Raw genomic sequence first — 72,089 nt, 5'->3', positions numbered from 1 at the left:
CTTCTCTGGGCCTAGTTTGAAGTGGCAAAGTACTCCTTTCTCGTAGTCCAGTTTTGCTACTGGAACATGTTTAAACTGTGCCTCTTGTGTAGGTGCCATTAAAGTGGATGCTCCATGAGTGATGTCCAAAATCTCCTGCAAAGTAGCTTAGCATTGAAGACATCCCACTTTAAGTTGCTTTGCCTAAGGTGCATAACACAAGCCTCATGGCAGCTAATATGGAGAGTGTTCAACATGTATAAATATTAACTACAAGAAACCTTTCTCAGACTCCCTTTTGAGGATGGCTGTTGCTATGATTCTCAAAATAGGAGACCGTTTCGACAGGGTGTCCATCATTATAATGATCCATCAGTACCTGATTAGGTGGCCCTCATACACCAACACTATAAAAAGACTTCAGTAACTCTTTTTTTGTACCTTACAATACTTACTTTGTTGTGCAAACTAGAAATCTTTCACGTAGATTGATCTATCCATCTGCCTGATTTATGCTGATCTCTCTACCATATCCAGCTTCATTTACATGCACAGCTGTTGTACTCTTACAAGTGGAATTTGAGGGTCCTTACGAGAGGCCGATATTGAGTTTCTTGCACTGGAATCGGTTTCTAAATCGTCTCTACTCTCTCTCTTACTGCCTCTGGTCCCTCTGAAATCCTATGTGCCTCCCAAGAAGCTCCTTTGACCCGAGATTCCAACCTTTCAGTGCAGAATACACATGTTCTCATGAATCTTTCTTATGTTCAGTTCTCTTGGGGAGGTCTTGTTCTATGAAGTAGACCTTGCATCTAATTCACTCTCCGTATGTCAGCCTGACTGGTGTCCTGTATAGCAATAGTCATGTGAACTGCCAATTCCACTACTAACCAGACTGGATAGCTAACTGGATTGACTTTTTCGCATCTCTGTTCCTACATTCAACCAAACCACTGCCATTTGTAAGCTAGAGTAACATCCCAGTGCTTAATTTCACTTCTGGCCAAAACCTTCACCGATCCTTTAGACACAATTTGAATACCATTGCCTGATATCAATTCTTGATGTAAACATTTCTCTGCAAACACATCTTCCATAAACCCAAATACAATTGTGGTGGTACTACTGTCTACAAAACTAATACCTGGCCATTGAAAAATAATCTATGAAAACCATAGCACAGATCAAAAGGAAGTACTCCAAATGGACCTATAACATTACTAGGAAACTTCAATCTTGGACTAGAAGGAAGCTTGCCTGGCACCTCTCTCAATCAATTCATCACTCGTACACACGCTTCCTCACAAACCTCTTAATGTCATCATCCATTACCAGCCACAAAATGCATTCTCTAGTCCAACGCAAGGAATTTAACATACCTAAATGTCCCATCAATCTTCTTGCACTATGGAGGTCTATTATAATCCCATCATTATTTAATTCAAATGGGACAGTTTCTGAAAAGGACACGAAACCCACAGTGCCTAAACATGTTAACTCCTCTTAATTTTGTGTCAGAAATGTATAATCTCAAATACATCTGGATAGACTAGGACACTTGGCACAGTGTGGCTGTACGGAGGGCAAACACTGATTAAACCAAAACTTCCTCCCATCAAAATCTTCATTTACCATTAAGGAATTTATACCAGAATTCAAACATGTTAGCAAATCTAAACTGTGGAATGTTTTGGTAAAAATTGTGGTAGGTGACAAAATTATATATATTGTTGAAAAGATGCAGCACAATTTGGTGACCATAGTTGGAATTGTCCCAGAGGATGAGTGTACAAATCATTTTGCCGTATTCAAAGAAATGTGGCAGGGGTGTGCATTGGGTCTGTGCCTTTCTGAAATGACCATAACTCACTAAAGGACAATTTCATTAATTTGTATTTGGCACAAACCCCAGTTAGCTCACACAGCAAGCTGTCTACAGCAACTAATTTTGCTTTCTGTTCATTAGAAGGACGGGTCAGTCCTCGGTGGCAGAATGCTAAATCAAAAACAAGGTTAATTGTGCCTTGTAAGATGAAATATAAGCCAATGTACATAGAGAGAGTTACAGAAGGCAACAATCTCTTCATTTTTGGGAGCGGAGCATAAATTAAACTGGCAGCATTTACTAAGTAAATGCATATGCTTGGTTCAAGTGAATGGTGCACTATTCAAACCTGTCTTGCAGCATAGCTACATGGGTGTCCGATGCAATGCTTAAACTCTACAAGACAAAATACAGCAACACATGGTAGCAGTATTTAGGGTTTTGTTAATCCACTTCTTGCCAGCAAAAAAAGAAATAAAGTTAATTGGAAAACTACCAGGCCTGTCAATATGATCCAGCAATCAAACATAATGGACTTCTTGAATATGCCACCACAGAGGGTATCATTGTCTAAACAAATTATTATGCATTTCTCAATAAAACCATAATTAATATTTGCTAACTAGATTCTGCTCAGAACATACAATGGCTTGGATCACTTTACTAAGCTGGACAGATCAGATGTATAGAACACTATCTCAGTTGTTAGTTTGCTTTTCTAAGCTGGACAGGTCAAATATATACAACACTAGCTCAACTTTTAGTTTACATGTGCCTGACTACAGCTCCTTTAAAGCACTACAATGTACTGCTTAGGAGACACTGGAGTTATGGAACACATTAGTAAAAGTTACTTTACCTATAAAATACTATTATCTTATAAAAAACATGAACACACTTTACACTGTTATAGAAAATAGCCATGTCTTCTTCCGCAGTGAAGAGGATCATTGGCTGGTACCCAAGGCCAAGAAGTCATCTGAAGGTTACTAAGTTGTGGGCCTCAACAATGGCGAGTTGCTCGTTTGGGCTGACCTTTATGGTGATGCTTTGCAACAGTCAAAGTAGCAGACTCACCCTCAATGTGTGGGGTAATATCTGTAATCACAGTGTACTTACTAAACACCAAGCTCATTCCTTCATACAAGGCTGAGAAAGAAGTATTAGGCCAATATTTTAAAATAAAGTGGTTAGGAGTTTTTTTTTTATATACTTTGGTAAGCCCTTTGGTTTGTTTGCACATGATCAGTTTTTATCACGCACTGAAAAGTTTGGCATTAAAATTTAGGAAACTTAATGTATACCTTTTATTCCAAAGCTCTTGGTCTTTTTTGTTGCATAACTGTATGAAGATTGGGTGTAACTAAGTTTACTGATTTTGTAAGCTAATCTTAATATATAGCTTATATGTGTTCAAAGTAATGCAAAGGAGGAACTAGTTTTCCACCAACTCACTGCCTCTATTCTGTTACAAACTAGGCTTCTGCGCTCTTCACCCAACAAAAACTCATACTTCCATCTTAATCTCCTCAGTCACCAGTCTCCATCTTTACTCTTCACAATGCAGTATTTGACACACTAGGTCATACAACCCAACCCTACTTACCTTCGACCGCACTCCTTTTTTTAAATTTTTTTTTTAGCAAGGACTCTGCTCCTCAGTGGTTCTCCTATCATCTATTAGACCATTCTTTTTGTGGCACTAGACTCCCCAAAATCTCATCTAAATGTTCTAGCAGTGTTGGTGTCCAAGGGCCTGTCTTATGCCAGCTCCTATTCTTCCCATTAACCACATTCTAACACAGATTACACCAAAAATGCATTTTCCTCATTCCCTCCAATCAAGGGTCTTTGACTGTCTCACTGCTGTCAAACATCTTATATCTAGGCTATCCTGTTTTAGGTTTTCAACCTAAAACTGATAAAATACCACTGACATTAAAACAGTCCTCAGGGGAGGAGTCTCGAGGGAACATGGCGGCCAGCTAGTTAGCCGGTCGTTTGCCCTCAAGCCTCAGCTATGCGGTTTTGATGCTGTAATCCCTGAATTTTCCCTTAACAGTTTGTGCCTACCAGTTTTATTGTTTTTCTGTATGCCTCTGTCCTCTCCGTGAAGCTGCGTTTGCCGTGCGTGTGGTGCTTGGAGCCGTGTTGGGACCACGTTGAGACTCTCGGGCTGCCGCTGGAGCTCCTGTGCTGGCGTGGGCGTATTGAGCTTCCCCTGCTACTCCGAGTGATTCCAGAGCGAGGGGAGCCGACGTGGCAGAGCAGTCAGCTGGTGGAGCCTCTTGTTCACCACGACCTATGGGGTGCGCGGCGGAGGAGACGCGAGGTCAGAGACGCTGCCTCTGTGCGATGCGGTAAGGGGTGGGTCACCATTGAATCCTTTGGTTTGTGAGCTTCTGGATGTGTGGCGATTCGATCTACCCATTATTTAGGGCAGCGGAGGCACTTGCTCAGAGCCGGCGTGCCCGGTGCCTGCCTTATGTTCAGCTGTTTAACTCCTGCTTGAATTATTGTAGGAGCAGCCCATGTGGTGTAATTCACCAGGAAACAAAGCCCCCCATGACCATCGCCAGGCGCCATTCGCAGCTAGATTTAGGCATTAAGTCGGAGTCTAGAGTTGCCCCAGAAGAAAGTAATTTTGCATTGAGCCTGGTGACACAATGTGATAAATCACTTAAATCAACTAAGGGATCTATGGAGTCAGCCACACATCAATCTGGACAGCTTGAAAAAAAAAAGAGGTGATCAGCCTATTGAGGGGGGCCTGTCAAAACCAAATAAATCAGAGGTTCCTCTAAGCAAAAGGTATAAATTAAGATCACTAATCCTTGTAGGAGGAGAGGCTTTTCAACAACAACCTGAACAATTCTGCCAAGTCGTAGATACTTCAGTAACAAATCATAAACATAGCAAATCGCTTAATAAATCTGGGAAATCCACTCCAGTGAATAGTTGGAAGAAAAATCAAGTCCCTACTAAAGTGACTCCCTCTCTTAGATCATACTTCATGGCTAATTCTCAGGGTGTTGGGAAAACCGTAAAACAGGCCGCGTCAAGTGAGTCTCAGGAGTTAAATATTGCCATTCCTCTTTCTAACCGATTCTCTCCATAAGTGAGATCACAATGGCCTCTATGGCAGGGAGTGGCAGCCAAGCTGAATCAAATTAGCCATGTGATACGTCCCCAATCCCAGTAGCACAAAATCTGGATACACTGCACGGGATGTTAAGGCAGTTATCGGTAGTGATTGGGGTTCGTTTCTCCACTTCTGAAACCAATCAAAGGAGAATTAAAGATACCTGTACCAGCCTAGAGGAAAATCTGTCGGTACTGGCGCACCGGATGGAAGCCCTTGAGAATAAAGTGGGGGAACTGGGCGTAGAGGTTAATGGTAACACCCAAGAAGTACTCAGATTGAAAGAAAAAGAGCGAGATTTAACAGAGAGGCTTGAAAGTATTTCAAGAAGAAACAACATTAGGATCTTAGATCTGAAAGGATTGAAAGGTGATCATTTAAAAGCCTATGTAATAGGCATTTTGGTTAAAGCCTTCCCCCAGATCGCTGCAGCCCATGTTTGGGAAACTGAGATCTTGAGAATTCACAGGGACCCCTTTAAGTTGAATCCTGCTCTGAAAAAACCCAGGAAAATCCTTGTTTACATTCAATCCTATCTTCTAAAGGAACAACTACTGGGGGCAGCTCTTAAACTTAAGTCTAACCAGTTCCAGGATGCCTCCTTCAGAATACGGTCTGATATTTCCCGGGTTACAGAGGATAGAAGATGGGAATTGGGCAAGAGAATGGATGCATTAAGGGACCAGGGAGCACAAGTGCAGCTGCAATTCCCTGCCTTTCTAAAAGTTGTATGGGCTAACGAGATGTTCAATTTCCGGTTTCCGGAGGAAGTAGAATGTTTTTTGGCACAAACTAAATCTAGCATATAGTCTTTAGTATAAGGGGATTCAACCTATGGAGCTACCCGTTTAGCTATTGGTGTGATGGGCTGTGGAGTCCCTCCTCAGATGCCACCTACCCAGTCGGTCTTTGGGCAGACTTCCTTTCATCTCTCCTGCTGTCTTTTCCTTCATCCTCCCCCTTCACACTTCCCCCTCCCTCCCCCCTCTCTACTTGTCACACCTTTCTTTCCTCTCCCAATCTGTTGCTTAATTTTTGACGTAATGTGCATTTGTTTTCATTCTCAGTAACGTTGTGTAGCCTAATGTAAAGTGTTCTGATACCTTTGGGTCTAGCCAGCACTATATATAACTCAAATAAAGTTCCTCTGAACTTTTGATGGACTTTGAACGACGCCCCATGGGCGTCAAAACTGTTTGTACTCCCCTGGATACACAAGCAACCTTGGCAGATGCCCGGTGGAGCTGTCATATGCAGCTAAAGAGGAGTCTGGCCCTGGTTTCACCCCCTCGGTCATCACCTACCCAGCCGAACATCTGTCATTGTTTTCCTCGTTTTTCCCGTTGTGTATTCCCTCCCTCCCCCTGTGACTCTTTGATTTAAGTGATGTAACTATGTAACCTGTAACTCGCTGTATCTCATGTAAAGCGCTCCGATACCTCCGGGTCTAGTGCTATATAAAACTTTTCAAATAAATAAACACTTACTATAGGTTTTCTTTATTTTTTTTCTTTGGAGGTTGAGGGCTCCGACTCAAAAGCAATAGTTTATTGCCAATGGGTAGTCAGGGAGGGTTACCATGTCTGGTGGGGTGGGGGGGTGTGGGGGATGGTGAGGGGTTTCACTGTTGTTGGTGGGGAGCATTGGGGGAAAAACAACAAAAAAAAGGCGCAACAACAATCTCATGAGACATAATAACCTCCTGTAGTTGCAGCAGAGGGTGGAGTCAGGATAATGATGAGGGATAGACCTGCACAGGGAGGGAAGCGGCATCTCAAATTCCTAAGCTGGAATGTAAATGGCTTAAGGGTTAATGGGAAGCAGCGTAGGATCCATATGATCAAGGAGACCCATCTTTTACAATCGGAGTCTAAGGCATTATTTGGAAAACTTAGGTGGGTCGACAATATCATAGCCACAGACCAGCAATCCTGCTCAAAAGGGGTTGCAGTCATATTTAAAGTAAATTCGGGAGTCGAGCTCATTAAGTCCCAGGTTGATGAGAGGACGCTAGGTTATTGTGGAAATTAAGTGTCAGGAGTCTAATTATACACTTGCTAGTTATTATGGGCCCAATGAGGATGATATAACTCCTCTGAACAATCTCGGTCTTGCCCTGGCTGACTATGAGTCTCCTTTGATTTTGGGAAGAGATTTCAATGTGCTTTTAAATAACAAACTTGATAGGTCCTCCCCTAGAACACAGGTAGCAGTTCCGCGTGTTAAAGCCCATCTCTCGACCATATTAAAAATATTTTAATATCTGACGTATGGCGGAAAAAAAATGGGAGAGTTTAGGGAATACTCTTTTTATAGCAAGAAGAATTCCCATTACTCTAGAATCGATTATATATTTATGGAACACCCTGATCTTGAAAAAGCCAGCTCAATTGAGTACCTTCCCAGACACTTATCTGATCATGGTGCCATAGCTTTTTAATCTAGAACACCCCCCAGCACTCACTCAGAGGAGGTAGACTTTAAATAGGAGATTTCTTCTGCAATCCTCAACTACTGATTTTTTAAAATCAGGAACATCCAGCTTCTTTTGGGATAATCTGGGGTCAGTCCCCTTGCACGTGGTTGGGATACTTTCAAGGCCTGGCTGAGTGGGATACTAAAAGGGGCGGCTGTGGGGTGGACTAGGACAGAGAGGAAAGAACTGGCCGATCTAGAACTACAGATAGCAAGGGCAGAAGCAGATTTAAAGATGAGCGGTTCCCTCGGTATGGAAAACGACAACCTAATAAACAGAGTTGAAGAGTTGCAGTTGAAGTTTAGACTGAAGTCTGAAGAGATCTTACTCCAAAAACGGGAGGCAAGAAAAATGAGGGATTTCGAGCAGGGGGTGAATTGTGGCAAACTTCTTGCCATCAAGAGTAGGGTTGATAGATCTAACAACTATATCACTAAGATTAAAGTAGGCGCACAAACCATGGAGGATAAAGGGAATATAGAACAAGCCTTTGCACAATTTTTTCAGGAGTTATAATCAAGAAGACCTTCAGGTGGAGGAGGAACATATAGATGGGTGGCTCAAATGGAAACAGCTTCCAAAACGGAGGACAGTCAGGGAAGCCTAACCCTAGAAATAACAGGGAGCGAGATATTAACAGTATTAGATTCAGCCAAGAAAGGGAAAGCGGCAGGCCCGGACGCGATCCTGATTGAGGCTTACTCTATTTTGAGGTGGGGGGGGGGGGGGGGCAGAGGGGGTGATCCCTGTCTGGTTGAAAATGTATAATGAAATCTTGGATGGTACATCTCCCCTGCCTGACTACTGGAATGATGCAATTATTGCGTTAGTCCTAAAGCCCGGCAAGGATCCAACTCCGTGCCAGTCATATCGGACGATTTCATTACTAAATGCCGATTATAAGGTCTTTGCTGGAATCTTGAATAATCGAATGTGTAAGATTATAGGGCCAATAATTCATGAGGATCAAAAAGGTTTTTTACCGGGATGGCAGATGTTGGATCTGGTATATACTTTGATTGGGGTAGTCGATCTGGCTTCTTCACAGGGTCTTCCTCTTTCAATCATTAACGCTGGCGCAGCCAAAGCCTTTGATCGTGTGAACTGGCACTTCCTGGATAGTACCTTGAAGATCTTTGGCTTCGTCGACAGTTTTAGGGAAGTTCTTAAAAAGATATACAAGTCCCCCCGGGCGCGGCTCTTGGTTAACGGTAGCCGTTCTCCTGTTGTTAAAATAGGGCGCCGTACTAGGCAGGGCTGTCCGTTGTCCCCCATTTTGTTTGATCTGTATATAGAACCATTAGCCCAGAGTTTAAGACTAAATCAGAAGATCGCTTCTTTTCAAGTAAATGGGTTTGTGAGGAAATTAGCGCTATATGCGGATGATTTGATCTTATTATCCTCCAACGTTAACTTTACCCTCCCGGAGCTTCTTGCGGAAGCCCAGATTTTTGGAACATTGTTGGGCTATGAAATAAATAATGACAAAACTGAGATTATGACATGGAATATCAGATCAGGAGGGGATTTTTGCTGGGGAGCTCAGATACTTGGGAATTATAATAACGCAGGACCTTACTCAAATCCCTAAAATGTACCTTGCTAGAGTTTCAAAAGAGGTTGATCTTTTATTAAAAAGATGGCAGAACATCCCACTCTCCCATTATGGTCGGGTTAACTTGATCAAGATGGGTGTCCTCCCGAAATACACCTATCTGTTCAATAATATTCCCCTAGAGTTCGCAAGAGCGGAGATTCTTAAAATCCTAAAATCCAGGGTAAGATATCCTCTTTTATCTGGACAGGCAAAGGGATCAGGCTGTCCTAGAAAAAACGTAGGCGCAAATTACTGCGAGGTGGCATGTGCCTACCAGACCTTCAGTTGTATTGTTGGGCCTACCAATTAAAAAACTGCAGGATGCTACTGCTCACTCCAGATGATTCATTGATAGGCGGCATGTTTAAAGCTATGCTAGTGGGTACAGTGGAGCAAGTTGTCATGTATAAATTCAGCTCTCCTGAGGGTTTTTTTTTTTTTAAGTCAGCCTGAAGACGCTGTGGCGGCCAAGTTATGGTCGGACTGTCAAGACTGCCTGGGACTTTCTTACTAGAGTGATTGGGCCCCAGTGTGGGATTCTCCTGGTACACCGGAGTGTCTTTTGGATGCTCTAGCTTATCCACTAAGAGGCTGGAGTCTCACACTGGAAGGATCTTGTAGCAGGTAATAAAGGTCATTCTTGGGATTTTTGGTCTCAAATCCCGAGCAGAGCTTTGTCTAGATTTAAGCTCGGTCAGCTTTCGTCTTGGTGCAAGAGCCAACATTGGCCTCTAATGGAAGATAATTACATGGAAAATGAGCTACAAGATTTGGCCCCAAGGAAGAAAGAAGTGGCTCAATGGTATAATCACCTTCTGGAAGCAGTAGACAGAAAGATGGAACAGCCATACCGGGTCTGGGAGAACTACTTGCCCAGGGACAAGCTGAAAGATTTATGGCAAGTATCTCTAGACATTCTTTACCCACTGGTTAAATCTGCTGCACTCAGAAGATACCATTTTTTCACACTCTACAGGATTTATTGGTCACCACTAAAAGGGCGGTGGCAAAGCTAGCGGTTTGAGATGTGGCTATCAGAATGCAGAAGATGTTCACGTTTTTGCTTCTTGCTCTAAGAAACAGGAATTCTGGAGAAGTGTGGTAAAACCATCTCAAGGGCCCTGGGTTCTGTCGTGGAGGTAAGTCCATCACTAGAGCAAGATCAGATATGGGGTTGTTTTGGAATTTGCTGGATGAGCCTTCAACTGGATGAGTCATGTTAGATTAAGGGTCAGGATAAGTTCCAATGATTAAAAACTTCTGGTCAGCTCAGGTTGTGCGTTACAGGTTTTCCCTGTAAAGAACATCGGCTGAGAGTGGAACCACCAAGTTATATGCACAAGAGGTGGAACAGGTCGAATTGTTGCTATAGCTACGGAGGTCATGAGGACATTTATATATATATTTTTTTAAAACAGTCCTCGTTAATATAAACATATGAACACTTGCACAATCTCAAACTAAAATACCATTCAAGGGAAAGACAACCGAGAAGGAGTCTGTTAGTTTCTCCTGAACACAATGCATCTTTGTTATACAAGGCAGCAGCAAGAAAGATCTCTAAGATTAGTCTGTTTTTATTTTATTTTTTAGCTTTAGAGGTCACTAACTTATTTCTTCCTCCTTTTGCTTCCTCTAATTTTGTGAGCTTGGATTGAAGGTACAGGGCTTAGAAGGATGTTTTAGGTCTGATCTCCTTTTACAATACGTTGAGAATCGAGGAATATTAAAATCATATTTAATATTTTGGAAGGGTTTCAATCTTTCACTGTGTGAAATTGATCATAAGAATCTTAGCCAATATGTTCCATCACATTTACCCAGACACAGAATAGGTAAAACAATTCACACATCGGCCCCCTTCCTAACAAATCAGTATTGAAAGCAGGTCAACTGCCAGACACCTTAGCGTTTAATCGTGCAATGCAAGATGTAGGGACAGATACCTATGAAATTTTTTTTTTTAAATTAAAGAGTGCTGGTATCAGGCACACGAGATATTGGTGAAAACAGGACAAGACTTTCCATTGGTATGTGGAATACCCTAATCTAATCCTGGCATTTTACCCAATATCACTTAACAGCTGGGGGGTTTTGAGCTCATAAAATTGTCAGCCATCAATGTCCACACAACAGCAGCACAACCACCCTAAGGTGGTCAGGCAAAAGGTGCTGAAAAGCAGTGGTGAGCGTGCTAAAAGCATCAAATTTCAGGTGTAGCAGAATGCAGGGATATAAATTAATCTAGTGTAATTCAAAGCAATTTAGGTTTCACAAGTTACTATGCTGTTGGCAGGGTTGACCTCCCCTACAAGGTGGGTGACCTTTTCTATGCGGCCACTGCTTCAGATTGCCTTTACTTCGCATCGTTAGTGCGCAGAAACCATTACTTCGCATGGTTTTACTGCGCATGACCGTTACTTCGCAGGATATCCACATCGTTGTTTTTATTTAGGAGCTTCAATTTCTAAAAAAAAAGTAGTACGACTGAAGACGCAGGAAGCTGGAGCAGTGGAAGGTGATCCACGAGGGGAGAGAGGTAAGTGAAGCTGTGTGTACGGTTGTGTATTTGGGTGTAGTGTACTGTATGGGGTCGTGAATGGTAGTGTTTGGGAGTAGGGAACGGACATGGGGTAGGGGCAGGGTCATGCTGGGGTTAGGGTAGTGTTGTGGGGATAGTGAAGTGTAGGGTAGTGTTTTAGGGTTTAGTGTAGCGTCGGGGGTTGTGATGGGTAGTGAATGAGTGTAGGGACATGAGATGGGGAATGTGTATGTTCGTGCAGGGGGTAGTGGTTTAGGGTAGTGTAGTGGCGTTTCAGTAGTGTAGTGTTTTAGTGTATTGATAATGTTTGAGAGGTGCAAGGTAGTATGACACGTTATTCCGCATACCATTTTTATTACTAGGTAAGTTTTTACTTCACATACATTAACACTTTTATTGTAATGGTATGCGAAGTAAAAACTTGCGTAGTAATGGTTATTGCTAAGTAATAACTGCGTAGTAATAGCATGCGAAGTAATGGCATGCGAAATAACGTCTCATATTCCCCCTACAATGTCATAATACCCAGTAAGAAGTAGGTGAGGGACCCCCAATGGTGTGCAGGAATTTGTTTAAACATTTGAATATAGTAGTCTTGTTTTTTCAGTTAATCAATAGTCGTTTAAACTAGTCAGCCACAACCAAGTGAGTGTGCGAGGTCATGAGATGCCAGTGTGCAATACCGACCTTCTGGACCAAGTCCAACAAAAATCAATTGGACACACTGCCAACGTGAAGACACTACATACTTTAATTTACCGAAGGAGTAATTTAGCTTGTCTGCTTTAGCACTATCACTGCAAAAAATGGTTTGTGAACACTAAAAACTGTTTAGGTCTCGCCTATCGCGTAAGCGATCGCAAAGCGAGACTATTGTAAAACGGCTTTTCAAAGTGCTCCCAAAAAGCGGATTGCATGGCTAGCACGCGCACAATCACGCGCATCGTGCCGCCATGCACTCCGCTTTTTGGGAGCACTTCAAAGGGTCCGCTCCCGCTCCCCCGCCAAGCACACGCGCCACGCTCCGCCGGGCTTGTTAATCCCAGCAACCAAATGTGAGCGCCACACTTTCAACCACCCCAGCCCGCACTAACAAAAAAACAGTTAGATGTTTCCCTGCATACAAAGCACCAGGTGGTAGAAGACAACACTCGGGATAGCCTGTAATGTCTAACATGCACTTATGCAAAATAGCCCATATGCAAGCAAAATAATGGCAAGTAATTGGCATTTCAACTGACCAGAACTTCCGCCCGTTTTCAATTGCAGCATAAAATGCTAAAATCCATACATTAATTGGTCATTTTCATAGTATTTTCCCCAATGTACGTGAATAAAAGCATGAACACGTGACAGAGACTGCGACTAACTGATACCAACTAATGATCTGGTGCCTGGTTTTTCTCACGCTACATAAAGCACGTCCCTGGATCTGCACCGAAACCACTGTCTCTAGGCACTAGTTAGCCGAAGTCCTTTGAAAATTAAAGTGGGGAGATTGGAAGAACCACAACGCACACCAATTTTTGCAGGGTGGCCCATCATTCTGCAATACGCCGCTGGCTTGAACCCTGTAGACAACGTCAGAGGGAATAAGCAAAGATGAAAGAGCCGTGAAGCAGCGCGAGCACAAAGAGCCGCAGTCACCAGCGCGAGGTCATGGAGTGGGTATGTGTGAATAGGTGCAGGCTTTCCAGCCAACACACGCCAGCCCACAAGGCTGCCATGGGCCTCCAGGCAGGATACAGACAGCATGACCAACTCACTTTCGCGGCAGGCATTCGTCCTGCCCTTCCTGCGCCATGCTGGGTCACACGAGTCTTCTTTCCCGCTTGTTTAGTCTCTCGGGGCTGTGGCATTTCCTCTTGGTACTTCCAACTCAAAACTCTAAAATCCTAAAATGCTTGTGAAGTGTGCTTGTTGTGTAAGCCATTCTGCAAGTGGAGAAAGAAGAGGAGATAGTAGAGGGGATATTATGGAAACTTTATGTTAAGAACCCCAGATATTCTTTGTAGCCATATCACTGCAGCTGTACAGGCTATTCCCCAAGCCCTCTCACCCCAATTGAATTGCTTCTTGTTTCTGGTCCCAGCTCTATCCTCCAGCAGCGCCCTGAATCATCCACTGTTTTTACCAGCGCTTTACAAAACAATAAATGACACTAAATCCCCGAGCATTCTTGCATTTTGACAGATTCTGGGTAAACAGGACAGTGATCCTACATTGGGACTTTCAATTTCCTCCTCTAGATATTGCTTGAAATAGGAAAATCAAACATTGACAAAGGTTTAGGGGTTTGTAAGAAGATATGGTTTTCTCAAGCTTCATAAGGATGTGTATCAGCATCCACACGAGTGCCATCACCACAATACAAGCTTTTTAGTGTAAATAAGCTTTTGATGAATGACTGAACCTGACCCAGCCCTACTAACCCTTTACAAAACACTGGTATGTCAGGTAATATTACTACTCTTGCATCCTGGCGGTTTCCCATTGTTACTCTGTGTATGTCACATCCAAGCAAGCCCTCATTGCCAAACAGGCAGACCGGAATTACCTCACTTATTCTGCCTGATTCCAAGTGGGTCAGTGTTGGAGATTAGAATCAGACTCTAGAGTCTTGTGGTGTCTGTCTACTCGTGAGTTCCTAAGTATTGTCGTGATGCTTTTCCAGCATCGTGTAATCCAATCACAGGAGACACACCATGTGTATAAAATCCAGGAGATTGCCAGCATGGACATGCATCCGAGGACCCGGGATCTATTTTCGCCAACCTGTCCGGCGTCGTGCCGCCATGCACTCCGCTTTTTGGGAGCACTTCAAAAGGGTCCGCTCCCCCGCCAATTGCGCGCGCGCCATGCTCCGCCGGGCTTGTTAATCCCAGCAACCAAATGTGAGCACCACTCTTTCAACCACCCCAGCCCCCACTAACAACAACAAAAACAAGCATTTACAATGCAATAGGTCTCGCATTTATGCGAGTTTGAGCTATTGGCATTGTAAATGACAATGCCTTTTATTTAGATTTTGTTTTTTAAACATAAATAAAAGGCATTATCATTCACCATGCCAATAGCTTGAACTTGTGTAAATGCGAGACCTATTGCATTGCAAATGCTGGTTGTCTATTGGGGTGGGGGCGTTAGGCAGTTGAATAAATACGGATTGGATTTTAAAAGGTTTGGAAACACCAGTGTAACCCATACACTGAAAACAGGGCAGCCTCCTGATGTCCCTTAGCTCCCACATGACAAACTCCTCCAAAACATAGGTTCTTTATTTTACTACCTCCTGTGCATCCACCACACTTTCTTTCCAACACCCCGACTTGCTCATTAGGCTAAAGCCCTGTGGCCCTCTTCGACCCACATGTGATTAGATTGCTAGCTGTGGGTAAACCAGGAAGCAGGGCACGCTAGAGACTATGTTCCTCATGTTGATGTGCATTTCTTAAATTTACTAGCGGGCTGTTCACATTGTTCTAGGACCACAAAAGTTTCATTTGTAAATCACAGGTACATATTTGAAATATTTCTTCAGTTATTTAGATTTTTTTCAGTCTTTTTGAAACAAAGCTATTTTAGACCTCATGTTCTTGTTCAGGCCGTACATTTTACGTAAGAGAAAGCAACCCATCTTGAAAAGCATAATACGAGATTTCAAAAACACGCAGCATGAAAATGGACCATTTCAGCATACTTAGAACCCAGGCGATCTACACACTGGCTTTTAAAATATCAAGACTGCATATTTATCAAATATAGAAGTCCCTCAGAAATGGGTCCTCTTAGTAGCCCATGCAATGGAACCACATGTGTTCCTACGCATTTGTCCATGCAAGATGGTCTTCAGCCACTGCAGCGCGGATGTACCTCGTGTGTGGGTGTGTGCACGTCAACCCTTCTGGTTTTAGTTGCTTGTATAATCCCCATGCTTTAACAATTAGATGAGCTTTCACGTATTGCGTTGAACACGTATGGATGCTAGCACCTCTTTTAATCATCTGTATTGTTCATTTAACACCAATTTTTTATTGAGACAGCTGAAATTTGAATAGCAAATTACTAGGTTATTGGGTTCCTTTGTTTCCCAAAGTGACATACGGTCTCCAGTGGGAGTACAAGGTGCACTCGAATGGGTGATTGTCCCCAGTGTGGGAGCGAAATACATCTTGTGCTGAAGGAAACAGACACTTATGTTTCATCCCATGTGCAAACGTACGTTCAGCTGATATGCTAGTCTTAGTCCAAAATTATATACACTTACTAATTGCTTCCAATGATCACAAGACCGACACCTCACATTGGAAGAAACTAGACCAAGAATCCTATGAACAGTGGAAGAGACTAGAACATGTCTCCGCAGACAGCGACAGGACGACTATTGTTGCCACTGATAAAACAAGTAGTGCTGACCGGATTCTATCTGGCCGAGCACTCTAGGGCCTTTGCATGTCCATGTGCCCCAGCAGTTTACTTTATGAAAGCCGATCATTCAAGCATCAGTTTAACAACCTTTATCTCGTACTCGTTAACAACATTGTTAAACCAGAGCGGTGATGCCCTCCGTGTATAGCGATTTGCCTAGTCAATAAAAATAAGGTCTATTGCTAGTTGCCTTAGAAGATAGATAGTGGTTTGCTGTAGTATGCAACCGAAAAGATTAGCTATTTTAAGCACCGCCTGTTAATAATAGACTGGTCAGTGAAAGAAAGATGCATTTACAGATAGGTTTTATTTTGTTTTATTTGTAGTGGCCCAGGAAATTGTGATGAAACTGATCTAGGACCCTGAGGAAGAGATTAAAAGATCGCAAAACCTGTTTTAGCAAAAATTGCGGACACATGTACAGAGCCTAAAAACCAATGTAATTGAAAACTAAGATTAAAACCACAAATCAATCGCTATTTGACCAAGTTATTTGCTGAGACATGCTACAGCTAGGAGAAAAAAAAAAAAAAAAAAAAAAAAAAGTAATACAAATATGGTGCTCCTAAAACATAAAGTAGTATTCCCACGGCTATGCATGCCTATCAGCTTCATGTGCTTTTCGCCAAAGATTGACTACTGCGACAGCTTCAACGTGGGTTTACCCTGATGCACCCTCAGCAAACTGCAGTGGGTTCAGAATTTCTCTGTAAGGAAGGCTTCTTGCCAGAAAAAACGTGATCATACACATATTGAAGTTGCATCTAGTGCTTGCACTCCAAGAGGCCCTCTCCATGTAGACCTACTATGGGGTAGTCAAATCCAGTTTCAATGACAGATTCACACAACAATCAGAGTCTGCAAGGGTAGTGCATGTACCTAGAATTAAGATTCCCAGGATGGGTGGAAAATACATTAGGTATGTAGGCCCTACTTATGGAATGGCTTGCCGAGCAAAATTCAGAACTCTAAAACGTGCCGAAAATCACTCAAAACGTTGCTTTGCTGAATTATTCCTTGTTCTCTTACTGTTTAGCAGCTAGCTCATCAGATCCAAACAAGCATAAATGTGTGATTGATATATCCAAACTTTTCTGAATTTGCTCATCTTGGCAACAAAATAAATGAAAGTCCTACACAGATTTCAGTTTTGTGCAATGGATAAAACTCACTGGTGCTCCTTTCTACCTCAGTTAGCAGGCCATACTTTATGAGTAACCACACTCGGGCTATCGATTTTACTTATATTAAGATTGATTATCAAATGCATTTTAACACCCCCCACAGACTACACCACCACCCCCCCACAAAAAAAACCCCACGCCCTCGCGCAATGCGCTCACAGCACTATAATTTTCCTCTAAAGATAGTCATAAACAGGACAGACTTGATTATTCGTTTTTTTAATTTTGCTTAATACAGGTGAATAGGAGATCCGAAATTATGTAAAGCAATATATGAAATAAATAATCTGCACATGAGATACTTCCCACGTCGACATTACATAACACTGGCTTGTATTCTGAATACTTAAAATGAATCCAGTGACAGGATAGTTAGAAGTCCATAAAAATGCTGTCTTCCCTTGTACGAAATTGTTCAAGTATAAAAATCCAATACAGTGTAAAATATTAAATTTAGGTCAAGAATAAAAAATGCAAGTATTGCAGTTTTGAGTCATCTTATAAAGCAGCATTTTCTAGTTAAACAATAAACATACAAATGAGCGAAAATGTATGCTCTCCATTTGGAAGAACTTCACATGAGAAAAGAAAGAAACTGTAGTACATTTCAAAATGTAAATGGCGACGGCTAGTTCCATCATGCAGTGCACATACAGAATTTAAATAAATCCAAGTCAACCTCTTCAATTGAATAGGTCAATACTAAATATGCTACATCTAAACCTACAAAATAATTTATGCCATGAGATGAATACTCATTTTACATCACTGAACCCAAAGTTAAGGCCTTTAAAGAACAGTGCGGTAAAACGTCAAAAATAAATATGTTTAAATAGCATTATATTTAAGGCACAGTATGAACCACAACATTAAACCTTGTAGAATTGCAGTCCGATAAACGCACCTTGTGCTGCATATTCACCAATAAATACACCATGTTAATATTATTCTGAAATTATTTATATAAAAAAAAAAAAAAATAGTAGACCGACCTTTTTCCAAACATGGAGAACAGAAATTCCTTCAACTCAAGTAAAAAGGTCAGGATATGTATAGCATATCATGACTTTTACCATAATATATTGTGGGTGAAGAGACATTTTGATTTTTCTGGTCTTACATCTTTGGTATATAACAAAACTGTTTTACCCACAGACTGACATGGACCTTCATTCTTACACTGGCCAGTGCTGTTGGTAAGAGCATTTATCATAGTTCAGTGCTTAAAATGGAACCAGCAACACTGACCAGTCAGAGGCAAGTTGCTGCAGGGAAAAGCAAGGGCAGGGAAATGAGATGCTGTAAACTATTACAGCCCAGCTAGGAGTTCAAAATATAAAGTACATTATACATACCCTGATGCACACTGCTAGAAACAAGAACTCAATAGCAGCCCCGGACCCAAAAGGGTTAAACCCAGCAGGCCTTCTCTTGCCTCTGTTCACAAGCTATGAATAGAGGCAGTAAACAGAAGAGAAGCTTGCTGCAGTATCACTGCTGATCCCGTTTCAGAACAGAAAAGCTGACACCAGCAGTTAAAAGTTTCCCAAAAGTGGAACAGGATGGGGATAGGGATTAGTGAGTGACAAGCTCAAACAAGCACAAGTGATGTGCCCTTTCCAGAACTGTCTGTGTTATTGATTGTCTGTACAGCTGCTGCACCGGCTCATTCCACATCGCTTGTTTCGCAGTTCCGCTTGTCCAGGGCACCGACGAGAAACCTCTTATGGTGCCGGTCCATCCTGTGGCTGGCGCGCCCTGTGCCTCGATTGTTTAATGCCTGTTCAGTTAGAGCGCAGAGCTTGCACTTTAGGAGTTCTAGAGGCCATAGTGTCAAACAAAACAAAAAAAAAAAAAGTTTAATTGGTGCTTTCAACACAAGAAAGTCTGTTTTTATGCCATAGATATTGCTGTGATGCTTTTGTCCTTGGTTCAACTTGTCGAAAAACGTAATTTTATGCTTGTAAAAGGCAGTTAGCTTCCCTGATATTGTAAAAAATATACCTCCGAGGTTTTTCTTAACACATAGTACTCAACAGTCTCTTGCCACTGCTCCAACTGTATACGTTTCCATCTCCTTCAGAACACGCGAAGGGGATCTCCTCTCCGCCTTCACTATCTGTAATCAACATGATTCGAATGCATACTGTACAGAGACGCTGGAATAAAAATGTTGCTTTCTTCTAGCATTGCCCCCTCCCCCGCCCCTTAAAGCTGCATTTATTAGTTAACAGTCTCTTTACTACTGAAACTGGAAGGCTGAAAATCTGAAGGAAATAAATAAGTTTTTTGCAGAAGTCCAAGATACTATTGCATACGGTCAGTCTGCAACTGCTGTGGCTGGTACTGGCCAAAGGCGGCGGCTGCTGCAGCAGCTGAGCCAGGTACTGCAGCTGCAAGGGGCTGCTGTACTGCATAACCATAGCCCGCAGCGGTAACGTAGCCAGCGGCAGCAGGGGAGGCGGCATACGGGTACTGCTCGTAGGCAGCGGCAGCCGCTGCAGCGGCGGCAGAGTATTGTGCATAGGCGGCTCCAGTGTAATCAATGTATGGCGACGTGGAAGCAGCAGCGGCAGCCGCAGGCTGGACATGGGGAATCATAACTCCTGGCTGCATGAAAGCCTGAGGGTAGACATAATGTGCAGGAATCCTGTGGCAAACAAAAGGAAACAGTTACTCTTGATTAACAGCCAACACCCAAGGCTAGAAAACAAACTCCTTTAAGTGGAGAACATCGTTATAGGGTTGCCACAATAATTCAGTGCCTCAAGAGATGTCTCACGTTCTAACAGAGTCCCACTTCACGGTTTGATTTGAAGCACAAAATTAACAGTTTGCAGAGTCTCAAATTTTTGGGAGTAACATTTGTAAGAACCCAATAATAGGGCAAATGAAGGGAAAACGTACATGCAGTTGCTACTAACATTTAGAACAGTGGTGTCAAAACATTACAGTGGCAGCTGAACGGCCATCTTAGGACATTTTCGAGTTTGTAACCTTCAACTGCATTCAAGAACAAAAAGATAAACCTATTGCAAGATCGTATCGTGGCAACCCTAATTAAAAAGCATTGCTATGCAGATTCTGCACACATTAATTTCTCTGCAACCTCAAAAAAACCATTAACGGCAGGCGGCAGGAAAACTAAAAACATCACAGTGTAAACACAGCAGAAATCACACCTCCACAACGATCTACATATGCAAATAAATAAGTTTAAAGAAACGGTAGGGTAGGGTAGGATGATTTTCCTTCACTGTTTGCATGGCATGTTACCAATGACTTGACTAGGTCTCCAAAAACACAAGCCATTGAAAGAAAAGACCACACTATTCCAGCTGAGACCGCAAACTCAAAAACACAGCAATACACTTTGCCATTTCTAAGATGTAGTCAACAAGTACTGTTAGTGGTGTGCCATTAAAGTGATATATAGGAATATTTAACCACAATCTAATTTTAAAAACATTCAGTGCTAACTAAATAGGATGGCCCTGAAAGTACAATGCACACATACATGCCATCAAATTATGCATGGCACGAATACGTAGGTAGTAGCTCAGAGAACCAAAAGCATAGACAGCTTTTGGTGTCATTTAGGTCCAGACTGGGCTGAGAAAAAAAAAAACTCCAGTTTAATAAAAATAAATGATAATCTGGCAGAGGACAATAATGAAATCTGGTTCAACAGCCATGAAAGCGTTTTACAAGGTTCTTTGGACAGCCTCCTGGACGCCACACAGCCAAGAAAAGCATCACTTTTTGATTTAACCAGTGCCACCAAGCATGGAATCGGACTGCGTGGGTGGGTGTTATGAGCACGCCCAATAAGCCACTGTGGTAAGGGACTCTAGGTATGAACCACAGGCATTGCCCCTTCATAGAGCGAATGGTGAGAACACCAGATCTAACCAAGGAGCACAAGATGGCAGGATGTAGAGACAAGATTGAACTTGGGGAAAAATCATATTGCAAAGAAAAATATAAACATGTGCAGCTTTATACTCCATTTAAGTGAAGTCAATGCAAAGGGGAACATTCTTGTTATCCACTATGTCACAGCATTCAGCAGCATGCCTGGGTTTAGATTTTTATCAAATAAACTCACATGTAGGGCAAAGTACTCTTAACCAGGAAACATTTGTCAGATGCTGCATTATTGCCAATTACTATACGACTATTATAAAAAAAAAAAAAAAAAACACGGAACTAGTCTATCGTGCGCACGCACATTAAAAACTATGGCAGCAAGGTCAACTTCTCGAGCATGCGAAACACAAGCAACAGGTGGCTTCTTGCAAAAGCCAGTCTACTGAAAATGAACCCTGCAAGAGATCCTGGTGCTCCATACTTTTCTAAGGAGTGACTGGCAGAGCCGGCTGCTCTCGGTCTATTTATGGTCCGTGTCAAGGGGAAGCAAGAAGCTTTATATGGCAAAGTCACTACAAAGTGGTACTTTTTTAAAAGCAAGCATGCGTACTCCGAGCCAAGTGGAAATCCAAAGGACTGCAAGAAAGTAAAAACGTGTGGCATCGTCAAAAAGAAATAGATATCAAAAATAACACAAAAAAAACCTGTGAAGAGACCCACGACTGCTCTTCAGAGAGTCAGAGGAACGAGCGCCATATCTAGAAAGTGATCATTTAGAAAACGTGACAGGGGAACGCTGCCAGAACATCTGCAGTACCATACCCGCCTTTCAAATTTAGGGACAATTACATTTAAACAATCACTTCAACTGCATAATCCTAAATTCACGTCATTCCTCTGCTCCGCACACAACCATCCTTAAAGATATATTATTACGTTGCTCTTAATATAATGCATATTGATTGTAAGGAAGTACCTACAATAATCCCATTACTGCATCAGTGAAGGCAAAAAAGGGTGGGGGCTTAAGAGTAGCATTGGTGTCAAACAAAGCAGACGAAAAGAAACATCTGTCCCAGACCATGGCCGCACTCCAATAAATACAAAACAAGATGGCGTATGCATGTAGCAAAGCACAGGTGTTGCCCGGCACCGATCCACTAGCTTCTGATGCAGACTGACACCAGTATCCACTCGCTGTCCCAGCACCAGATTAGAACAAGCAATAGACGAAATCTGAGCAGGGTGGAAGGGGACCCCTCAAATCTGCATACACTTTTAAACAGGGAGGAGTACCTCAACGCCGCCCAAATACAACTGCTAGGTTGTTTTTGTAGAAAATAGTTTACTCTGCAGGGAGGAGAATGGAAGAGAATCAAAATGAGCATGCAGAAACACCAGGGAAAACCAAACTAACTCTGTGGTTGGTTTGCTACAATAATTTCTGCTCGTGCACCACTCCCTAAGCAAAAGACAAACCAGTGGCAATGAAATAAGTGTCAATTTAGCCATAGTACTAAATGAATAGTATTTAGGTCCTCACAAGTTATTACCAAACTCAGATGTGTGCCCTTCTTCAGAAAGTCAGATGCCGGAGCCAGTGTTCACAGCTACACAGGCCCCAGAGAAGGTTCTCAGATCACCATGCATTGGGTTGTGGTAAAACTGCTGCACATGCAAATACAAATGAAGCAAAACATTTCCCAGCAGGGAGTGGAGTCTCGAATAGCTTTGTCCTACAAACAAAATCAAAACAGTTGAATATCAAAATAGAAAAAGGTAAACCTGACGCACAGAAGCCTGAAGTCTATTTAGGAATAGATGTGTTCTGCTGACTTTATAGCACAGGGTCCCGTGATTCCATGTCATGAGACAGCGTTTCCAGATTGTAGCTTTACAGGTACGAATCGTTACCATTATGTGATAGTTGAAGGTGGTCAAGGAAAGAAAAGCAGGACTAAAAGCACCAATATGCATTAGGTTGTCATACAAAAGCCTAGGACTGGAAACACTTCCAGTGAGGACATGGAGCAGGCAGCAGAAGTTCAACTGGCAGACCAATATAAAGCATGCGCTCACTGGTGTAATGGGACTTTTTAGGGCCAAAACAAATTTCTAAAAGGTTTTTTCCATAACCTTCAGAATGAATCACAGAAATGTGTAGGTTTTCTTGAAACCCAGCTCAGCGAAAAAAGCTTTTCATCCTTCCAAATTCAATAACAGGCCAATCGGGGAGTTTGGCAAAACTGGAGATTAGCCAACCTTAAAATGTGGTCTGGGGCAACTCATGGGATTGTACACTAATTAGGTTTATTTCCAATCCTCAATTGGGAAGAACACGTTTTTGGTTGCACAAAGAAAGCATTGTAAATAAATCAGGACAAGTTTATTTACGTTTCAGACTATAAAAGCAAAAGAAAGGCGTGGAGGAGGTGATAAAAGTAAGCAATATAAAGCGCTGCCCTAATATTGTGATCACCATGGTCTAACCTTTCACAGTAGTGATAGTGAACTGACTTCAGTGATCCAACCATAAGTCTAGTCCTTGACTATTCAAGACCAGAACATTAAAAAGTACTCATACCGTAAAAGCCGCAAGGCTCTCAACCGCACTAAACCCAGTTTTCTTGCAAGTGCCCACTCCTACCTTCGAAAGGATTAGAAAAGTGCACATAATTAAGATAACTGGCTTAATTTTAACAATGATGAAGACTGCAATGTGCATTATTTTACTTGGAACGTTCTGGGGATGTTCTGTGCAGACAAGCTATGTGCTTGAAAAGAAAGAACATTTTATCCAGAACAATGTTCATCGAGGTCTAGATGCCTCGCAGATGATAGTGAAGACCAGCTTCAGCACCAGTGAGATTATATCCACTGTTTCAGGCTCAGATTACCTCAAGCGGTTTTCAGTCTAGCATTCAAAATCAGCAATCTGCTGTTTTTCACTTATATTGCATTCACAAATAGGTCTCCTTTTGCGTTTGCAAAAAAATGAAGGCACATTTGCAGGAGGAAAAAAAATATAAGATTGGTGGGTCAGGTGCTAGATTTTGGAAAATTCTAGTTCCGAGTGTTTGCTATGTCCAAAACTCAGAAGTATGATGAAATCGAAAATTAGACGGCCAGTGTGGAAGCACAAGGTTAATAAAAACAAAAGAACCACCAAACAAAAACAGACAACATGCAAGCATTAAAGCTCATTTTCTTATGAAAAAAATCCACACAAAAGGTAGCACTCACTACAAAAAATGTCAAAGACAGGCTACAGCTTCAAAGCAAACCAGTCCTATTGCTCACCACGAAAAACGTCACTCCTCAAAACAAAACCAAATCCAAAATCCACTACAGCGTTCAAATCCAAAATAAAAGCACACATTTTAGCTAACACCACTTCAGGGCTGTAATCGGAAAAAAGCACACCGATGTCTATTGGCTAGAATGACAAAAAAATGGAAACGTACATGCATCATTAATCACCATTTTAGCTTGAATGTTTACTGGTTACACAGTTTAATTCCAAACAGAACTATTCCACCTGCTTATCATCAAAGCCTTCTGATCAGTTATCGTAACTGATAACCATCCCTGTCAGATTAGAAAGAGATAAATACAGTTGAGTCAAGCGGAAACTTAAGGGAGAAAGAAAGATGGGGAATCAGTCCGTGCCTTTGCATTAACAGGGTCGGACTGCGGTCCGAACAAATAGACCGTACAGTAATAACATTAAAAAGTCACATTATCGGGAAAGTCATTTAAATGATATTGAGTCAGTATAAGTGACGGGCCAGAGGAGGTCTGGGGCTTTAGGTCGTCTGACACTTCCAAAACTCAGTCAATAAAACACATTCTAAAACAGGTTTACTAGACTTACCCAAAAGGCCTCTGGATAAGTGCTGGGTGAATCTGCTGAACTCCAAAGGCAAACCCTGAAAAACATTGCAATCTGCACATTAGGATGAAATTTTAACAATCATCAATTTAAAGATGCTTTAATTGTAAACTGCATTAGAGCGAAAAAAAAAAAAAAAAAGTAGGTAGGCAGCACTGAAACACGTTTTGGTTAATCTTTGTGTGTGTGTGTGTGTGTGTGTGTGTGTGTGTGTGTGTGTGGGGGGGGGGGGCGGGCAGGGTGGATCCACTATAGAAACCCAATTTGTTCTGCACTTGGCATTCCACTGGCAATAATGGGTATCATGGTAGCATTTCTGAGCAGCAACTGAGGTCCCCTCACTAACTCTGAACAGCAGTTTTGCTAGTCTGTTACAGAGGGCCCGAGGAGCAGCACGTTTCTTTAAGACCACGTTGAATGTGCCACTTGAGATCTGCTGGAATGGATGGGGTGTATGCCTCTTCATCTACTAGCACACTAATGAAATAATCATTGGCAAAGCCAACAGGTCTCACCTATGCAAAAAGCTAATTGCTTTGGCGATGTGTTTTATCCAAGTTGTACACCAACGTGGCAGCTGTCCAACATGGCTAATTGTTAGTGGCAGGGAGTGGCGGTGAGCGGAATTCCAAAGAATGGAGTAGTGCAGAGTGACGTGGCATAGATTGTCATGTATTGGAGTGGCAGAGAGTGCAGTTGCATAGACTGGCGTACGGTGCAGTGGCGTAGAGTGTTTCAGAGAGCAGTGGGGTGCTTAAACATTAGATAGTGAAAGAACCTATAAGTGATCCCTTCAATACCTGGTAGATTTACACTAGGTATATGTTAATGTGGTGTATTGTTCTTTATGTTTTCTGGACAGTCGTTGTAAAGAAATATGAAAAGAGATGCATATTTAGATATATGAAAAATAATATATTTAAAACAATTTGATATTTGTGTTGTGTCAGTGGTTTTAAGATATATTTCTTGTAAGATTTGTGTCATTTGAGTCAGGAGAAGTTTCCCCAGATATTGAAGAGATCACTTCTAGGCCCTTCCAGTATACCGGATAACCCCATTATATTCAATGGTGTGATGTAGAGAACAGTGGCATAGAATTAAGCAGCGTACAATGCAGTGTTGTAGACTGTAGTGCCGTAGACTAGTGTTGCACAGTAGAGTGCAGTGGAACAGAGTGTAGCACAGAGTGCAGTGTTGTAGAGTAGAGTGGCACAGAGCGCAGTGGCGCAGGGTAGAGTATTGTGCCGTAAAGTGCAGTGCTGTAGAGTGAAGTGATGCAGAGTAAAGTGGTGTAGAGTGCAATGCGTAGAGCACACTGGCATTCAATGTTGTAGTGCAACGTAGAGTGGCGTTGAATTTAGTGTCACGGGGTGCAGTGAGGCACAGAGTGCAATGGCATAGAGTACAGGGTGCAGAATTGAACGCAACGGCGTAGAGTGGTGCAGATTAGAGTGATACAGAGTAGCAAAGTACAGTGGACGGGTGTGAAGAGTGCATTGGCGGAGAATGTTGCATGTGTATAGCGGGATAGAGTGCAACGCCATAGAATTCAGTGGTCCATAATGCAGCATCATATAAACCAGTGACGTAGATTGTAGTGGTGCATAGTAGAGTGCAGTGGCGTAGACTAGTGCAGAGTTCCATAGAATTCAGTGATGTAGATTGGCAGAGTGCAGTGGCGTAGAGTGCAGCTGTTTAGAGTGGAATGGCGTAGACTGCAGTGGCAAAGGTTAGATTGTTTCAGAGTGAAGTGGAGTAGAGCGGAGTGGCGCAGGGTAGAGTGAATTGGTTAGAGCAGCTATACAGCAATGGTGTAGAGCGCAGTGGTGCAGATTAAATTAGAGTGGCGTACAGTGGAATGGAGTAGAGCACAGGAGAGTGGAGTGGTACAGAGTAGAGTGCATTGGCAAAGAGTGCAGCAATATTGAGTGCAGAGTGACGTAAAGTGGAGTTGTGCAGAGAGGAGTGGCCTCAACTGGAGTGGCGTAGCGATGAAGAGTGCAGTGGTGTAGAGTTGTACAGTGCAGTAAGCAGAATTGAGTAGAGTGCAGTGGCGTGGTGCAAAGTAGAGTGGCATATGCACACTGCCATTACAATTTGCAGTTGAAATGACCATTACATTAGCACAAAGTTTTAGTAATAAAACTACACAGCACAAACTAGGAGTGGAAATGGTATAACCTAGTGTATTGATTAGGCCACGCTAAAGTATCTTTCTAACACACTACAGAATTAACAAAAAAGTGCATAATTTGTGCATTACTAGTTGATATATCGTGAAATACTAGCACAGTCCAAGAGGAAAGAAAAAAAATAAAAAATAAAGAAAAGAAAAACTTTCCTACCCCCAGGATCTATCTAGATAGTCACATAAACCCACTTGCTTTGAAATCAGAGAAAAAAAAGTAAACACCAAGCTACTTTGGAAGACAGATCCCGACATTGGACCTCCGTCAAATGTAACAAGATAAGAACAAGATTTATAGGCCTGTTTACAGAAAGGAGCACGTGTGGAAGAATACAAGGAGAGGTAGTTTGAATAGCCTAAATGCTCCATAGGAGGGACAAACTCAAGCTGGGCAGCCTAAAACAAATAGAGCCAGCAAACAGAGAGCCAGAACATGTGAGTAACAAACTACAAAGTCAAATGGTAAGCAACCGGCAGAATGCATTCCCAGGGAAGCTTTCTGAATGTCCAAGAGGTTTTTAGCAAACCTGACAGCTGCACTGGCTGGTAGGCTTCGCACTAAAGAAACAGCGGTTTGTCTTTCTGTAAAGTAGTGCAAAAGAGAGCGCGAGGAAAAGTGGGTTCAGCAGATCGTACATTCTACAAGATCTGGAATGCAACGGAAAACAAGCATTGGCATAGCCAATAGGTCTTGCCTTTGGGACTTTAGGAATACTTAGAAATTGCAACACATTATCCTGGGTGCTACAACATCTACTGTTCTTTAACGTGGAAGCTTGGACACTAATGGGCACATTATAGCACTGCATTAAGTACTTATTTAATGGTAGTCTGAACTCGCATCTGAAAGTGCTCTCATACACGAAAATGAAGGAAAGAAAACAAAGAAGAAAAAACAACAAAAAAAAAAAAATCCCCTTATGCACTCAGCTTGGAGATGTAACAATCAATCACAAAAGTGTCAACTACGGCACAACAATACACACCAGGAACAACATCACCGATATTAAGTGTCACTCAGTTAAGTAGGGTTGTTTGCTTCACTAACTTACATATCAGGGTCAACTTAACCCCTTCAGTGCCACGCCCTTTCCCCGCCCTGTGCCGGGCGTTGCATTAGCGGGCGGGGTTCATGACGAGATAGTCTCGTCATGGGCACAGCGCAACCGCGCTCCATGACGAGACCATCTCGTCATGGGCACTGAAGCGGTTAAGACTCATGTAAACAGTATTGGTCCTTACCCACCACACGTGTTGATGAATGTGGTCCCCTGGTTAGAATGGAGCAATAAAAAATTAAAAAAGCAAGGACAGAGAAGAGCAAAAGCAAGGGAATGAACAGACAAAAGAAAGACAGCAAGTGCCAGAAAGAAAAAAGAAAGAGCAAGCGAAAGAGCAATATCCGGGAACAGATACTCTAAGTATGACCCGGGGGCTGCATGCAGCCCTCTTGACCTTTATATACGACCCCATGGTCAACAGGAGCACTGGGCTCCTGTTTATTAGACCCTGCACTATAAATAGAGATATTAAATAGACAGGCAATCATTTATTTCGAGGTTAATTGGTGTTAAAGAAAGAATGCAACTAGTGAGGTCTGCGTTCAACTATAGAAACACCTACGTTTTAAAAGACATCTTACAGCAAAAATGTAAAATGACGAGTCTCAGCAAAATTCAAACCAAAAGTGTATTTAATTAACATGCAGACCCTTTTCACCTTAGTACAATTCATTATATCTGTGCATTGAGAAGTATCAATTTAAAGAGATAGTTAAAAGGAAAAAAAAAAAAAAAGGGAGGGAATGTGAAATTAAGACAATTGCCTAGTATCGTAATTTGGAAAAGGGGGGAATCTGAAATTAATCCCTGGTTTCCTGGTTCTACATTGTTCAATACAACCACTAGATGTATATCCCTTCGCTTACACCTATCTTACCGCCAATCCGCCCCCCCACCGCCATCCCGCTAGCATTAATGCCCCCACCGCCATCCCGCTAGCATTAATGCAGCCTTCGGACACATCACAGACCAAACTTTTTGGCCCCTGGGAACATGTTTGGGAGTACCGATGCCCTAGGATCATATGCCAGGGCCTCAAAATTAACTGTCTTCCAGGCAGCGGCATGCAGCTCATTTAAAGAGAGAATTCGGTGCAAGTGGTGGTGACCCTTCACTTTCTGGTATACACCGTGACCACTAGAATTAGGAGATTCTGCAATTTTGTTTGTATAATTATCGATCTGCTGCATTGGCTACATAATCAATCATCTACTGAACAATCTGCAGATTTTAACATAATGGTTTCTAATTCAAAAGGATCAAAGCTACTAACAACATGGGAAGACGTTTGCATGGAGTGGAAGGCCCTTCGCAAAGGTTAATTGATGACGATCTTACAGTTGCTTATTTCCTACTGCAAACTAATGAATTGATACTATAAAAAGAAAAAGTGCCGCAATATTTGCCTTTTTCTTGCCGCATAATTTAGTCAAGCCTGCTGCATAATTTAGTCCTCATCCGACACATAATTTTTTAGCGGCCTTGATCTACACCTAGCAACACAAGGTTTTTCTCTGCCTCACTGACCGTGCATATAACGCTCGCCAGTTGAGAGCTTTGTGCACTAGCAAGTAGATCCTGCGGAAAAGGAACCTACAAGTGGAAATGTATACAATCACAAAAATCAGTGGATGACATTTTTGCTCAGATAAGATGTGCAAATATAGGCAATAAGCCAGCATGACGTATAATGCACAAAGCAAACTTAATTTAAGAAAATGTTACTCTTGTGAGACGGCATCGAACAATGTTTACCTCGATAACATTACAGTTCCCACTCAATGTACTGAGTGTCATGTCTTACTGTACAGATACTCTGATGACATGCAATGTTATTCTTACCTGGCTGCATTATTCTTGGCTTAGCCCCCAGGTATGCAAGGTTCACGTTGGCTTTTCTGCCATCAATGATGGGGTTGGGGTCTTTGCAAGCTCTTTCTGCAGCCCCTCGATCCGCCATGGTGACCTTAAAAATAAGTCAGTTGATTAAAATATTTAGTCTTCATGTATGCTTCTTCACGTCTTGATAAGTAGCATAACCCTCACGGTCAAACAAAAATGTGCAAACGTGCCGTTTCCTGAAACAAACATTCATGAATCATTACCAACTGAGCCAACCCATGGCACGTGCATAACATACACATTATCTGGCAAGCGTGAACTTACATAGGCCTTTTTCTTAGGGGCTTAAATAGTGCAAATTGTGCTCTCTGAGACTTTGAACATCTAGTAAGGATGAAGATAAATCTGACTGACATATCTTATGGTGGTGAACCATTCAAGTTATCACACAAGCTACACCATAAACACTTGTGTACACACTGCCTAACATTTCTATTAAAGCCTGGACATCCACGACACCGCTGGGATCCTGAGCCAAGTATAAATTCTATGTCACGATAGACATGTAACTAACACTACACCATTCTCGGTTACAAATGCGAAGTGACTTTGGCACACACACACAAAAACACGTGGATTAAGAATTTGGAAAAGTGCTAGTCACATTAGCTTCTCTAAAGGCTGGGCGGCAGGGCATAGGAGCGTAAGCATTTCTGAATCTTATCAGTCTTAACCTAATCAAACTAGTACTTAAAGATAAGGGTAAAGAAAATGGTGACCGCTTCATGTGACTATGGGATACACTGAACAGCGTACAGGAATACTACCCCACCCCCAATCTATTTTGGAGGACTTGTTCCCAGCTGTCCGAATTCAAGGTAGGACAGTCCCCGAGCCTGGCGGCAGCTGGCGACACCGGGAAAAAAATCAATTTAAAGCAATAGTATTAGGCCTGGAGTTAGGAGTGAGGTGCGCATTGCAAAACCCCTTCTTTACTGTAATCACAACGTGGTAGGTGATTTGTTTAGAAGCCATGTGCTGTGAGCCCGAAATGCTTATGCTCTAAAACGCGACGGAGTTTAAGGTTAAATAACGGACACTTTAGGCACAACCCAGGCTTTTGGAAGCAGTAACAGTTCACTTTAAACACAATATGTCGAATGGTTTCTAATTAAACTAACGCAAGGCAGCGCCAACTGCCAAAATGCTTGACTGGAGAGTGACGGGAGACAACGCAAGTATCAAAAATAATAAGTGTCATGTGAGAACGCAACGGTGAGTAAACACAACCGCGACACGTTTGATATTTAAAGACCAGGGGCCCAAGTATAAAACGTTTTCATTCGGAGAGGGGGGGGGGGGTGTCTTAATTAAACAAAGGGGAAAAGTGGGAACGCATAAAGCCCGCCGAGGCTGGCGGGAGCGGGGAACCACAATTCCACCTCGAACTCTGCGAGACTGTGTGTGGGTAAACGTGCCTAGGGATCCCTTTCAGGACTTAACAAAAGGTGCGACTATGACACAGGGGGGTGAACACGTAAGATGCCATTGCCATGTCCTTTAACCACAACCGACAAAGCGGAGCATCTTGGGATTGTTTACGCACACGTGGGAGTCCAACAATTTCTCCCCTAAAGAGTTGCTGGTGGTTTACAGTCCCCCTCGCCCCACGGACACATCACTTACAAATCCATATCCGCGGGACTTGCCAGTCTGGCGGTCGGTGATGACCACTGCCTCCTCGATTTCCCCGAAGACCTCGAAGTACTTGCGCAGGCTGGAGTCGGTAGTGTGGTAGGGCAGCCCCCCCACAAAGATCTTGGTGTAAGTGGTGTCCTTCTGCGTGCTGTGCATCTTCCTTGCTGCCTCCTTCTGCTGTCGCACTTTATATCACACAACAACAAGCCCTCTAGTCCCTGCCCTGCCTCTTCTCGGGGTGCTGTGGAGGTATGCAGGCGACGGAAAGTACAGTCAGATTCACTTGTTAGCCGTGGGGGCGTTAGGGGGTACTGCGAGGGCCTGGGCGCTTCTCGACGCCACACTGAAGCTCTCTCACCCTTGGCCTTCCCCTAAAAGAGTCAGCAGCAGCTTAGGCCACGCCTCTCCAGCTGTAGGCGGGGTTTGAGCATTAGTCGCTCGGTATTGGGCCGTTGGGGGCATGACGTATGGAGAAGGAAACTAACAGGTTGCCCGGCTGTTTTTGCCTAGCAGCTGTCGTAATGGAGCCCACACAGAAGGGAGGGAGGAGAGGTCACCTGTGCCTTCACAATCACCCCGCGCACACCACCAACAATCATCCACCAGCTGTTCCTGCCAACAGCTGGACACGTACTCCGCATGCCTTAAGAAGATGGCTTACGTTACACGCAGCGCGTGGGTTCACGCTGGGGATTGGCAAATGACTGGACAAAGCCTTATTACAGGTCTTCAAACCTAAAACGAAGGTTAAACTGTTCAGCTGGTTAAAGCACCTGTTGCAGACGGTACTTTCTCAGCTACAAAACTAGTGCACCAGGACAGTTATTTTGTTGACGATTTTAGGTAATGGGCATCATATTTTCGAGATGCAAACATACGTGATATGCCAAATTACAAACAAACGTGTATACAGTGCTGCAAATGAAAAAAAAGAAGTATCATGGGATCCCATAAATTGGAGTAAAGGGGTGACAACAGAAAGGGGGCGCAGTCACGGGGAGCGTAGTTTTACAGCAAACTTCTAATTGTTTTGTTAAATAGCTACCAAAGAAACTAGCAGCAAGGATTAACGAGATATTATATCACATCTACGTTACTTAATTTTTCACTCGATTTTAAAATATCTTCCTGACTTAATGCAACTGCCACAGCGCTCTTTGTGGGCCTAGCACGTTCTAGAGAACAATAGCAGTAAGAGAACTGCAGTGATTAATACACTTGCTGGAGAAATCTGTGTTCAAACTAGTCACAGGTGTGATTCATCGAAAAATAGCAAAGTTGGTTAATGTACCTGCTGAAAAGCCCACAATGTAATATGTAGGTCAGAGATTTGGATTAGATCTAAATGGCTCAGTGTGTTACTGCTTTGGTTACATAGACCCAGGGCACAAGTCGGGGGTATACACAGGTACACGGCGTCCACCCACTATTTTCATAGGGTGGGCGCCGGCCCCCCTGCCAAGAAGTTGCGCCCCACAGAAATATGCTGAACTTGCCCCGGTGTAATTTTCAGACACTGGGACACTTTCAGCAGTGCCTGTACATTGTCTGCTTTCCATTCCCACCAGCAACGTGCAAGCAGCAAATTGGGCTTTTTTCACCTCCAGCTGGGCCGAAGTTAAGGGGCCATCAGGCCTCCTTTTGTTTGAATAGCCTGACTGGAACTTCACACTTAAATGTAAATGCCACGCAGGGGAAACAAAGGAACACAGTGTTGTGTAGTTCCTATAAACCTATATAGGGCCTGCATGTTTAGACAACATGCACCGTAGGAGTGGTGTCCAGACTGATTCTAGACACCCCCACTGGGTATGTTAGCCTGTATACCAGCTAGCTCAGGGTGCCACTAAAAACCCCTCTTACCAAGGAGAGAATAGTTCTTGGCAACTATCGAACATGACAACCCTGATCCCTCAGGATCGTGGAAACAGTGCAATACTTTTCGCTCAGTCACTAGTGCTCACTTTGACTCAGAGAGATACACAGAATAAACAGTGGGATGTTTTTCAAGAAGCATTTATTGAACCAGTGTCATTCTAGTGTAAAATAGGTGTGATGAAACAACCATTAGACAGAAACAGATATAAATGGTTAGAAGCACTAACAGAGTAAAAGGGTGGTAGATATTTACCATCATGCTAAAACAATGAATACAGGGAAGTATATAAAATACATGACAGTAGTAAATGCATGCTCCTACGACGGGACCCTAACTAGATGTACCTAAGTTACCTAGTATGTATGTAGGTGCAAAGCCAAGAATCCCTCTAGGATAAAGTCAACCCCATTACATGAAGTGAGAGACTGTGGGACCCCGTCTTGGTCTCGAGATGGACACCCCGCAAGGGATGTCAGACCACTGCGAGCTGGAGTGTCTGCGTGCAGGAACCTCAGCTTCTCGCGTCAGTGTGTCAGCACAGAAGTCCTTTTCTCCTGTTACTACCTCAGCAAGATATGGTGTTTATATACCCAAAGTGGTACCCTCAGGGGTTCTACTTTGCTGTGTCATGTCAGACTTAGGATGACAGAAGGAATGACCCTTATACATAGTTGTTATGCAGGAGATGGTAGTCCTGCTGAGTTTCCAAGAATCCTCATGCATAAGGGATGAGGCTGGTTTTCAGGTAAAACCCTACGTCCTGTAAGCAGTATCGTAACTAGGTAAAAGGTCAGTCCCAAGAAGCGTTATGTAGGTAATGGTAGGGGAGAATATAGGTGAAAGGTTAGGTAACTACCTGAACCTATATTGGGGTACCTATTTGAAACATAAGACCCACTCCTTATCCGACTGGATGAAATACTACATTTTTAACGTACTTCTAGGCATTTGTGTGCAAATAACTAATTAGTTCAAAACATTAGTGTTTAAAAAATATTTAAAAACTTGCTAAAATTGTATTTTAAGCAGTAGAAGTTTTACTAAAATATGTTCGTATATATAGTTCGAACAACTATGAGTGACTGAAAGCAATGTAGTTTTAGCAAAAGTTTCTGTTTGTTGAAAATTCCAAATTTGGATATTTTTGAAAAAGCCAAATTTTTCCCAACACACGATGAGCCAAATGTTTATGTGTCCTGGCTGGGACATGCAATATCACTGTTGCCTGCAATTGCAGTCGACGGTCCCTGCAACACCTCGCAGATCAGGTCAATCGAGCACAGATGTTTCTCCGTCTTCTCCACAGCCACTGCTGGGGATGCCTGTGTAACAACCGAGACCTGAGTACTTGTTGAGGAGCCGGTATCCACTCCGACAGAAGCTGAAGCATCCTGTGGTGGCTCTAAGAATGCAGACATCAACATTAGAATACGCTGAGGGCACTGCAGAACATGGGCCGTTATCAGGTCCAGTAAAGCATCAACGTCCGGTGGTGCAACTGATGGAAGTGTTAGACAGAGGTCCAATATGCATTCTTGTCTGCAGAACAGGCATCGGAGGACAGGCAGAATACAGTCGATCCAGACTGATCTAAATAATAGGAACCAAGATTCACTTAGTTCGCGAAGGCGAGGTGTGCCCAGATGGAGTACCATGCAATCATGGTATTGGTGCTCCAAGAGCGTTTTTTCCATCTCCTTGGTGACTGGGACGTCTATTGCGTAGCAGAAAAATGACAATCAGGATACCTGCTATTAGGAACAGGATCAACGGAACCCTCCAAAAATACTTCCAAATACGGAGTATATGAAGTTGGGAATAACTCAGAGGATTGTCTGAAAGGTACTTAACAGTCCAGAACCTTTGGTCTTAAATAGGTGTACTATACCCGTCGTATCAGACATGTTAAAGATATGTTGTACCATGTCTGTGAAATGGAAAGGGCAGTTTGCTCATACTAGTGCCTGTATCTCAGCCGAGGACCTTGCACCCTGGAGATCATACATTTCTCGGGCGGAGGTTAAAGGCACGGTTTGCTGTCAAAGCATGGCTTTCATTGGGCTCAGAGTATCAAACCGTATAATGGAAACATTCAACGAAGGCCATAACGGCGACTCCCTGACTGTATGGGTCAGTGGAAACAATACTTGTAAACAGCAACTAACCCTGGATCTTACAGTGACAAGATTTGCGATGCCCGGGAGAATCCCACAACAACCTTGATCATTCAGCATTAAGTAACTCCCATTTGAAAGTAACTTGAACACGGGATTAATCAAGGCAGCTGGGGACCCTTTCAAGTGACAGGATAAGTTAGCAACTGAATCTAAGCAACTGAATCCTTACAGGCCCCGTAAAGCATGATATCCTGGCATATGAGAGATCCCCATAAAGAGTTCTCGCAGTTTGTACCGCTTAGAAACACTTCCATGTCCCCATTCCTGCATCGAAATATGTACGGCAATGTTAAAAAGTTCAGGAAACGCTCAGCAATTCTTCAGTAGTTTTATTCAGGAGTACATGCACAGACCATCAGCCCAGGCAGCAGCTCAAATCCAACTGCCAAAGATGCTGCTGGGGAAGGTAGAGCATTGTGTTGTCACGGATGACACATGGAATGTAGAGGTGCTGCCCAGCAACAGGAATAGAAGGCAAAGGAAATAAAGCATAACTAGGTAGATAACTTGCCAGGAGATGAGTAATGAAAACACAGCTAAATATAACAAACTAAAACCCACATCACTTCTTCCCCCTACACAAAATGAACAAAAGAAAAACATTCAAAGATACAAAGTGAAAATGCAAAAGCAATAGAGAACCAGGGCAAAATTGGCCACTGACATCTCAGGACATCTCATAGTCTTGATGCCAAATCGGTCTGAATCGCAACCTCCTAGAACTCCCAGAATCAGGCCCACCAGAACAAGGAACATCACAAGGACCAGACCGCTCAGACACATCAAAAGGACCATGACCACGTTCAGACACATTGGAACCACAATTCCACTTAACTAACCTGGACATGCTCCACACCTCGCCAGAGTTCAACACAACAACATTCTTCCTTACTTCCTTGATAACAAAAGGCCCCATTAACCTGGAACGACCTTTCTTCAAAAGCCCGGGATTCCTAATCAACACTTCATCACCAACATACCAAACCCTGCAAAGAGCAGAATTATTTTGGTCAAACCTGTTCTTTTACTTTTTCTGGTACAGTCCCTGTTTAGACACAAACTGGTCATCCCTTTTCACATCATCCACATACAATCGCAACCATGCAGGACTCAACTTATTATGAGGTTTTCTCCCTCTCAAGATAGAAAAGGGGGAAACCGAGGTCAAACAGTTAGGTGTATTGCGGTGAGCCCACCACGTCTCTTTGATCATCCTTTTAAGAGAGGACCTAGTCTGCAAAGCCCTCTGGGCACAACTTTTCACCAATTTATTCATACTCTCAGCCAAACCCAATTGGGGTAAAGGGGTGACAACAGAAAGGGGGCGCAGTCACGAGGAGCGTAGCTTTACAGCAAACTTCTAATTTTTTTGTTAAATAGCAACCAAAGAAACTAGCAGCAAGGATTAGCGAGATATTATATCACATCTGCGTTACTTAATTTTTCACTCAATTTTAAAATATCTTCCTGAGTTAATGCAACTGCCACAGCGCTCTTTGTGGGCCTAGCACGTTCTAGAGAACAATAGCAGTAAGAGAACTGCAGTGATTAATACACTTGCTGGAGAAATCTGTGTTCAAATGTCACAGGTGTGATTCATCGAAAAATAGAAAAGTTGGTTAATGTACCTGCTGAAAAGCACACCATGTAATATGTAGGTCAGAGATTTGGATTAGATCTAGATGGCTCAGTGTGTTACTGCTTTGGTTACATAGACCCAGGGCACATGTCGGGGGTATACACAGGTATAAGGCGTCCACCCACTATTTTTACAGGGTGGACGCTGGCCCCCCTGCCAAGAAGTTGTGCCCCACAGAAATAGCTGAACTTGTCCCGGTGTAATTTTCAGACACCGGGACACTTTCAGCAGTTCCTGTACATTGTATGCTTTCCATTCCCACCAGCAACGTGCAAGCAGCAAGTAGGGCTTTTTTTTACCTCCAGCTGGGCCGAAGTTAAGGGGCCATCAGGCCTCCTTTTGTTTGAATAGCCTGACTGGAACTTCACACTTAAATGTAAATGCTAGGCAGTGGAAACAAAGGAACACAGTGTTGTGTATTTCCTATAAACCTATATAGGACCTGCATGTTTAGGTTGGCTTGTGGTGAATACAAGGCCCTCTTGAAATAAGTAATGGACAACTCTTTAAGAACAAACTCATCTCACGTGAAACAAATTGTTGCCATTATCAGTGATGAGATATTTAGGAATGCCTTCCCTTGAAAACTCCTCAGAAAGAAACTCAATAACAGCACTGGTGTTGCCAGTAGGCACATATTTGGTGACCACCCACTTAGAAGTGTAGTCCACCAACAGCCAAACATAACGCTCATCAGGAGTAAAAAGTTCAAAGGGGCCAGCAATGTCCAATCCCAACTTGGACCAAGGCTCAGCGGGAATCTCCACAGGCAACAGAGGTGCAGTGCGTGTCTTCTTGCTCTTATCACTATTGGCACACTGCCAACAATCCTTGACAACATCTTCAATCTGCCGATCCACAGTCGGCCACCAATACCATTCACGAACCCTAGCTATAGTCAGGTTCCGCCCTAAATGCCCTTCACGGGCCAAGTTAATGAGCTTGCATCTAAGATCACTGGTAGGTATCAACCGATTACCCCTCAACAACAATCTCCTCAAATACACACAACTCATCCTTAACATTGAGAAAACATTTCAAAGACTCAGGCACATCCTTGTCTGCTGGGCAACCCTGCACAGTATACTCCTTAACCATCTCCAAATCCTGGTCACTCCGAGAAGCCAGAGACCACTCCTCCAAATTAACAGCAGATTCATGCACCCACAGCAAAAGGGAATTCTCAACCTCCAAACCAGACTGATCCAAAGGCATCCTAGACAGGCAATCAGCAACATCATTCTTCGGGCCAGGCACATACTCAACCGTGAAATTGAACCCAGTCAATTCTTCAATCCAATGTTTGATTCTTGGAGAAAGATTATCGACATCCCTGCAAGTAAAATATTGACGCAAAGGACGATGATCAGTCCTGACTACTACAGGTAAACCCCAAAGATAAAATTTGAAATGACAAATGGCCCAGAAAACCGCCAATGCCACCCGCTCAATCACGGGGTATCGCTCCTCCGCACCCCTGAGTGAACAAGAAGCAAAAGCCAGTCAGTCAGTCAGTCAAAGCTTTTATTTCGGTAAAATACCATAAAAAGACATAAATAGTAATATACAATAAAACATGATTAAATAGACATTGTATAGAGTGTAATCCATTAAAACATTAAAATTGTTACAAAAAAAAAAAAAATTACACAGTGAAGAAACGTGGTTTTTCCTCAAAGACAGATTATTAAAAATTGTATCCAGGGCCAAAAATGTACTCACTACACCTCAGAGTACTGTGGTAGCAATGAAGGTAATACTACAATCAGGGGAGATGGGTGGCAGAAATCATAAATTTGGACCTTGTAAACCACATGGAGAGAAGAAATTTGGCCATTGCAAACACTATCACTGGAGTAGTATCGTATTTCAAAATTCTAAACACCTCCTTGTGGTCCCTGAGACCCCTAGACTTGCATAACTGGACGATCCACTTTTTTCTTGCAATGATATATAAAGGGCAGAAAAGGACAACATGCAACTCTGTTTCACAGGTAACAGTACATAAGGGACACGTGCTTACGGGATCCGAAACATTGGACCATCTATGTGTGAGATCCCTCAGCGGTAGCGAGCCGTGTCTGAACTGGATGTAGAGTTTCTTTGCCAAAGGTGGTTGGATAACGTCCAGGAAAACTTCAAACTGGGGACTAAACTTGATATCCAGAAAGGTGTCGGTAAGCCTACCCAGAGAGGAGTGGAATAGAATTCCCTTCCGATATGATTTCAAGACCTCCCGCAATGATTTCTTCGAAAGTGCACGGCATGTCTCTTCCGGTGCGGACCATAGGTTCCCCATCCCAATTGAGTAGCAGAGGTTCTTTATATAGGTAAGCCAAGGGATCTTATCCGATTTTCCCCTTTCCAATATATCACCAAGATCATACCTATAGCTTACCAACTCAGGCGTTGACCAAAGACGCCTCCAAAACTGGAGAGGACGGTTCAGGGCAATCTCTTCAATGGGAACCAGACCCAAATCCCATCTCAAAGGAGTTAAAGGAGTGCTGACAGGAAGTTTCAGCAGTCTCCTAATAAAGGAATTCTCAATTGAAGAGAGGGAGGCGGGAATGGAATATCCCCATAGTTCAGCGTCATAGAGCGCCCCACCTCTAGCTTGAGATTTATAAATTTCCATGGGGGGGCCCAAAGGTTTAAAAGAGGTGTTATTAAACACCTTCAGGATACCCCCCACTGATTGAGCTAGTTTCAAATTGGCCTTCGCCAAATGGGACCCCATTTCATTTTATCATTAAGGGTCACCCCCAGATACTCAAAAGTGGCAACCCTATCCAGCTCAACGTCTCCCAACTTAGGATGGGGGCAATTAAATGAATTGGAACCGAAAACCATAAATTTAGTTTTGGATAGATTCAGTTCCAAATCCCTGTTTTTACAGAAGGAGCAGAAGGCCTCTAATGTACGCTGGATGCCCATGTAAGATTTGGATAACAAAAGCGTGTCATCCGCGAACATTAGGGCCGGAACCTTACGCCCCGCCAGGACAGGGGAGTCCAAGTTAGCGGTGCACAGGAGATACTCAATCAACCCATTGATAAAAAGTGAGAAAAGGGTGGGGGCCAGGACACAGCCCTGCCTCACACCCTTTTCAACCGGAAATGGCCCAGAGATTTCCCCACATCTCCCATATCTCACCCTTGCAGAGGTGCCAGAATGGAGGCGTTTGAATAAGTGGCAAAGGTAGGGGGGAGCACCCATCTCTAGCAAAAGGGCCCATAGTTTCTCCCTTTGGACCATATCAAAAGCGGACCGAAGGTCCACAAAAATCAAGTAAAGATTACCAGCACCCATGCTGACTGACTTCCAGTAGATCAACTGTAATCTAAATAATTGATCAATGGTAGAAACCTTTGCACGGAACCCCGCCTGGAGGGAGGTTAGAATTTGATGATTCTCCATCCAGGACTGCAATCTGGTTAGAAGGACTCGGGCAAACAGCTTCTGTAAAACATCAATACAGCTTATGGGGCGGTAATTGGCTGGATCCAACGGGGAAGATTTTTTATAAATGGGTATAATTTCTGCACCCAACCAGGTCTCCGGGATTCTAAGGCCCTGCAGAATGGCATTAAAATATACACAAATATAAGGGGCCCAAATTTTTAAATCACTTCTGTACAGGTCGCCAGGGATCCTATCAAGCCCCGGGGCTTTCCCTACTGATAGGGAGTTGAGGGCCAATTCTATTTCTGAAAGGGAAAAGGATCGGCTCTCAAGTTCTTCCTGGCCCAACTGGTCCATTGCAATATCAATCCGCGGGGTGCCCGGATCGGGGCCTCCCCTGGATTTACTGACCGAAAAGAGGGGTTGGAAATGGGCAAGCCAGACCTCCTCGCTAAGATTAGGAATAATTGCAGGGCTGCTGGCTACCGCACCTGTTCGAACAATGTTCCAAAACGCCCTCGAGTCGCGGTCTGCTATTGCTTGCAATAAATTTTGCCACCTTTGATCCTCCCACTCGGATTTTGCCTCCTTGATCAGATTTTTGTAGGTGGCCCTCGCCGCCCGGATACTAGACTGGGTGCCCTCTTTTACCTCTTTTATCAGGGCAGTCTTAGCCCGCCTACAAGAACCATTAAACCAGTGCTCGGGCCTAAGGGGCCTTGGTTTTGAGGCAGTAGGACTATAAAAGAAGCCAGCCAAGTTGCCAAGGAGATCCTCATGGATGTTCTGGAAATCGAGGAGGCGGGTCTGCGGAATGTCCCCAATGGGGCTCAGAAGGTGGGAGACTGCCTCCAGAGAGCAGGTCACACTGCTGTATATAGCTGCAAGCTTTAGGTCATCGGACGCTACCCTTGCCCACCTAATCCGTCTACCACCTGCCGCTAGCACCAGATTCTCACTATTTGATGGTGATTGAAGCTTATGGATTCCACTGCCACCAATCTTGTTGACCAATTCCAGTGACAGTAGGTTGTGATCACTATCGACCCGTGGAATAACAGAAAAGGCAGCCAAATGGCCCAAAATTCCACGTTCACCAAAAGATAGTCGATAGTCGAACAGCTCCCGGGTCTATTAAAAGTAAAAGACCCCGGCACGTCCGGGTAGAGTCTACCATTGCAAACCCTCAAGGAGTGTGCAATGGTAAGCTTATTGATCTCAAGGGCTAGAGGGGAAAGACGTTTGGCAGGATAAATAATAGGGTCAGGGATTACATAACTTTCATCCTCGTCACAGGTGGGGGAGGGGATCCCAGAAAGGGGTTCGAAATGACAATTAAGATCTGCACCGATTAATTTATGGGACGCAGGTGGAAGAGAATGTAATACGTCTTCCAGGGCGCCCAAAATCGACAGGCCCAACTGTACCGGGTGGGGACGCAGGTAGACATTTATTACTACCAGCGAATAGCTAGCAGGGAAAGTGAGTATCAGACACAAAATGTCGGGGGACTTTGAGTCTAATAACTTTACAGAGCAACCCAAGTGTGTTGCAACCCATACTACTAACCCCCCCGATGGTCTGCCTCTCGCCCCTTGGACTGCTGGGGCCGAAAACGATGCATAGCCCACCCTCCATGGTATGGACCGTAACCATGTTTCTTGGAATATGCAGATGTCGTAATTGTCCATTAGCTCTCCCCACTCGGGGTCAGAGAGTTTGGACTCCAATCCAGCCACATTCCAAGACCCAACTAGAGGTCTTCGAGTGAGTGTGCGGGGAGGACTAACAGCCAGAGGGAGGGAGGAGGCGGGGCGGTGGGAAGCAGAATACTCAAGGGGGCCCAACACGGGGCGTCCCTCCATGGCGCTGGAGATCAAAGATGAAGGAGGAGTGGGCCCAGGACCACTCTCCATGCCAAGTGCAGCCAAGGGGAGACCCGTCTCCACACCGGAATCGTCCCTACCCTGATTCCCCCCCGATGGCGTATACCTTCCCTTGCTGAGCCTCAGGGGTGATGGTCAGTCCACGGAGTTGAGCACGTCGAAACGGTTTTCAACCGGGATATTAAAGTAAGTATTGTGAGAGGCCTGATGAAAATACGGTAATTCCACCGGATTCAAAGTATTGGGGATGGAGTAGAAATACCCCAAATGCGATGTGTCAATAACTCCTGATTTGTGGTGCCCACCCTGCTCCAGTATATGTCCTACTACTCTAGGGTCCCTAAAATTAATCAGGACACAATCCCCACCAATGTCCTTTGGGCGGGTCCCCAGCCAGCTAACCCTCCGAACAAAGAGGATCTCCCCTCTCCCTGCTCCCTCCAGTGGTCTATTTTTGGACAACCAGTGGATGACTTTATTTTTTAATTCATAGTAAGATTCCCCCCTACCATTCGTTAGTGGAGGAACTCCAGTGAGCACGGTCACATAGGGTGCTGCCTCAGGGGGAAGCTGTACAAGAGGAAGGGAACCGTCCGGGCTCCGTAGGGCTCGGTTCCCCCCCCCAGGAGGAAGGATCCTAACCCCGTCCGAACTCCGTAGAGCTAAGTCCCTGTAGCTAAGGGACTGTTCCCGTGATGAAACAACAATAGGGGCTCGGGGCAAAGTCGGGGGCCTATGGGGACCAGCAGGGAGGGAAGGGGCAGTTAGCTGCACCAATGGAGGCTGGGCTGAGACCGTAGCAGTAAGATTCGAGGGTAAAATTGTCTGGCTTAGGGGGGTAGGGTTGTTAGGCGTTACTTGAATACCAGCACCCTCCGTACTACCCATGTTATGCAATAGATCATGATTTATCTGCTTCTTCCCGATACCTTTGGTATTAACTAGAGATACCAACCTGTCGATTTTGGATGACAGGGTTTTTAAGAGGAGGTTTAGGGACTGATCTATGTGTGACTGTAGGTCAGTTAATAAAGTAGTCACCCAGGTCGGAGGGATAGAAATAGGAGGGTGATGGGTCAAGGCCGAAGGAGCAGGACCGACTGCAGGGGGGGCTGGAAAAAAACTCCTTTTTCTAGATTTCTGTTTTTTTTTTCTTGGCTTTACCTGCTTCATGGGGGCCACTATAGAAACAAAAGAAGATGATGATGGGCCAGCTTCCTCTTGTTCAGGCTCGTCTAGTTGTGCCTGAGCGCACGGTAATTGGGTAAACGAGGGCAACATAGATGACATAGCTTCAGGATCCACCTGGTATGAAGATAAATCAGCCAATCCATCAGAAGGGGGGGCCATATTAAATGCCGGGGTAATCGACAACCGTCTTTCGGTATTTTCAATGGCTGTAGCCACCACCCCAATTGTCTTCTGCAGCATTTTATCTATCGCTGTGAGACTGGGGATCTGCGGATTGGAATTGGCTAGCTGTCTAGTCATAGGGCGACTTGCTGTAGGTTTAGAATGTTTCCCCATGCTTCCAATGGAACCAAACAGCTAGTGTGTTGCAATAAGGAACCCCTAACACAAATACCTAAAATCCAAACAATATAGGATAAAAGAAACACACTCTATGCACGGCATAAGACTGACAGATACAAAATAAGAATGTCATTGACCAATGAAGGTTAGTCCAGACTGACCCGAAATCCACAGCTAAGAGGTGCGGCCCAGCCCGGCCTCCTTTGGCCCCTGACGGCCACAGACGGCCCGCCCTTTGCCCGGGCTTCGCCCGGCGCTGCCCGCGCGCGTCCCGCGACGCGGGGGCTGAGTTCAAATTTAAGCGCCTCCGTGCGCGATTATGACAAAAGCGGACTTCCGCCGCTGAGGCTCCTGGGGGCTGTAGTCCCTCCTACACTCTGCGGCCGTGATGAGGTGTGAGTGCGGCGGCGGCAGGAGGGCTGCGTAGGTGGCCAGCAACAGCACCGGGACCAGGTATGGAGAGAAGCACAGGTAATTGCAGGATACCGCTATGTTCAGAGGACGCCCGCTCTGCCGGGGCTGAGTTCAAATTTAAGCGCCTCCGTGCGCGATTATGACAAAAGCGGACTTCCGCCGCTGAGGCTCCTGGGGGCTGTAGTCCCTCCTACACTCTGCGGCCGTGATGAGGTGTGAGTGCGGCGGCGGCAGGAGGGCTGCGTAGGTGGCCAGCAACAGCACCGGGACCAGGTATGGAGAGAAGCACAGGTAATTGCAGGATACCGCTATGTTCAGAGGACGCCCGCTCTGCCGGGGCTGAGTTCAAATTTAAGCGCCTCCGTGCGCGATTATGCCAAAAGCGGACTTCCGCCGCTGAGGCTCCTGGGGGCTGTAGTCCCTCCTACACTCTGCGGCCGTGATGAGGTGTGAGTGCGGCGGCGGCAGGAGGGCTGCGTAGGTGGCCAGCAACAGCACCGGGACCAGGTATGGAGAGAAGCACAGGTAATTGCAGGATACCGCTATGTTCAGAGGACGCCTCTGCATCTGCATCTGGATTGCTTCAATCGTAAGCAGTGTTCCGTAGTATTACGTCATTACGGCAAAAGCAACAATCCTGGATTCACCATCCACAACCTGTGAGAGGACCCCACCCAAACCAAGCCTGCTGGCATCAGTGGACAGCACAGTTTTTAAAAAAAGAATCAAACTGTCCCAAAGTATGCATGCGACCAATGACATCCTTGATAGTGTTGAAGGCAAGAGTACAATCATCAGACCAAATCTGGCACCCTTCTTGAGCAATAACCTCAATGGAGAAGACACATAAGCAAAATTTGGAACAAACTTGGAGCAAAATTCAGCTAACCCCAGGAAATATAAAACTTGGTCTCTGTTTGCAGGTACAGGTGTCTTTACAATGCTCTCAGCAAGATCTAATTTGGGACTGATCCCTTCTCCAGAAATCGTGTGGCCCAAATAATTCACAGATGACACCCAAAATGTAAATTTTCCTCTCTTGATAACAAGACCAGCATCCTGGAGTCGCGGCAAAACCTCCCACAACTGTTTGTCATGTTCATGTTGATCCTTCCCATAAACAAGAATGTCATCTTGAAAAATGAGAACTTCAAACAACCCATCCAGTACTTTGTTCATGACTCTCTGGAAGCAGGAAGCTGCAGATGCCAGACCAAAAGGCATGCGGTTGAATCCGGAAGCACCCAAGGGAGTCACAAATGATGTCAAGTGTCTTAAATCCGGATGGAGCAATACCTGGTGGTAAGCAGAAGACAGGTCCATAACACTAAAACATTTAGCATCTTTTATAAGGGCAAGAGTTTCAGAGATGTTCAGCAAGGGCTGCCTGTCGACCCAAATAGGCTTGTTCAGGCCGCGCAAGTCCACACACATGCCCCCCTTTGCCCCCATCGTTAGATGCTAAAACAATCGGGGCCAACCACTCCGAACACTCAATCTCCTCAATAATGGCTTTTCAGCTCCTGACCTAAAGGATCCATCATCATATGAGGTACCTTCCTCATTTTGTTGAAAAATGGCTGGACATTCTGCTTCAAAACAATCTTGTGCTCAAAATTCTTGAGCAAACCCAGACCATCACTGAAAACTTTAGGAAACTGAGAACTCACATCCTCAGACAATTGACCACTAGACAGAAGCAAAACCTTTTCGGGTGAGTGGGGGTTTAAAGTGATCCCCATGTTTCTCTGATGTCTCCATCCAAGATGATTATCACTCCTTTTAGCCATGTACACTTTACCAACCATTACTCTGTCTCTGAACTGAATTCTTCTGACCACATAACCCAAAACATCAATTCTGACCCCACCATAGCCTACTGGATTGATATCCGGTGGAGACAGTTCAACCTTGTCTTGACCAAACACAACATCCCAATTGGCATCACCAACCATAGTCGGCCAGAACAGAGAACTGTTTACCATCAATCAACACCTCACACTCAGACATCTCTAACTTGTCTCCATCCACAACACCATCTTCTCTGACGCTCAACATATATTTTTTTTCTTCCTCAGCACAATGCACCGCTTGGTTCTTAGCACCAGGACATATACGAGCATAATGCCCCTTTTTGCCACACCTATTACAAGCGACAGACCTCGCACAACAAATTGGGTTGTTGGACAAATTGCTTTCACTCCCACACCTTAAAGCCAGGCTTGCTGTACCTAGAACCTAACTGCTCAGAATCAGGCAATTTTTTATCCCTCTCACCATGAATACCCTTTTTAAACTCAATACCCTTGGCACCATCTTTCTTGACCTCATGACCCACCTTGTCCTCCAGGGAAATATCACTGTTCTTATCAACTCTCATTTCATGCACCCACATGTTAGTGTTCTCAATACTCTCCACAAGAGCTAAAGTCTCTTTAACATCCGGGTTTTTGGCAAGAAGTTTCTGTTGAGCCTTAACATCATTAGTGCACCTGACAATTTGGTCTCTATCAAGAGAATTAGCAAGCTGTTTGAACTCACAAGTGCGAGCCAATGTTTTCAAGGTTGCCACATAACTACCAATTTTTTCTTGCTTGCCCTGAACTCTAGAAAAAAACTTGTGACGTTCCAAAACTACGTTAATTTTAGATCCAAAATGTTTCTCGAGCATCATGACAGACATGTCAAAACATTGTCAGGTTCTCCCTCTCCACACCCCAAAACAATTTCATCTAAACTATCATATACATGTCTACCCTCAACCCCCAGACTGTGTAACACCACAGCTTGTTTTCTTAAGGCAGAGAATTTCTCACCCCCAATAGCCAATAGATAAGAATCAAACAGTGGCCTCCACCTGCTCCAAGGTAAAATTAGGTCACCTTTGTCTGAAAGAAACTGGAGATTGAGACATGCTGGATGAGGCCATTGTGAAGAGAGAAAAAATGAAAAACTGTATAAAATAGTAAATCAAATAGTATCAATTAGTATCAAAAGGTAATATCATTTAAAGTTATGCGTGTCACACCACTACAAAGGAATTAGCATAGTACCTGGGATTGCAATTACAAAACCAAAAGGTAAAGCACAACACAAAGTAAGATAACTGCAGAAACCAAAATGGTGTGCGCAAAATAGAAATGTCCCAACATGTGAAAAAGGTGTGCGCATCACCGCGAACGTAATAAAACCCAAAATAAACCAGGAGAAGTGAGCGCGTCACTGACACCCTGCAAAAACACAGTACCTCAAGGAAATGGTGTGCGCATCACTGCGCATATTCCTAACGGAATAATAGTGAACTCAGCAACAGAAGAACACAATGCACATGCCCCAAACGTCAGAGAAGGTGTGCGCATCACTGCGATTGCTTGCAGCTCAGGGGAAGGTGTGCGCATTACCACGCATGCTCCCTGCAGGACAAGAAAGTCGTGAGTGCACACTGTGCATGCACCGCACACGTCAGGCAGCAGCAGCTGTAAAATCTTGCCAAGGAAGCAGTGCGGTGAATAAAGTAGATCGATCGTGTGCCCAACAACCAGAATGATCCTCTGCGCGCCACAAGGAAACTTTCCACAGGAACAGCAGCTTGGGGGCTTGTGGCTAGCGCGCCGCCATCAAGAAATCTGGCATCAAGGACAATGGATTAGCTCGTCTGTCCACAGCGTGCTTACCTTCCGTTAATGGGGAAACAGAACAGCACACAAAGAGGCCTCAGGTAAGATACGACACAAGGCCTACTCTGCCAGATAGTTCGAGTAGTAAATTACCTTTACTTCAGGCTTGTAATCTTTAAAGTTCAACCGCTAGGCCACGAAAAGGTAGAATAATTTCACCAAAACCAGGCCCAACCAGGAAGTAGAAATAGTTCAAGCCAAACATACAGAGTACCTGAATCTCCACTGTCCAAGGAGATATCAAATTATAGCCAAATAAGCGCTGCAGTTCACAAATGGGTCCTATGGGGAAGTTGATGGTGTAGGGATGCCTGTCCCCACGCTGGCACAACTCGTCGCCAGTGTTAAAAAGTCTAGGAAACGCTCAGCAATTCTTCAGTAGTTTTATTCAGGAGTACATGCACAGACCACCAGCCCAGGCAGCGGCTCAAAGCCAACTGCAAAAGATGCAGCAGGAAAAGGCAGAGCATTGTGTTGTCATGGATGACACATGGAATGTAGAGGTGCTGCCTAGCAACAAGAATAAAAGGCAAAGGAAATAAAGCATGGCGAGAACTAGCCAGGGGATGAGTAATGAAAACACAGCTAAATTTAGCAAACTAAAACCCACAGCAGGCAATTCCCAAGATTCCTTGATGAATTCCCTACCCATCGCTTCATATCTGCCCACCTGTTGTTCTAGGCAATACTGAAACTGGAAAGTTGTGATCAGTAATGTTATATGGCCATGGATTAACCATTCTGCAGACGGTGACTTTGCCACAGTAAAAGGTAATTGGTCCAGTTTTTCAATATTCAACATTGTATATTTTGCTCCCCTTTGTGCTATCGTTATCTGCTTCTCAGTTAGATTGTATGCAGAAAATAGGGATGTACTGTTGATAAATCGCCAAGGCACATAACCAGCGCTCAATGATTGCAGCGTCCATCTTAATAACATAATAGAACATAGTTGAGATTGTCCGTGTTGTAGTATGGACAAGTCCTGTTCTAGTATATCTATAGCAGAAGAAACAATGTTGCCCAGTGAATAAATCCTGGATGTTAATGTAGTCATACCATTGTCAACTACAGCTAACTCCTTTTCTCGGTTAAGTCTATCTATTTCACGAAGTGGCGGTGCGTTTTACTTGCACGTTGCTTTGTAGTGCCCGGAATTCATTGAGATCCTGTAAAATAGTCAAACGTTTATTGATGTCAAGTGTTTTTTCATCCACCACTGGGCTTTCACAATCGAGATCAGGTACCCACATTCTCATCCCAAATAGGACCTCATAAGGAGTGACACCTCCTAGGGAACTTCTTGGCATATTATTAAGGGCTCGTTGGACCCCGTATACGTGATTGACCCAACTACCACCCAAACCTAATACCCTTGCTGTCAAAGATTGCTTTAAGTCTCGTTTTTTCCTCTCCACAACCGAATTTCCCTCAGGATGGTACGGAGAGGAGTACCGCAATGCTACACCCAAACTTCCAATGGTTTCCTTGTAATCCCTAGAGCTAAACGCGGGCCCACAGTCAGAATAGAATGTGCCAACTGCGTATGTCCCTATAAAGATTCGCAAATCTTTTATAACAGTTCGAGCGTCAGCCGAGCGCAGAGGCCCTACCCATAGGAATCTAGAGCATGAGTCCACTGCCACCACAATATACTTGTCAGCCCCATCCGATTGTAGAGGGCCGCAGTGGTCCAAACAGACACAATCAAATGGTCTGTCTCATATTAGTGATGGTGTCTGTGCTGGACGCGCCACGGTGGGACCCTTCATCTGCTGGCAGATGTTGCAATTTAGGACAAAATTCTTTATCTGTTTAGTTAATCCTGGCCACCAATAGTGTTGTTTCAGTAAAGAAACTGTCGCTGTAATCCCTGCGTGTGCAGAATCTAGACCCTCATTTGCAGCTAGAATTAAACCTAATCTGCAATCCATGTTAGGTATTACTCTATCGCATACTCCTGGAATTTGAGTATATGGAATGTTATTTGCATCTAACTTGTAGGAGTACTTGAGTGGAAAGCCTTTAGGTAAGGCTGGGCTGTTATTGTGTGAAGCAATGACAGCTACCATTATCTGTCCGTCTATTCTCGTGATTGCAGCTACGGCAGCAGTTTGTACTGCCCCCTTCGCAGCTTCATCAGCCAATAAATTCCCTTCAACGTGAACGCCATCATGTTGATGACTTAGCGTGTGTATCACGTGAGCTCTTGGTAGTTCATTTTTCAACTCAGCTACCTGTTCCCATAGCATTTTATGCTTAATTGTGCCGCCTTTTGAGTCTTTAAACCCATTTTGACCCCAGTAGTGAAGATATTTATGGTATGACTGGGCACAATAAAAAGAATCGCACACAATCAGTATGGGATATTCTCTATCTGTATTTATTAGTGTCAGTAACATGGCTTTTAATTCTACTAGCTGTGCCGTGCAGTCTCCTAGAGACTGTGGCTTCGTACTGCTGGAATGGAACTTGCTATCCAGCATACGACCCTTCACAATTGCACACGCGACGCTGCATTGCTGTTTACTTTCTATGGACGACTGAGCAGATCCGTCAGTGTAAATGATATAGTCATGCTGATCTAGAGGCATTATTTCGTTTGGTAGAGGATATTCTTATTCATATTGCAGGAATGCTTGTGGTTTTAGACTAGGGTCATATCTGTGTTCTACATCCCTTGCAGTGAGAGAATTAGCCCATTGTATCCATCTTGGATGTAAGGCTTTAGTATTAGGAACGCTTACCTTTGTAGCAGCCTCTAAGGCTGGAACCAGAGTTATGACAATTATTTGTTTTCCCTGTGCCAGTGCGTTTTCTCTTACTACAGCGGTCTGTACTGTTGTCAGTATTTTTTCTGTAGAAGCAAAGCGCATTTCAGCGTTTGTGTACAAGTGTGATTTGTGTGCTATGGGCATTGTTTCTCCTTCATTGAAGGTTAGGTAAGTGCACCCAGATTGACCTGCTATAACACGGATCACCAGGTGTGGACATTTACGCGTGTCTGCAACTGTTTTGAAGCTATCGTGTCAGCTTGTAGGGAACAAAGGATAGCTGTGTGTTCCTGTGTTTAATGCCTAACTGAAAAATCAGATCGTATTACGTCGTGAAAAAGGTTTTAATTTTTTGTGTAATCTAAAATGTATGTTCTGCCAAAATTTAAAAATCCCAATATGGATTGTAAATTCCTCAAAGATTTAGGAGGTTGGAGCAGCGCACACTTTTACAAAAAGTTAGCTGCCAGTCTTTTACCATCACCTGATAATTCATATCCCAAAAATAGGACATTGAGGTGGGCTATTTTTGATTTTTTAAATTTAAATTTATAGCCCTCAGAGGCGAACCCCAAAATTATGTTGCTCACCCTGGTCAAGTGATCCTTCATATCATCATCCGTCAGATAAATATCATCTACATAGGACAATGCCTCTTCATCCAAATTCTGAAGTAACTCTGTTACCCTAGCGGAGAACAACCCAGGGCTATTCTTATACCCTTGGGGGAGTCGACAAAAATGACGCTGGGAACCTAGCGATTAGAATACTGTCAAATACCGGTTTTCAGGCGCTATATTTTGGCAGAAAAATCCATTCAAGATTTCTAGTGTTGTTTTGTATTTTTTCTGCACAAAGTTATCCAATAATGCGGCACTATGTGCATTCTGTACTGCAAATGTTTTAGTGCATGTGTTCAGATGTCTGTAGTCTAAAACTTGACGGTATGAATTATCGGGGTTCATTACAGGAAACAAAGGATTATTTATTGGAGAGGTGCAAACTTCTATTAAATCCTGGTATTCAATTTGATCTAAGATCTCCCATACCTGTTTTTTCGCTATTTGTTTTAATGGGTACTGTCTCTGTGGAGTTGGACTAGTTTTTACTGGGATTGTATGGTGAGGTGACTCAGCATCCCACCCAACATGGTTGCGATGTAATGCTGGAGCAAGGGCTACCGCCCACTCCTGCGCGTATGTGTGTTTTAAGTATATTGGAACAAGGTCAGAAAAAGCTGGTAAAATTACTGTTTCTCCCATTGGGCAATCCATAACAATTTCAGGTGGCTAATCTTTCTTAGCTAAAAGGATGTCATAGCCATAAGTCAAGTTCTTCCAAATGAGACCTTTAATTTTTCTTAGTTTGTCCCCCTCCATCTGGAGTGTTATTTCATGTAACCTATGCAACACACTTACCCTCGTATCAGGTGCTACCACCGTGATGTGCTCATTCAACTCCGCTCTCACCAGAAATTCCATCAGGTTCTAGCGAGGTATTGTTCCTTCTGCTGCGCTGTCTAGCATCGTCAGAGTCCATTCCCCATTCAGAATTTGAGTCCTCAGAATTCTGGGCATGTCTGACTTTGAGACCTGCTACTTTCTTCTTTTTAAATTGAGGTTTTGATTTTGGCTTTTCTTCTTTTTTGTTAGTATAGTCTGAAGCGCGTTGCATGTCTCTGGACTTTGTACACTCTTCTTCTCTGTGTTCTGACCGTCCTTCCGTCTCAGAATTTTTTGATTAACCCTGAAAGGAATTAGAGGAATGTGTATCAGTATCCTGATATCTATCAGATTTTTCAATCTTATCATGAATCCTAAGGTTGTACCTCCTTTCGGAGGGCTCCTTTTGAGGAGACCCACCCCTGGATTTTGATCTATTCCCTCTAGTCTTTTGTTTTTTAATGTTACCCCATTTCTTCTTGGAATAATCAGGTGCTTGCTTGGTGTTCTATTTTTCAGGACCCACCATCGGTTGAGGTTTTGTTGTTCTAGCTCCCAAACTATCTCTACCTAATTCAGCATAGGTGTCTTCGATAATTTTAGGTAATTCATGTTCCTGCTATAAAGAAGTGAAATCCCTCAGGCATTGGCGTATTGCCACTGCTGCTGCCTCCCCTTTTATGTTTGCTAATATAATAGCTGATACCAGGCCAAAATTTCCTAACAATTTTATCCCTAAGTTCAGAGCAGGTTCTGCTCCATACTCATTCTGTATTTGTCTCAATACATCTTGTATTACTGCTACCATGGTACTGCATACCATGAGTTCTGGTATAGATGCCTCATCCGAGATCCAGCTGGATCCCTCACTATTCCTGCATTTGTGTACAAGTGAAGAACCTAAAAACATAAAAATCAACAGTGATGTTTGAATAACAGGCTTCTTCGGAATGTTTCTTTACAAAACATATTGCTTTAAGACCATAGAAGAGAGAAATGGTTTTAAAACTCATATTTCACTATTGTGGTTCTGGTTGAAATTTAGACTGCCTCTGTAATGAATTGAGTGGTCTGTGTAACAATAATCCTTTCATCCATTTCTTGAATGTATGAGGGTGTAGGTCTAAGTGCTGAGTGAATGCTGTTCTAGAGTCTTGGTGCTGCACTTGAGAAGGACTGGCTGAGAAATTTTAGTTTTTTAATTTTCAGAATTTTAGAGTGAGCACTTCTTTGATCCTTGAATTTCTGTTTTGACCTAAGGCGTTTAGTTTATGTGCGAGGTGGGCAATACATATAGTTGTAAGAAGGCTTTGTCTGCCATTCGGAATCTAGTTATGTGATTTCATAATTGGTGAGATGTGATTGATCATTTTATATTAGAGCTTTGCCTTACTGCTCAGTACAGGGCTGCTTTCAGGAGTGAAAGGTTAGAGTTGGGTGAGCCTGTAAGATGTGCAGTTCCATAGTTCAGTCTACATAGTATTCGGAACTTGACTCAGAACATAAGGGCTTTGTGAGAAGCTGGCCTGGTATATGATGTACACCAATGTGAGTGGGCACCTTGCACCAGCCTAGACAACCCTTATGGTGATTTAAGAGGCCTCAGACAACCATAGAAAGGTATCCAAGTGGAAGCTGTGGGGAGCAGCCTTCAGGCTTAGTCTTGAAGGAGTGCAAAGCAGCTTTTTTTTACTAGAATGCAATCTTATAGTATAGATTAAATAAAAAAGAACCACACAAAGTATGTATAAAAATATGTATTTATTATACAAAAGTATGTAGTACGTTACAGTATCTCCTACACGGAGATAGACACAAAGCACACAATACCTTAGGAAAGAAATCACAGTAAATAGCACTAATACACAGTGGGCCCCTGGGGGGACCAAACCATGTACTAAAAAAGTGGTATAAGAATCACGACTCGAGTCAGGACAATGTCGAGAGGGCATAGAATTGCTGGGACCCCAAGGAACAACCCAAGGTGAGTAGATAAGAACCCCATGGAGAGAGTGTGCAGTGTGTGAACACGACTGCGTGCCTTATACACGTCTATGTGTAAGTCGCGATTGGAATTTAAACATTAGGGACCCTTCCCAGTGGACCCTGAAGAAACCCTGTGGAAGACAGAAGATCGGAGAGCCACCTCACCTGAGGATACCCTAGTACCCTAGTTACCTATCCAAGGGGAGCTGGGTGCAAAGGTGTGAAGTGGCATCGGAAACCACACTCGAACCCAATGGAGGACTTCAGGAAAGTGCCGCTGCTGGAAGAGGAGAAAGTGTCCGTTAGAATCCGAATGTGGATTCTTGATGAAGAGTACCTGAAAGAAAAGGGGACAGAGTCTATGTCACCCGAGAGTGACCAGGAGACTTGGAAGACTAATGCCCTCCGATGTTGGATGCTTCAGAGATGATGACAGTGACCTTGACTCTGCAGCTACAGGGACCAGGCGACACTAAGGATGACCAGGAGCCGGATACGAGCTGTCCCACGAAGGATGTTGAGTGCTGAGGGGTCGGTGTCCAGCGGGAGCACCAACAAGCCTTAGCAATGGCTATCCACGCAGGAAGTCAAGAAGGTGCACAGTTTGAACCAGCAAGACACAGAAGACTCACCACAAGCAGGGAAGTCAGGGCAAGGCCCGAGCAATTAGGGGAGCCCAAGGAAATCAAAGGTGACCCTCAAATGGATCCACAGGCCGGAGGCACACGAGGCGCTAGAGGACCTTGACCAGCTCACCAATAGAAGAAGGCCATGGTGCCCACGAGGCGATGTGGCTGAAGATCCTGGTGGGAGAAGTTGCCGGAGGTTGGGGCTACTTGGTGCCAATGCACTTGTCACAAAGTTGCCAACCAGCATATGCACTTGCAAAAGTATGTGGTGCACAGGGATTCAGTTAATGCAGCCCCTGTGAGGGATTCTGTCCTCAAACTTGGTGAGAGGGCAGGTCGGGCCTCAGGAGCCGTAGATAACCTGCAGGAGCTCGGGATCAGCAGACCGGTTAGCAGTGTTGAGGTGCATGTGAATGCAGGGGAGTGACTCCTTCACTTCAAGGGAGATTATCTTCAAGTGTCTTGGATGCTCCACAGGTCCTGCACGGATCCTGTGTGGTGAACAGGCACAGACGAGGCAGCAGACTGCAAGGGAGATGAGTCAGACCCAAACGAAGTCCAGCGAAGTCCAGAGTGCCCAGATGATAGAAGTGCAGTGGTTTCAGTTCTGAATCTTTTCCACGACAAATCTAGGGACCTACACCCAGGTAAGCCTTAGGAGAGGGTTGGGAATATTCAAGGGATCCTCCCAGGGTAGGGTCTGGACAGGGGGGAGGTTACTCCCATATCCTTTGTCCAGTTTCGTGCCAGAGCGCATTGGCTCCCATAACTGGTTTGAGCTGGATTATGCACAGGGACACCAAATGTGCCCCTAATGCAGACTTTTAGGTGCTGGCAAGCGCACCCACCCAGCCCTAATACACTAAATCCTGTGTGGGAGGTGGTCACACCTCCCTGTGACAGGATGCCTATTGTTCCACCTTCCTCTGCTCGAGCAGGAGGGCAAAAATGTGTCTATGGTCGTCAGCAACCATTTTGTGCTGTGCGGGTCATGAAGGCTGGTATCGGGAACACTGAGAGCCTAACGGAGTGCCCTCAGAGTTCGGTAATGGTGTGGGGGTATGATTCCAACATGTTTGACAACAAACGCAATGGGGTTCATTGCAGCCATTTTTTAGATGGTCATCTCGCTGTGACGCAATGCCCCTCTATGTTAGTATATGGCTGCTTCACTGACAACACGGGAGAATGGACTCCGTAGGCTGCAGGAGTGTCCTGCTCATGCAGGGGCACACTCTAACTTAAAACAAAGCACCCAGCCTTCAGGATTGTCAAGGCCTGCTATAGGGGTGACTTATAGGTTTTTAGTGCAGTGACCCTTAGATATAGTAAACCTATATCTTTAGTAAGTGGTGCATGCACCAACTTACACAGGCTACAATGGCAGGCCTGTAGTTCCATTTTGAATGGTCTCTTATGGGTGGCAAAATACATGCTGCAGCCCTTGGGAGACCTCTGGGTCCATGGGTACCATATACTAGGGACTGAAAAGGGTACCCCAGTATCCAATCTGGGATTGTTCCTAGGTACTAACATAACAGTTTAGGGAGCAAGCAGATAAACTGGGGTCCTGATTGGCAGGATCCCAGCCAGACTAGTCAAAACAGCATCATATAAGGCAAAAAGTGGGGGTAACCATAAGAAGCAAATCCTATTTTCCTACACAACCCCCCCCCCCCCCCCCCCCAACGTAAGGAGATGAGACTAACCTTGCCCAGTTGAGTCTTCATTTTCTAAGTGGAAATATCTAGAGAGTTCATCTGCACTGGCATAGTTACTCCCAGGTCTATGTTCCACTGTGTAGTCCATCCCTTGTAGGGAAATGGATCACCTCTAAAGTTTGGGGTTTTCACCCTTCATCTGTTTTAGCCATTAGAGGGGCTTATGGTCTGTCTGAACAATGAAGTGAGTGCCAAACAAGTATGGCCTCAACCTCTTCAGGGCCCAGACCACAGCAAATGCTTCCCTCTCTATGGCTGACCAACGTTTCTCTCTCGGGTTCAACCTTCTGCTGATAAGAGCTACTAGTTAATCCTGGCACTCTGCATTAAGTTGTGATAACACAGCCCCTACTCCCAACTCAGATGCATCTGTTTGGACAGTAAATTGTTTAGAGTAGTCACGACTCTGCAGAATGGGAGCAGTGCACATGGCCTGCTTGAGATCATCAAATGCTTTCTGACAGCTAACTGTCCACTGAACTTTACTTTGCATTTTCTTGGAGGTGATATCATTCAAGGGAGTCACTATAGACCCATATCATTTTACAAATCTCCTGTAGTAACCAGTCAGGCCCAAGAAAGCTCTGACCTGAGTCTGGGTAGTTGGAGCAAGCCAGTCCATTATTGTCTGGATTTTGCCATGAAGTGGCTGAACCTGGCCTCCACCCACAAGGTGGCCCAGGTACACAACCTTGCTCTGCCCTTTGGGCACTTAGTAGCCTTAGTAGCCTTGATAGTGAGGCCTGCTCTCTGCAAAGTCTCTAAAACATTCTTCAGGTGGAACAGGTGATCCTCCCAGGGGGAGCTAAAGACAGCGGAAAACAGCCATTACAACGCAGTGTTAACCACGCACGACTATTACCACGCATCCTTTACAATGAACATGCCTTTACCACGCATGTCCATCACCACAAATCCTTTACCACTAATATGCGTGGTAAAGCCATGTTTTTTCTAAGGATTCATGGTAAAAAACAAAATGCATTTATGATCACGTTGTAATGGCTGTTTTGGTTGTCGTCTTTGCTTGTTGCTTTAACTTACTTTAGCATTATGGCTGGTCTGGCTAGAGGAATCAGCAACTCTGAGGACTGTAGAGGGGTTGTTCCCAGCTTGTGAGACTTGTGCCCGGGTGAGGCATTACTGGTTGTCCGATGATAGAAATCAGCAGCTCTAAGGGCTGTAAAGGGGTTACCCCCAGCCTGCTCGGGTTGCCTTTTCAAAAGTGTTTACAGGGGGTTGCCTTATCTTAAGCAACAGGCCCCGGAAGGCCAGCCTTCCCGCCAGCCACTTCTGTGACTCCCGGTCTCGAGTCTCCGCCCTCCACTCTCCGAGAATTAGTCGGGCCTTGCATGGAACTCATCCGCTCAGTCCCGTTCCATTTTAGGGGCACAGGGGACCGACTAGTAGGTATATTCAGCATATTCCACAGAGCAATCAAGCAACAGCACCGGTCTCGAGTCTCCGTCAGCCACCGCCCAGCTGCCTGAGAAACAGTCATGCTTTGCGCGGAGCTCTGCCAGTCAGTCCTGCCTTCGATGAGTGACGTTGAAACAGAACAAAGGTACATACCGGCAGGGTGATTGTGTGTGTTTAACTGTGAGTGATTGTGTGTGCTTGTGTTAATTTTTAAAATGCATATGTGTTTACCAAACATGCCATTACAATGAAATATTCGTGATAATGACAGGCGAGGTAAAACCATATGTGTGGTAAAAATTATCTCTGTAAATGCATGCGTGGTAATGACTCATGCGTTGTACTGACAGCGAAGTAAAGGCATGCTTGGTAGTTGCATGCGTTGTTCCATCATACAACCAAGACAGCTATATCATCACGATATGCTGCGCTATAGGTTTCCAGACCTGTGAGAACTTTATTCATCAGCCTTTGGAATGTGGCAGGTGCATTCTTCAAACCAAAGGGCATCATGATAAATTGATAAAGCCCACTAGGGGTTGAGAATGCTGTTTTTGGTTTGGCATCCTCAGCTAGTCTGATTTGCCAATAGCCAGCAGTTAGGTCAAATGTGCTCAAGAATTTGGCTGAGGCAAAAGTGTCAATAAGCTCATCTGCCCTAGGAATTCGATGAGCATATGTCCTAGTGACTGCATTGAGTCCCCTGTAGTCAACACAAAACCTCATCCCTTTCTTACCACCCTGGATATGAGGTTTTGGTACCAAGACCACTGGACTAGCCCAAGGGCTATAGGAGGGCCCAATTACTCTCAACCCTGTGGGGGCTCCTGGGAGTGCCAAGATCCACCAGATAGGTGACCTCACCTTTTTGCTCAATGATAGTGTGGGGTCCACTCCATTTATCTGGGAGAGCTGCTGGGGCCCCAGGCTCCAACACCCACACCTTCTGGCCTGGCTGGTAAACAGTCAGGAAAGCCTTTTGGCCCTGCCAAACGTTTTGCAATTCTTGACTGGCCTCCAGGTTTTTACTTGCCTTCTTCATGTACTCAGCCATCCTGGAGAGGAGACCAAGTACATAGTCCACAATGTCTTATCTGGGAGGTTTGAGAGGTAACTCCCATCCCTCCTTCACCAAACACAAGGGACCCTTAACTGGATGTCCAAACAGAAGTCCAAAAGGGCTGTAGCCAGCCCCCTTCTGAAGGACCTCTCTGTAGGCAAAGCGAAGGCAGGGCAGAAGAACATCCCATTCTCGCTTAAGTATTTCTGGGAGGCCCATGATCATGCCCTTGAGGGTTTTGTTGAATCTCTCAACTAGCCCATTGCATTGTGGGTGATAGGGTGTGGTGAATTTGTCTTTCACTCCACACTCCTTCCACATTGCAGTGATGTAAGTTAACATGATGTTTGTACCTCTGTCAGTTAAAACCTCCTTTCGGAAGGCCACTCTGGGAAAGGTTCCTAGCAGGGCCCTTGCCACCACAGGAGCTGTAGTGGTCCTAAGGGGAATTGCTGCTGGGTACCTAGTGGTAAGATCCACTACCTCTAGAATGTCACTGTGCCCAGAGGCTGTAGGAGGGTTCATGGGACCAATGATATCAATCCCAACTCTCTCAAAGGGAACCCCCACCACTGGGAGGGGTATTAGGGGGCCTTTGTAGTGCCACCTGCCTTACCACTGGCTTGGCAAGTGGCACTGGAGCGACAAAACTCCTTTGTGTCTTCTGACATATGAGGCCAGTGAAAGTGAGGGACAAGCCTGTCCCAAGTGTTACTGGCCTAAGTGTCCTGCCAAGGGAATGTCATGTGCTACGGTGACTAGGAAGCCCCTAAACTTCAGGGTTATAACCAACTTCCTGGTGGCACCAGGCTTGGGGTCTCTACCCTCTGGGTAAAGGAGTCCCTCATCCCAGTAGATCCTGTGCGACCCACTGATACTCCCAGCATTCTCAGCAGCAGCTTGCTGTCTGTGGGGTTCAAGAGAGGGGCAGGTTCGATGCTCCAAACTCAAGTCTGCCCTGGATGGGCCCGCTGTCCCCAAGAACTCAACATGATCAGACTCAAGTTCACCTGGGACAGTTACTTCACAGGGACTAAGATCATCTCCCTCAAGAGACTGTGTTGCAGCGCAGAACGTCAAATTCCCCCTTCGGCATAGACCAACTACCTCGGCATCCAATTCACTCACATACATTCATTGGTGGGGCCCATAACACCAATATACTTACACTCGGTTGACCTGTTTTCTGAGGGAAAATACGTCTCTCAAAGCTGAGATGAGAGTAATACCTTTACATTACCCTAAACACATTGACATTGAACCTAAGATATCCCTCCCATACGGAGATAGATCATTTAGTTGGATTGGTAATTGATGATTAACTCGTCTACCTTTGCTCTATTACTTTTCTCTTAATCTTCTTCTTCAAGTAATCGACACAACACATTTGTCAATTAATCAATTATTCTTTATCTAAGTAATATTGAAAGAAATGTTAGAAATCATCATTAGCATTTCAGAGCATCATATTTACCTATTCTGGCTAAAGTCGTCCTCTAAGTCAGTCAGTCAAAGAGAATATATTCAGCAAAGTTTAGGCCGCAATTCAGTCTCTCATAGATTCAGGATAACAGCTGTCTAGGAGTGTCACTGTCCTCTCCGTCAGCATAACGTCAGGAAATCCAGTTCGTCAAAGAAGAGCAGCTCCGTCGTAGCGTAGCGTTACTACCCTAATTCCCTACCTACTTTAAAAATGAAAATAATAACAAAATGTATCAAGATCGGGGTTTAGAGAGTTCTTATTGGTCAACTTTGACTTGCGGGGTACAGTTCTCAGGGTGTCGGATAATGAAGTCATCCAACTTGCTTGTACCAGCTTTTAAATCAAGCATTGTCCTTTATTTTGGATGGGTTCCCGGAACGACCTTGGAGGGTACATGTTCTCCCGGGGTCAGGTCCAGGCCACTGTTGCTGGCGGTGACGCATGCGCACTTCACCCAGAACCTCGTGTGTTCAGGGTAGTCACGTTTAACGTCTCGTTCAGCCATCTTGTATAGGCCGAAATGGTCAACTTAAGCAAAAGAAACACAAAAACATAATTAAAAGATAGAAATGACTAATAAAATGTTATCCCCTGACTAATACCCATATGTGTGTGTATTTATCTAGCAGAAGCAACACTCAGAGCGGTTTATACTCACTGAATAAAGCACAAATCACAAATACATCACTTAAAGCAACATATAACATGTAATATTCTAAGTTTCTACTATTAATATGCGTACACAAGTCAATTCACAATTACAATAGCCATGCAAAGTGCAATTCCCACGTATAATTCTTCTTGTTAATATAGTTGGTGAGTTATCACTTCAAACAATTAATATGATTACTATTAGTTAAGTATTCAGATTAATATAAACATGCAGAATGGGGGGGTATACAAAATTTTGTACTACCCGCTCCAGCAACCCCCCCTTTGGTGATTATATCACCACACTAATATAAAATGTTGTATTCTTTTACGGAAATTTCGAATTGATTTCTTGTTTCATTCATATTTCAGTTTCTCCTGTTTCTTCTCTTTTTGCTGTTTTATTCATGCTATCCTTTAACTCTTCCAGTTCTATTTCTTCAAATTCTCTTTCTTGTTTCTTATCCCTTCTCCTTAAGTTTTCTCTTTTTATTATTTTCAGATTTTTATTCTTTCTACAACAAATACACCCTAGTCTAATTATTAGTACTAAGGAAATCACACAAGTTAATGAAAATAATATCTTACCTATAAATGTACTACCTAATTTTACTACAAAGTCTTTAATAGCTGATATTTTCTTACCAATCTTCTCCCAGACACCTTCAAACTCCAGTGGTACAATTTCGTCATGCAATTCTGTAATGTTTTTAATATAAATTTTCAAATCTTTACTTTCGTCAGGAATGTAAGTACAACAATGTTGAACTTTCAGCATTCCACAGACTCCACCCTCTTTTGCCAATAAAATATCACCATAGCACGCATGGCAACCATTTCAGTATTTACCAATAAGAATCCTCCAGCGGTGCTTGTTGACAAGTGATCCACTACTGTTGAAAGTTTTCTAATTTTATTCGTATTCAGAGATATTCCCACTGTGGGTATCAGTGCTCCAAAAATGTCACCTACAATTTCAGTCCAAGATTCGCTCTTACTACGCGCTAAATAACTACCTAAACTATGCACACCATCTTCTCCTCTATCCATGTGAAAAATCTTTAGAAAAAACAGGCCAACATAACATGTGCCATACCAATGGTCTGGCAAATGATAATATGCCCTGTTCCCAAATGAAATACAGTCCTGGAAAGGCTGGATCTCTTCCACCTTTAAATCCCCATCCTCCCATGATTCGGTATGTATCATGGCACTCACTATTCCCTAGAAAATAATTGTCATACACCGTCTGATTCCTTCTTATACACAATTTCCCTTTCTGAGGCCAATCTAAAGCCATAGTTGGACTCGATTCTCCTCTTAAATGTTTCTCCGTTTCTACATCCAAAACCGTTTTCTCCACTTTCCCTTCTGAAACCTTCCCTTGCATTTTCAATCTCCTTTCTTCAACCATATCCAAAAATGTCTTCTCCTCTTTCTTTAAACTGCAAGTCAAGTTATTTCCAAATATATATTCTAAGGTTAGTTCATTTGTCTCTAAGAAAAATTCACCTAATACCTTTGTAGGTTTTACCTTGTTTAGTTTGTTAATTGCGGGTACTTGTGAAAATATAGTATCTACATCTGAGAAATAATTCTCCAATTTACCTGTTTGATAAAATAAACTAGCTATTACACTACATGTTATTCCGTATGTTACAGGAAGATGATGATAAGTCACTCCTTCTGATACAGATGCAGGTAATTGCATACAAACATAGCAATCCCTTACGTCCATTGTTTTTACATATTCATACAACAACTTTGAAAACATATTGTTAGAAAAATCTGTTATTGACCTGTCTTCATGTAAATAGTTTTTATCTATTCTAGTTGGAACTAACTTTTGAACTTTCCCTATATTAGTTATGTTATCACTATGTCCTTCTAATGTATCTACAGTAACTTTAAATGAAATTAGTAGAGCAAGAATACTCCAAAGAAGCATTAATAATCCTGTACAACAACAACACATTTTGCACCATCTTCTAAGAAAGGTGCATCTCCTTTTGCTACTTTCTATGTTTGCCATCTCTGTAAAATGAGCCGGGTCTTTTGACTTAGCCTCTTTTACTTCACAACTAGTTTCTAACCCTAGGCTTCTCGGGTTCTACCAGTTTTTGTCTTTTTCAGTATTTTATTGTTTTTCCATCAGTAATTTTCTTGTCTCATTTAGTTTGGCATCTCATCATCTTTCACCTTCCCTTCATTTCCAACATACAGGTTGTCCTGAACATCCACTTCTTCTCCAATATCGGACAAGATAACTCTCAGGATTTCCGATTCTTCGTCTTCCTCAACCACTTACGGTACAATCACCTCTGGATTTCCTTGGCTGTCTGCCTCTTCCTTCACTTCAGGCAGGGCCACATATGTCCATTCCGGTGATTTATACTTCTGGTTAGGTTTTCTTGTTCGTTTGTTTTCTTTGACTACTGTCTGTTCTTCTTCTTTTGATTTTTCCTGACTCGTTACTTCATTCACCTGTTCAGCTCTTGGCGAATTTACACGTGTCAGCCGATATCTCAGTCTCTTTGTTTTGTTTGGCCACACCTCGTCTTTTGCCGCTCTTTTCAATTTACTCCCTTTATCATTCTTTTCAGTTCTCCAAGCTCTCTTTCTCAGAACTCGGCCTTCTGGTATCTCATCTTCGCTTTCTTCAGATTCTGTTTCAACTTGCTTTTTACCTTCAACAAGTTCTTTTTCCACATCTTTTGTTTTCCCTACTTCTGTCCCTCCTCGAATCTCCATCACACAATCTTCCTGCTGACTACTTGTCCCTGCTTCTAACTGGATGTTGGAGTTCCCTACACCTCCTCGGGGGTCTTCCGCAATAATCTTTCCCTCTCTCTCTGTATCTGGCACCTGTCTATCTAAAGGTGTGGTTTCAGGTGGAATTTCTCTCAATCTTTCATCTGGTACTTCCTTCTCACAGATTTCTTTTATTGTCTCTCAACTGTCCTTTTCTTTGTTCTTCCTTTGTTCTTTCTTGGATGAATGGGCTCTTTGTTCTGTCTCTGAGTCTGAACTGGATTCAGAAATCTGCAATCTTTTCCTTAGAGAGTTACTTCTGCGGACCAAAGTTAATCTTGGATCTGTCTCCCCCCTTTCAGAGTTTTCTCCTTCTTTATCTTTTGGCTCTCCGTCATCTGACTCAGTACTGGATTCTGATTCATCAAAATACTCCTTTTCTTTACAATCAACTGGATTAGGAATTCTCAAAGTATGACTTGCATGGATCCAGTTCTTCAATCCAGCACACTTCACAGCTGTTGTTGTAGTCAAGATGACTTGCCTTGGTTTTCCCCACCTGGGAACCAAACAGTTTCTTCTTCTGTGCACTTTTATCCTTACCCAGTCCCCTGGGCTTAGATCATGAGCTGGCTTCTTTTCAAGAGTGGTGGCATCCGCTCCAACCTGATGAAACACAGAATGAACTGCGTCAGCCAGGCTTTTACAGTATTCCAATACAATGTCATCAGTTATTGTCATCAGCTTGTTGACTGGTATAAATACATGTCTCATTGCGCGTCCCATGAGGATTTCATGAGGACTCAAACCAGTTGTTCTGTCTGGTATTGATCTAATAGTCATGAGTACTAGAGGCAAGACATCGGGCCTTTTCATACCCGTGGCTAAACACATTTTCCCTATTCTGTTTTTGATGGTACCATTTATTTGTTCTACTACACCAGAAGCCTCTGGTCGGTAGGCACAATGCAGTTTTTGTCGTACATTCAATGCTTCACAAATCAATTTTATGATCTCATTATGAAAATGTCCTCCTCTGTCTGATTCAATTGTTACTGGGAACCCAAACCTAGGTATAAATTCCCTCAACAATAATTTTGCCACTGTCATTCCATCATTTCTTCTTGTTGGGAACGCCTCTACCCACCTGGAGAATAGGCATACCATTACCAAAACATACCTCAACCTGTTACAAGGAGGCATCTCAATGAAATCTACTTGCATTCTGGTGAAAGGTCCTCCCTCTCGGCCTATTGTTCCTAGACTCACCACTGTCTTCCTTCCAGGATTGTACTGCTGACAAATTAGACATCTTTCACAAATACTTTCCGCCACAAGCCTAAACTTGGCATTATACCAAGTCTGTTTATAAGACCTAATCATGGTGTCTCTCCCTATATGTCCCTGTCCATGATACATCTGTGCCATGGCAGACATCATGCTATCAGGCATTACTGGTCTTCCATCTCGATAGACCCACACATGATCTTTCTCTCTTGGTGCACATCCTGCTTTTACCCACTGTTTTACTTCTTCCTCTCCTGCTTCTTCCTGCAATGGTCTTACCTCATCCCATGTTCCCACAGTGTTAGTAAACATTGGGAAACACGAAACCAATTCTTTTTCCTTTGCCCGATTGATTGAATTCTGATTTCGTGCACAATACTGTGTCATGTCATTGGTGAATTTATTTCCAGTGGCAATGTAATCACCACTGCAACTATGAGCAGTACATTTTACCACAGCCAATTGCCTGGGCAGCTGTATTGCCTCAAGCAACCTTCCAACAACTTCAGCATTCTTAATGGGAGTTCCACTTGAGGTCAGGAAACCTCTTTGCAGCCAAATTTGGCCGAAATCATGGACCACCCCGTAGCCATACTGACTATCAATTATCACAGTCACTCTCACACTTTTCCCAATCCTACATGCTCTGGTCAGGGCGATAAGTTCAGCTACTTGGGCCGACCTTACTCCTTTCAAATAGGATGCTTCCATCACTGCTGCAACTGTACATACTGCATATGCTGCACTTAGCACTCCATCATCTGTTTTCAAACAAGATCCATCAACAAACATGACATAATCACTTTCTGGTAAAGGGTAATCTTTTATGTCAGGCCTTGGTTTTGTACAAAAATCAAGTACATCCAAACAATCATGAACTGCTTCATCTCTTACTTCCACATGCTCTACATTAGGCAACAATGTTGAAGGATTCACATTCACGCATCTCACAAGACTCACATTTGTTGCGCCCAAAATGACCTTTTCATACTTAGTCAGTCGGCTGTGCGTCATATACTGAGTACGACTCCTTGTTAAAAGAATCGCCACATCATGAGGCACAAACACTTTCACAGGATACCCCATCACAATTCCTTCGCTCTGTTCCAAACTTCGACATGTAGCAGCTACTGCTTTCTGACACCCAGGAAGGGCTACAGCTACTGGGTCCAACATGGATGAAAAATATGCAATTGGTTTCCTCAGTTTTCCATGCTTCTGTACTAGAACAGAGAGTGCACATCCATTTCTCTCACTGCAATGCAACTCGAACTCCTTATCATAGTCAGGCATACCTAACGCTGGCGCTTCACACAATCCTTCTCTCAACTTCTTGAACGCTGCCAACTCCTCCTTGTTCAGATCAATCGGATCTCTCACATCGCTTCTTGTCAGTCGTACCAAAGGTTTTGCAATCAAGGAAAAATTTCCTATCCATTGACGACAATATCCAACCATTCCCAGGAACATTGTCACTTCTCTTTGGGTCATTGGTGGACTCATTCTTTTCATGATCTTGATTCTATCTATGGTTATTTTTCTGTGTCCCTTCTCAATGCTGTGTCCCAAATATTGGATTTCTCTTTTACAAAATTGTAATTTTGATGGTGACACTTTTAGTCCTCCATCTGCCAAATGATTTAACAAAGCTACAGTGTCTACCTCACAAGCTTCACGAGTCTTCAATGCCACAAGTAGGTCATCGATATACTGGACTAGTACTGAATTTTCAGGCATTTCTAGACTCTCCAAAGACTTTTTCAATAGCTGATTGAAGATTGGGGGGCTTTCTGTATACCCCTGTGGTACCGGCACCACGCCAAAATATGCACGCCGAAACGAAATGCAAAAATTTGCTGACTGTCATGGTGCAATGGGATGGAAAAGAAAGCATGGCACAAATCAATCACTGTGTACCATTCTGCATCATGAGGAATCTGATATAAAATCACAGACGCTTTTTCAATCCCATTATCGGTGAATTACATGGGCTACTCATTATTTCTCTCAAAATTCCTTGCCTTATCATTTTCTCAATCACAAGGGATCCTAAGACAGGAGCTCCAGACCCTGAGGTAATGAAGAAATATGAACAGGTTATGGCATTCTTGAAGAACAAAGTACCCCCTAAAGAGACAGATTGGGTGGCCAATCTATTACTATTTTACATTCTGTCCATAGATCTGCTGGTACAATTATGTCAAACAGGCTATTCAGATCAATCCACAATACCTTGGATAATTTCACAAATCTGTCCACCTGTCTATACCACTCGACGGGTTTTTCACGCAGTCGAGGAAAGTCATTCGTAAATGACAAAATATCCTGTCTAGTCCATGGGACATGCACGTATCCTCCTCCTGGAATCTCTTTCATAGGGTATTCTGTCACAACCTTCTCTTTTTCTCTCATAGGATAGGCTGAAAACGTCTTGTCTGAAACTTCGTCTCGCCTACGATACCATCTGCTCTTCCATTTGTCCTCATCTCCCCATTTTCTCAACAAAATAATGATATCCTTAATCTGACCTATTCGTTCTGTGGTATTCATGTTTTCAATGTCTTTTTCAGTGAAATCTACTCGACAGGGTTTCTGTAAGGCTTTTACATTTTCAATATCAATACCCATCTCATTTGCCACCTCTTCTAATCTTTCATGAAGATTTTTCGCTCTCCATGTTACACTTTTGCACACAAATAACAATTCCTCATCTTGGTACGTTTTTAACTTCTCTGTCGGAATAGTACGTACTATTAATTCTTCCAGTACCATTCGTAACTTTGCTACATCTATTGACTGAGATTCTTTTTCTTTCTTTTGCAAGCTTCTCAACCATTCACTCAAGATGGTCCTACTGGCTGCTCTACATTTCCTTGTCCAAAATCTTTTTGCGTTTCTGACATAGTCTCTATCATTGTCATACGTTTCTCTGCACAGTTCTGACCTATAAACTGGTTGTTTGAAAAATTTGGTTCAATCATACTCATAGTCTGTCTCCATGGATTCTCACTCTGACTCACTCTTGGTTGTTCAACCGGTTTATTACTTTTATAAGGGACTGTCAAATGGTGTTCACTGTCTTTTTGCTTGTCAAAAATAGGCATTACTGGACCTATCGTTACTGGTACAGTTACCGCTTCCAGATTCTTAGTCAATTCTCTTATTTTCTCCGTTAATTCTAGGGTTGTTTTGGCTAATTCTGCTGAATTTTCTCCATCCACTTTTCCTCCAGACTTCTTTTCTACCTCTCTAATTGGATTGTTTCTTCCCAAATCTTGGAACTCTGGTTCCGATTTTATGATTCGTACTATTTCTTTCATTGGGGCACCTGGAGTTAATATTTCTGGTTCTGATCGGTATGATGGTGGATTCTTATAGAACATATCCTCAAGAACATCATCCTCGGACTCATTCACTCCATACCCTTTCGTCTCTACATTGTGCCTTTTTTCTACACACTTTCGTCCTTCATGCTCTCCTGCAGCTCTTACGGGAAACAAACCCTCAGTCATACTCGCATTCCGCCACCTTCTCATTCGATCATCATGCGTCTCATGTCCGTACGATCTGCTAAACAAGTACCTATATCCTCTTCCATTTCTCTCTCTTTCTCGGTCATTCATTTCGTCTTCCCACTCCGTCAAAGCCTCGAATTGAGTCGGTCTAGGTCTCGGTTCTAGATTCATCATTTTCCCTCTCAAATTTCTCAAAACAGCCAAATTAAATGAACCATGTTCTGGAAAAGCCAACACTCCATCCTCCTTCGTATACTTAACCCAGTTGTCTAACCAAATACAGGTGTGATATCCATATTTCGCAATCATTAAGGATGCAGGGATTTTCGGTGGAGGAAGTAACTGTCCTTCCCTAGTTGTGATCGGTTTGTCCTTCTTAAACCACTTCTTAATTTTACCAAAGCATGACTTTTTCTCTTTTTCTGGTGGATCGTAATACAGCTTCCTTTCTTTTCGGGTCTCACTAGTTTCTCCCTACTCTGTCCAATCGCAGCGCAACTCACACTAACGCACCAATCCGGAGCGTCTACGTCACTGTCACAATCCTCAAATCCCAGCGCGACTCACACTAACGCACCAATAGGGAGCGTTTTACGTCACCCTGTATTTCTTCACTCCTAGCGTGGCGCACACTAACACACCAATCCGGAGCGTTTTACGTTTCTGACCGACTGTCCAATCCCAGCGCGGTCATTCTGACATCAGCAGGCGCTGCGGCAGCTCCTGCTCCTGTCTACCACTCCTTTACAAATCTGCTCAGTAAGTTTTGTTTCAATTTCTACAATTCTGTTAGTAACAACATAAAAACATCTCCATTGTCCGCTTCGCTAACCAAAGAATAGCAATAGACCTTTCTCACGAGAATTCCGTCTTTCCCGAGAGCAGCGCTCACCTCTGCCCTACTACGGAATCGTTACTTCCGTTGATAAAGTAGCACATCCCTCTACTTCACCCTTCTAACAAGCATTAGCTAAATGTTTCTCTAGTATTTAAGACACATAGTTGGAGACCCAATGCTCCTGAGAAGTAAACCCAGAGTTTTGCAAATAACCCAAATGCTATTTCGTTCACACACTTTCACACTAGAAAATGTAGGACATTCACACAGAATCCTGTCTTTCCCGACAACAGCAAACAGTCTGTCCTACTACAGAAATATAACATACGTTAACAAAGCAGCGCTTCCCTCTACTTTGTCCTTCTAGCAAGCTCAGAGAATACCTATTATCTTTCCAGTGATAAGCGTTATCGGAATGCCAGTTGGATCCCTGGTACCTTAGACCAGAATTTCACAGGTAATCTTCGCTATCATACACACTTCTCTCACACAGAAAATGTCTCTAATGGCAAAACACAGCGATGTCACCGAATCGAACCCAGACAATGCGTCGTGCAACTACAATCGTCACATGTTTTCTCCTGTGTACCTACAGGATAACAACAATTCTGTCTTTCCCGAGAACAGCGCTTACCTCTGCTCTACTACGGAACCGTTACAAACTTCCGACTTCCTACATCCCAGAAGTCATGCAAACAACATAAAACTCGACACTCAACATAGAGTGTTAGTACATAAACCAATATCAATAACCAATAATCAATAAGCTATTTACAAGCAATAATCACCAAACCAAAACAATAAAAACCATCGTCTTGCTACCAGAAAACTGTTGCAGCGCAGAACGTCAAATTCCCCCTTCGGCACAGACCAACTACCTCGGCAGCCAATTCACTCACATACATTCATTGGTGGGGCCCATAACACCAATATACTTACACTCGGTTGACCTGTTTTCTGAGGGAAAATACGTCTCTCAACACCGACATGAGAGGAATACCTTTACATTACCCTAAACACATTGACATTGAACCTAAGATATCCCTCCCATATGGAGATAGATCATTTAGTTGGATTGGTAATTGATGATTAACTCGTCTACCTTTGCTCTATTACTTTTCTCTTAATCTTCTTCTTCAAGTAATCGACACAACACATTTGTCAATTAATCAATTATTCTTTATCTAAGAAATATTGAAAGAAATGTTAGAAATCATCATTAGCATTTCAGAGCATCATATTTACCTATTCTGGCTAAAGTCGTCCTCTAAGTCAGTCACTCAAAGAGAATTTATTCAGCAAAGTTTAGGCCGCAATTCAGTCTCTCATAGATTCAGGATAACAGCTGTCCAGCAGTGTCACCGTCCTCTCCGTCAGCATAACGTCAGGAAATCAAGTTTGTTAAAGAAGAGCAGCTCCGTCGTAGCGTAGCGTTACTACCCTAATTCCCTACCTACTTTTATAATGAAAATAATAACCAAATGAGTCAAGATCGGGGTTTAGAGAGTTCTTATTGGTCAACTTTGACTTGCGGGGTACAGTTCTCAGGGTGTCGGATAATGAAGTCATCCAACTTGCTTGTTCTGGCTTTTAAATCAAGCATTGTCCTTTCTTTTGGATGGGTTCCCGGAACGACCTTGGAGGGTACATGTTCTACCGGGGTCAGGTCCAGGCCACTGTTGCTGGCGGTGACGCATGCGCACTTCACCCAGAACCTCGTGTTGTCAGGGTAGTCACGTTTAACGTCTCGTTCAGCCATCTTGCATAGGCCGGAATGGTCAACTTAAGCAAAAGAAACACAAAAACGTAATTAAAAGATAGAAATTACTAATAAAATGTTATCCCCTGACTAATACCCATATGTGTGTGTATTTATCTAGCAGAAGCAACACTCAGAGTGGTTTATACTCACTGAATAAAGCAGAAATCACAAATACATCACTTAAAGCAACATATAACATGTAATATTCTAATTTTCTACTATTAATATGCGTACACAAGTCAATTCACAATTAATATAGCCATGCAAAGTGCAATTCCCACGTATAATTCTTCTTGTTAATATAGTTGGTGAGTTATCACTTCAAACCCGCCCCAGCTGAAATGAATAACCGCCAAGGAATGGTCAGTCCTGACATTGTTTGCATTGGTGACTTGGTACGTTTCACCAAGTATGATCTGTCCAGCAGACACAAG

The 72,089-nt window shown here is 43.6% G+C and overlaps 1 protein-coding gene across 1 annotated transcript; it reads right to left on the bottom strand.

Moving 5' to 3' along the window:
- Positions 1-17,376: 17,376 nt before the first annotated feature.
- On the bottom strand, positions 17,377-32,109 carry RBM24 (RNA binding motif protein 24). The gene is made up of 4 exons (XM_085607079.1): positions 31,716-32,109; positions 30,030-30,153; positions 24,918-24,972; positions 17,377-19,823 (listed from the first exon to the last, which is right to left on the bottom strand). The coding sequence occupies exons 1-4, from the start codon at positions 31,881-31,883 to the stop codon at positions 19,481-19,483; spliced, it is 690 nt and encodes a 229-aa protein (XP_085463205.1). The 5' UTR covers positions 31,884-32,109; the 3' UTR covers positions 17,377-19,480.
- Positions 32,110-72,089: the final 39,980 nt, after the last annotated feature.

Source organism: Triturus cristatus, chromosome 5_2 (assembly GCF_964204655.1).
Source record: "Triturus cristatus chromosome 5_2, aTriCri1.1, whole genome shotgun sequence".
Lineage (NCBI taxonomy): Eukaryota > Metazoa > Chordata > Amphibia > Caudata > Salamandridae > Triturus > Triturus cristatus.
Note: the sequence above shows the minus strand (reverse complement) of the source record. Positions and strands in the feature narration are given on the sequence as shown.

What these genes read in the sequence shown, in the direction of transcription:
- RBM24 (XM_085607079.1), bottom strand. Translation starts at nt 31,883, where the DNA reads ATGCACAGCACGCAGAAGGACACCACTTACACCAAGATCTTTGTGGGG. An exon ending in AGTCCCGCGGATATGGATTT is followed by an intron (nt 30,154 to 31,715) that starts GTAAGTGATGTG and finishes CTTATTTTTAAG; the next exon opens with GTCACCATGGCGGATCGAGG. An exon ending in CTTATCCAGAGGCCTTTTGG is followed by an intron (nt 19,824 to 24,917) that starts GTAAGTCTAGTA and finishes TGTTTGCCACAG; the next exon opens with GATTCCTGCACATTATGTCT.